General features: G+C 35.3%; 3 protein-coding genes and 1 long non-coding RNA gene across 4 annotated transcripts; all 4 read right to left on the reverse strand.

Moving 5' to 3' along the window:
- Window positions 1-16,455: 16,455 nt before the first annotated feature.
- LOC110804982 (uncharacterized) lies at window positions 16,456-21,064 on the reverse strand. Its single transcript, XR_008924194.1, has 4 exons — window positions 20,397-21,064; window positions 19,831-19,973; window positions 18,619-18,782; window positions 16,456-16,661 (listed from the first exon to the last, which is right to left on the reverse strand). It is a non-coding gene; the product is annotated as an uncharacterized lncRNA (long non-coding RNA).
- Window positions 21,065-33,037: 11,973 nt separating this feature from the next.
- Window positions 33,038-38,401, reverse strand: LOC110776485 (uncharacterized). Its single transcript, XM_056833843.1, has 4 exons — window positions 38,289-38,401; window positions 37,908-38,192; window positions 33,741-33,842; window positions 33,038-33,651 (listed from the first exon to the last, which is right to left on the reverse strand). Exons 3-4 carry the CDS (start codon window positions 33,828-33,830, stop codon window positions 33,235-33,237), a joined length of 507 nt encoding a protein of 168 aa, XP_056689821.1. The 5' UTR covers window positions 33,831-33,842; window positions 37,908-38,192; window positions 38,289-38,401; the 3' UTR covers window positions 33,038-33,234.
- A 458-nt stretch (window positions 38,402-38,859) lies between these two features.
- LOC130463188 (uncharacterized) lies at window positions 38,860-42,997 on the reverse strand. Its single transcript, XM_056832243.1, has 5 exons — window positions 40,791-42,997; window positions 40,344-40,664; window positions 40,166-40,172; window positions 39,447-40,046; window positions 38,860-38,868 (listed from the first exon to the last, which is right to left on the reverse strand). The coding sequence occupies exons 1-5, from the start codon at window positions 42,995-42,997 to the stop codon at window positions 38,860-38,862; spliced, it is 3,144 nt and encodes a 1,047-aa protein (XP_056688221.1).
- Window positions 42,998-43,149: 152 nt separating this feature from the next.
- Window positions 43,150-45,054, reverse strand: LOC110776483 (pentatricopeptide repeat-containing protein At1g18485-like). The gene is made up of 2 exons (XM_021981040.2): window positions 44,749-45,054; window positions 43,150-43,365 (listed from the first exon to the last, which is right to left on the reverse strand). Exons 1-2 carry the CDS (start codon window positions 45,052-45,054, stop codon window positions 43,150-43,152), a joined length of 522 nt encoding a protein of 173 aa, XP_021836732.1.
- Between the last annotated feature and the right edge of the window lie 27,035 nt (window positions 45,055-72,089).

Consider the following 72,089-nt stretch of genomic DNA (forward strand, 5'->3'; position numbering starts at 1 on the left):
TAATTAGGCTCTGTTCCATTGACCTTATTTTAACTTATTTTGAATGTACTAAGATAAGATAAAATAAGATAAAATAAGATAAAATAAGTCCAGAAAAGATAAGTTCAGGTAAGATAAAATACTCCCTCCGTTCCGGAATACTTGACCTGTTTTTCTTATCGGGCCGTCCCTTAATACTTGACCTGTTTCTAAAAATGGAAATATTCTAACAATATTATATTATTTCTCACTCCACCCCTATTAACCCACCTACCCCCTACTCCATACAAAAAATAATTAAAAATTCAACCCCTACTCTCCCCCAACCCCACCCCTTTACACATTTTCCACTAACTACAATAAAATAATACCCCACTATCAACTACTGCCTATTAAATTAAATAAGTCAATTCAAGTTCCTTAAACTCTGTGCCGGTCAAACCGGGTCGAGTATTCCGGGACGGAGGGAGTAATACGTAGTATAAGATAAGATAAGGGTCAATAAGTTTAAAGAACACCTTTTATAGCTTTCTATAAGAGCCAATAAGATAAGATAAGATAATAAGGTAATATAAGATAAGATAAGAGATACGGAGTAATAAAATAAGATGAGTTCAAGGCCAATAAGATAAAATAAGATAGTACAAGTGAAATTCAGGTGAAAAGAACGATGCCTATAACTCCTAAAAAGCACTCCCTCTGTTTCTTTTTATTTTTCCAGTGTGGAACTTTTTTGTTAGACAAAAAAGTCAATCCGGGAAGAATAATTCCAAACTGATTTAATTATAATCAATAATATATTGATATGAACCATCAAAAATCTATATTAGTTTAAATAATTTTTTAATCCCGTGCAATGCATGTAGTCCATCTTAACTAAAATAACTGAATATATTTGCCTGTGTAATAAAGTAGAGGAGGAAAGGAAAACGACAATGTTTAAACAAAAGTTAGGCTATGTTCTGTTCGACTTATATTGGCTTATTTCAGACGAAATAAGTGCAGATAATATAATTTCAGAATATATATATATATATATATATATATATATATATATATATATATATATATATATATATATATATATATATGATCTGGTGAGAACCACCCCTTAAGATGAGAACTGAGAACTAATCTCAGCCATCGATAACATCAATCCAACGGTCTATATCTTAACCGACCAAGTCAAAATATTAAGGTTAATATAGTAATTTCACGTCTTCGAATGACCTCCTCTCTCAACCTGATTTTCATATTTTCTTTCTCGCTCTTCCTTCCTTTTTCTCTCTCCTCATGCAAATCCTCTGTAATCCCCCGTAAATTTATAAATTTTATTAATATATTTTAACGTATATTATTTATATTTAAATAGAATTTATGAATTTTAAGTAATAAATATATAATTAACATATATTTATTTTATTTTAAGTACGTTCTAATATTTAACGATTTTTGAACTTTATTATATATTTAATGTATATTTAATTTTATGTAAATACATTTTAAATATTTTAACGATTTATGAAATTAAAAATAATTTCAGAATTTTATGTTGAAAAGAATTTGAGTTACGAAAACACATTGGAATTTGGAAAATAAGCCTAATCGATTTTGAATTCAAATACTAAGACTAAATCCTAACTCTAGCCCAATTGATAAAGCCCAAAGTAATAAAACCCAAACTACCCACTCCCTTCTCTTTCAATATTACGTAAAAAAAAAAGAAAAGAAAAGAAACAATCAGCTACCTCCTTCAAACTCACGTAAACCCAAACCCTCAAAACCTACTACTTTCTTTGCAGCCGTAGCCGCCAACCACCGCCGGACTTCCGTCGCTGCACCACCGTACACCCGCCGGTAACCTCCTTCTTCTTCGCCGTCCTTCTTCTTCGTTCTCTTCTCCTTCGCCCTTATTCTTCTCTGTTTGTTTATTTGCTCCTCCTCACTCGCTGCTCGTTCGCAGCCGACACCACCGTCAGCACTGCCGTGCGCCACCGCGCTGCACCGTCCGCCTGCACCGGCGCCGCTTCCCTACTCCTACTCTAATCGGTATTATCTCCCCCTTGTTTTCTTATTTCTCATTTATTTTCTCCTCCTAACTCCTTGCGTTTTGCCTACCCTCGAACCAGCCACCACCGTGTCGCACGCCCAGCCGCCGCGCCACCACTCTGCAACCTCCGTGCTCGCTGCCGCAAAGTCCACCGCCGGCCAGCCTCTCCTCTTTCTCTCCTTTTGGTTATTTCTTAAACCCTAAGTAATTTAAATGTTTTAATTACGTTTTAATAATTTAATTTATGTTTCTTGAATTAAATTATGATTTTTATGATTAAGTTATGAAATTTCAGATTATATGTTGTTGAAATTAAATTAATTATTTTCAGATTTATTAACTACGTTTAATTTAGGGTCTTAATGAAGTTTTATTAATTTAATTCATGCTCCTTGAATGTAAATTATAAGTTATCATGATTAAATTATATTTTCAGATTATATATTATGTTTAAATAATAAATTTAATTTTCAGATTATGTAATTGAATTGAAATAAGGAATTTAATTATTAAAGCATGGATTTTTAAGGTTTTAATATTCTAAAATCATAATAGAATGATTATATATTATTAAAGCTATTATTTTTATGATTTTAAGAACGTTGATTATGTTTTGTGGACGTTTGAAATTATTTTATATTGCTGGAAATTTTAAAAGGGATGTTTTATTGGAGTTTAGAACGTTTTGGGATCATTAGGTTAATAGTTATTATGCTTGGAGGTTATTTAGTTAAGTTTCGATATTGGGGATGGTTCAAAATGTGTTTAGGGTCTATTTAGAGTACTTTAGTATTGTTGGATATTGATTGGGAATTTTATTGGTTGTTTTTAGGCGGAGAATTCTTTGTAGGCGACTTTTGAATTCGTTAAAGTGGCCTATCAGTTTGTTTACACAAGGTACGTACATACCTGTGTGCTTGAAATGTGTGTGATTTGTTGAAACCATGTTGAAATTGTTGATGAACTTAGTTATGTTGAAAGTGCATGTTTAATATTGTTGGATGGACATGTTGATCATATATATTTCGTTATGAGAATTATAACATGTTAGTATGGATTATTGATGCAAGCATGTCAGTTGGGAACTTTATTTTATATACATTGATTCAGATCGATTGATCGTTGTTCCCTTTTAGTTTTTCACTACTTTATGAGGGCCGAGGACCTTGTTTAGTAAGTTGAAACCTTATGCCCATATAGAGGGTTGATCAGTATTAAAGGAAAGGTAGAATTAATTGGAATAAGTCTTGATTGACATCTCTGTGATCACTTACTTAATTCCAAGAGAAAAACAGTCGTGAATAAATGTTGTTTGTATGCCTTATGTGATTGTTGAGTCACAACATAGTTTAATTTATAAATCATGTAAAGTGAAACTGAGTAGCAATAGCTTTAGACTGTGCACGTCTAAAGTGACGGACAATCAGGAGTTGGGGTCATGGGTAGCCTATGGCTTTTTTCTGGGGCCGGATTGATCACCGGTTCTATTTTATTCAAAAGTCCCTCGATATCGCAGGTCATTGGGGTTTACGGAGTCGCGCCCGTACCTCGTCTTCCTTAGTGAAGAAGAAGAAGTTTCTAGTAGCAACTCGGTCCATTGACTATTTCAATTAAAATAATGTCATTGTTATAAAAGTCTAGTCCAGTCTAGCCTAGTCTAGTCAAGTGTGGTATTCAAATTAATATGTGTTGTTTTCCCTTACTTATCGTTTATTAGTATCATTTTAAGATTGTTTTTGTTTTAGTATGTAGTACTCAGCTTTGCTGATTACGTGCTTTTGCTTGTGCATGTTGATCATGGCTATGCCTTATTGATCTTGTGATGACCCAATCTTTGGTGAGCAGTCTCTAAGGATCAATAAGCACTGTCCATCTACAGGTTTGAAGATGATGCATCATGGGGATCGGGATTAGAGAGCTTGTATTTAGTTTTGTTTTGCTAAGTGACTTGGTTTGTTAATTTGGACTTTAAACTTGTCGTACTATTTATATTTCCTTATTTTCGTTGATTGGTTTTTGGGATTAAACCTGTAATCGATTATTTATAAACCTAAAGTTAGTTTTATGTTTTCCGCTGCAAAATTCTGAATAAGCCGTTACGTTTTCACACGGGCGATATGTTAGGTTATGATACATATGATATTACATAAATCATGCGGAAACAACCATTAACCCAGGAATACATATTATTTACACATAATCATATAGCATAATTTAGATGCATACTCTTTGTTGCGTGCCCTCCCTAGCTGCGCCCGAACCGAACAAGAACAAGTCTTTAGGACTCCAAGTGTCGTCCCTCCGTAGATAGTCCACAGCACGTCCGGATCCGCCTTAAGATTGACCAACTAGAATCGCCCTTAAGGTACTAGAATTTTCGGCACTTTTGAGCAAGATGTGTGACTGAATTTTTCTCTCAAAAACTCACTTTGAATACTTAAAAACTCGTTATAAATTGTGAACCCAGGCCACATATTTATAGGGGTATGGAAAGAGAATTGGAATCCTATTAGGATACGAATTAATTAAACTTAGAATCCTACAAGAACTCTATTTAATTAATTTATCAAATAGAATTAGGAATTTAATCATTAACCGAACTCTGCACGTTTTAGGAATCGTGCATGAACACAAACTCACACACACACACACGGCAGCCACGATGGGCCGCCCATGCGCGTGCATGCGAGCAGCAGCCCACGCAGCGAGGCCCACGCAGCCGCGGCCTTGGCGCGCGCTGGGCCTGCCTTGCGGTAGGCCTGGGCGCTGCCTTGGCTGGGCTTGTGGCGCGCGTTTGGCTTGCTGGGCGATGGCCTGGCTTCGAGCTGGGCCCTCTTCCGGCAGGCCTCGTCCGATGCTTATTCGTACGATACGCTTCCGATTAAATTTCCGATTCCGGAATTCATTTCCGATACGAACAATATTCAACATTTCCGATTCCGGAATTAATTTCCGTTTCGAACAAATATTTAATATTTCCGTTTCCGGAATTATTTTCCGATTCCGATAATATTTCCGATTCTGACAATATTTCCGTTTCCGGTAATATTTCCGATTCTGGCAATATTTCCATTTCCGATAATATTTTCCGATACGTACCATGTTTCCGTTTCCGGCAACATCTATGACTTGGATAATATTTATATTTCCGATACGATCCATATTTCCGTTTCCGGCAATATCATCGTTTCCGGAGTATTCATTTCTTGCCTGTGACGATCTCAGCTCCCACTGAAACCAAGATCCGTCGATTCCGAATATCCATAGATGGAGTATTTAATGCCATTAAATACTTGATCCGTTTACGTACTATTTGTGTGACCCTACGGGTTCAGTCAAGAGTAAGTTGTGGATTAATATCATTAATTCCACTTGAACTGAAGCGGCCTCTAGCTAGGCATTCAGCTCACTTGATCTCACTGAATTATTAACTTGTTAATTAATACTGAACCGCATTTATTAGACTTATCATAGAATGCATACTTGGACCAAGGGCATTATTTCCTTCAGTCTCCCACTTGTCCTTAGGGACAAGTGTGCATTTCCTAATTCCTTTGTCGCTCGATGCTTGCTCTTGAACATAAGGTAAGAGTTGTCATCCTTATTATGTCCAGTGGTGTTCCTCGGTTTCAGAGTTCAACTAATCAAATAAACAGATAATCATAGCCTATGATTCATCCGAGCACGGCCATGCATTTCACAGTTTCTAGCTCTCCGAGTGGCCTTGTACAACTTTTAAGCATCTCATCCCGATTTATGGGAGGACAATCCCTAATCTTGCGATCTTGAGATTAGACTTCGTTTGATAGGTGATTACCTGAGCGTTGCCTTTATAGCCTCCTTTTACGGTGCGACGGTTGGTCAACGTCAAAGCAACCAGTTCTCAAACAAGTAATCTCAAATCACTCAGGTATTGAGGATTTAGTGTCTAATAATTTAATGAAATTTACTTATGACAGATTTTCATCTCTTACAGTAAAGTTTCATAGGTCTTGTCCGATACTAGTCTTCCCAAAGTAAGTATCTATGCAAATGATTATGACATTGCCATGTCTACATAGTTCAAGAAACAGAACTACTAGTCATCTTGCATTCTAATCGTCTAACGTTTTCTATGCGTCCAATTTTATAGAAAACTCCGACTAGGGACCATTTTCAACTTTTGACATTCAAGTTCACTTGATAGACATTTCTTAGTCACAGGACTGGTCCTGACAGTCTATCTTGAATATATCGTCAAATTGAAGGGACTCATCATTTAATAAACCACAAATTAAATGGAAAAATGAATTCTTTTCATTTATTGTGAATGATTAACCAATAATGTTTTACAAAGATTTAAACTCTAAAACTTTAAAACATTAAATAGAGACATCAAAGCCATTCTCCAATATGCTTGATTCCCATAGCTGCAGTGTGCGAGTTGTGCTTCGCTTGCGGCAGAGGTTTAGTTAATGGATCTGATATGTTGTCATCAGTTCCAATCTTGCTTATCTCGACTTCTTTTCTTTCAACGAACTCTCGTAGAAGGTGAAATCTACGAAGTACATGCTTGACTCTCTGGTGGTGTTTAGGCTCTTTTGCCTGTGCAATAGCTCCGTTATTGTCACAATACAGGGCTATTGGTCCTTTAATGGAGGGGACTACACCAAGTTCACCTATGAACTTCCTTAGCCATATAGCTTCCTTTGCTGCTTCATGTGCAGCAATGTACTCCGCTTCAGTTGTAGAATCCGCAATGGTGCTTTGCTTAGCACTTTTCCAGCTTACTGCTCCTCCGTTGAGGCAGAAGACAAACCCAGACTGTGATCTGAAATCATCTTTGTCGGTTTGGAAACTTGCGTCCGTATAGCCTTTAACAATTAATTCATCATCTCCACCATAGACCAGGAAGTCATCTTTGTGCCTTTTCAGGTACTTCAGAATGTTCTTGGCAGCAGTCCAATGCGCCTCTCCTGGGTCTGACTGGTATCTGCTCGTAGCACTGAGTGCGTACGCAACATCCGGGCGTGTACATATCATAGCATACATTATTGAACCAATCAATGATGCATATGGAATCCCATTCATTCGTCTACGCTCATCAAGTGTTTTTGGGCACTGAGTCTTGCTTAGAGTCATTCCATGAGACATGGGTAGGTAGCCTCGCTTGGAGTCCGCCATCTTGAACCTATCAAGCACCTTATTGATATAAGTGCTTTGACTAAGTCCAATCATCCTTTTAGACCTATCTCTGTAAATCTTGATGCCCAATATGTACTGTGCTTCTCCTAGATCCTTCATCGAAAAACATTTCCCAAGCCAAATCTTGACAGAGTTCAACATAGGAATGTTATTTCCGATAAGTAATATGTCGTCGACATATAATACTAGGAAAGCAATTTTGCTCCCACTGACCTTCTTGTATACACAAGATTCGTCTGCGTTCTTGATGAAACCAAAGTCACTGATTGCTTCATCAAAACGTATATTCCAGCTCCTGGATGCCTGCTTCAATCCGTAGATTGACTTCTTTATCTTGCATACCTTTTTAGCATTCTTTGGATCCTCAAAACCTTCAGGCTGTGTCATAAACACAGTTTCTGTTAAAACGCCGTTTAAGAAAGCAGTTTTGACATCCATCTGCCATATTTCGTAATCGTAATATGCAGCGATTGCTAACATTATCCGAATAGACTTTAGCATTGCAACTGGTGAAAAAGTTTCATCGTAATCCACACCGTGGACTTGCCTGTAACCTTTTGCAACCAATCTAGCTTTGAAAACTTCAAGTTTCCCATCCTTGTCCTTTTTCAGTTTGAAAACCCATTTGCTTCCAATGGCTTGATAGCCATCTGGCAAATCGACCAAATCCCATACTTGGTTTTCAGACATGGAGTCCAATTCAGATTGCATGGCTTCTTGCCATTGCTTGGAGCTAGGGCTCGTCATAGCTTGTTTGTAAGTCGCAGGTTCATCACTTTCAAGTAATAGAACGTCATAGCTCTCGTTCGTCAAAATACCTAAGTACCTTTCCGGTTGAGATCTATATCTTTGCGATCTACGCGGGGTAACATTTCTAGATTGACCATGATTCTCACCAGATTCTTCTAAAGATCTTTGAGTTTCATCCTGAATGTCATCTTGAGCATTCTCTAGAGTTTGTTGTTCGACTCGAATTTCTTCGAGGTCTACTTTTCTCCCACTTGTCATTTTGGAAATGTGATCTTTCTCCAAAAAGACACCATCTCGAGCAACAAACACCTTGTTCTCAGATGTATTGTAGAAGTAATACCCCTTTGTTTCCTTTGGATAGCCCACAAGGATAGATTTGTCAGATTTTGGATGAAGTTTGTCTGAAATTAATCGTTTGACGTATACTTCACATCCCCAAATCTTAAGAAAAGACACATTTGGAGGCTTTCCAAACCATAATTCGTATGGAGTCTTTTCGACAGCTTTAGACGGAGCTCTATTTATAGTGAGTGCAGCTGTATTTAGTGCATGTCCCCAAAATTCTAATGGAAGTTCGGCCTGACCCATCATTGACCTGACCATGTCTAGCAAGGTTCTGTTCCTTCGTTCCGACACACCATTCCATTGTGGTGTTCCAGGAGGAGTCAATTCTGATAGAATTCCACATTCTTTCAGATGGTCATCAAATTCATAGCTCAGATATTCACCGCCTCTATCAGACCGCAGTGCCTTAATCTTCTTGCCTAATTGATTCTCTACTTCACTCTGAAATTCCTTGAATTTGTCAAAGGATTCAGACTTATGCTTCATTAGGTAGACATAACCATACCTACTGAAGTCATCAGTGAAAGTGATAAAGTAGCTGAAACCACCTCTAGCATTTGTACTCATTGGTCCACATACATCTGTATGGATTAAACCCAATAGTTCATTTGCTCTTTCTCCAACTTTAGAGAAAGGTTGCTTTGTCATTTTGCCAAGTAAACATGATTCGCATTTACCATAATCCTCTAAGTCAAATGGTTCTAGAATTCCTTCCTTTTGAAGTCTTTCTAAGCGTTTCAAGTTTATATGGCCTAATCGACAATGCCACAGATAGGTGAGATCTGAATCATCCTTTTTGGCCTTTTTGGTATTTATGTTATATACTTGTTTGTCGTGATCTAATAAATAAAGTCCATTGACTAATCTAGCAGATCCATAAAACATCTCTTTAAAATAAAACGAACAACTATTGTCTTTTATTAAAAAGGAAAATCCCTTAGCATCTAAGCAAGAAACTGAAATGATGTTTTTAGTAAGACTTGGAACATGGAAACAATCTTCCAGTTCCAAAACTAGCCCGGAGGGCAACGACAAATAGTAAGTTCCTACAGCTAATGCAGCAATCCGTGCTCCATTTCCCACTCGTAGGTCGACTTCACCCTTGCTTAACTTTCTACTTCTTCTTAGTCCCTGTGGATTGGAACATAAGTGTGAGCCACAACCTGTATCTAATACCCAAGAAGTTGAATTTGCAAGTATACAGTCTATAACGAAAATACCTGAAGATGGAACGACTGTTCCGTTCTTCTGATCTTCCTTTAGCTTCAAGCAATCTCTCTTCCAATGCCCCTTCTTCTTGCAGTAGAAGCATTCGGATTTAGAAGTGGGTTGACTGACCTTCCTCTTTACAGATTTGGCGCCAGTTTGCTTAGTTGGGCTGGCCTTGTTGCCACCTTTCTTAGCATTCCTCTTCTTTCCAGATTTCTTGAACTTGCCCCCACGCACCATAAGCACATCCTGCTTATCACTTTTGAGCGTCTTTTCAGCGGTCTTCAGCATACCGTGAAGCTCAGTGAGCGTTTTGTCCAGACTATTCATACTGTAGTTCAGTTTGAACTGATCATACCCATTATGAAGAGAATGGAGGATGGTGTCTATAGCCATTTCCTGAGAAAATTGCTGATCCAGCCGACTCATATTCTCAATGAGTCCAATCATTTTGAGAACATGTGGACTTACGGGCTCGCCTTTCTTAAGCTTGGTCTCAAGAATTTGCCTATGAGTCTCGAATCTTTCGACTCGAGCCAGATCTTGGAACATGTTCTTCAACTCACTGATGATTGTGAAAGCATCTGAGTTGATGAACGTTTTCTGCAGACCCGCACTCATGGTGGCGAGCATTAGACATTTCACATCCTTGTTGGCATCAATCCAACGATTGAGGGCTGCCTGAGTGACCCCGTCGCCTGCAGCTTCGGGCATCGCCTCATCTAGGACATACTCCTTTTCTTCCTGCATAAGAACTATTTGCAAGTTCCTTTGCCAGTCAAGGAAGTTTTTCCCGTTCAACTTCTCCTTTTCGAGAATTGATCGAATGTTGAATGAATTGTTGTTTTCCATATTAAAAACTACAATAGAAAAGAATAAACAAATAAATAACCATTCACAGTTTCTCTTAATAAACTTAAATTCTAGCATACATGCATAATTCAATGTTTATTAAGCATTTTATTCAAGTTATGTGTTCCGGCAGGTGTGAATAAAATGATTCCAAGATCCTAAAATCATTGAAGAACTAAGCACAGTTTGTCGACTTAATCCTAGAACATCTTAGGTAAGCAAAAGCCTTTTGCTAATAGTCTAGAAACTATTCTTGGTTGATAGGTACGTCTAAGAACTTATTAGGTAAACCTATCGATTTTGCCACGACATAAAAGGACTCCTTACTTATATCGTTGAGTTTCACCAAAACTAACATGTACTCACAATTGTTTGTGTACCTTGCCCCTTTAGGACCAATAAGTAACACCTCGCTGAGCGAAAACTATTACTAGATTGATGTAAAGGATATCCAAGCAAGTGTATATTTTGGCATGGCACCTTTTAACTCAATTTTTAAGTTTGGAACTTAAGGCTCTTACTATGTTGGTTAGATTTTAAGTGAACTAAAATCCTTAATCATGCAACATAATCAAGCTTTTGATCTCATGCATCTTAAGACATATTTAAAAGCAATAAATAACTTAAAACATGCATAAGATAAATGTGATCTAGTATGGCCCGACTTCATCTTGAAGCTTTGACTTCAAAGTCCGTCTTGAAAATCTCCGTGGGAGGCACCATTTTCTTCAAATAGGATAAGCTATAACTAATTACAACTATTTGATGGTTCGCAGACCATATTTGAATTGAAAAATAACTTTGGTACTTTAGACCAATTACATTCAAATTAATGGTACGCAGACCATATTTTCTATCCTATTTGGGCCATACTAGTCACTTCATAACCTGCAAAACAGTGCATATACAATATATATACCATTCACCCATTCATTATCATGAATGGCCCACATAGCTGGTTAGTAAAACACATTATGCATCACGTAAACATTTGCAGCAATTAATCAAGGGAACCAATAATCTACCAATTATTCAGTCCTTATTAATTCTAATCAAGTTGTTTTAACCTTAAGGATTTGTAGACCTAATCAAGAGTTTATCACTAAAAAGCGCTCCCACTTAAACCAATAAATTCATATGCTTTACTAATTTTAAACATAAAAATGTATTTCTAGTCTAACCGGAAACATACAAATTTAATTAAAATTTAAAGCTCATATAAATTTATAATTGAATCCAAAAAGTTTAATTTAATTTCAGTCGTTATTTAAATTAATTCATGATTTTAATTTTAGTAAAAAAATTAGAATAAATAAAATTTATTATAATTACAATATTCAAAATTAAAATCCAAGAAAATAATTTAAATTATTAATTTTAAAATTAATTAAAATTACGTGAACTGAAATTTTCAAATTAAACATTCAAAACGATCTAATCGTAACGCAAACACCCTACGCATTGCACGCCCATGGGCCGCACGCACACAGCCATTGCTGGCCATGTGCGCGCAGCCCATGCGCTCGTCGCATAGCTGCTGCATCTCCCATCGCAAGCCATCGCACGCTGTGGTGCTCGCTGCGCGCGCGCCAGCGCTCGTCGCACGCGAGCCATCGCTCGCAGTGCGCGCTCGCCAGCGCTCGCTGTGCGCGCTCCATAGCTCGCTGTGCGCGCGAGCCATTGCTCGCTGTGCGCGCGAGCCATCGCTCGCTGTGCGCGCGACATCGCTCGCTGTGCGCGCGACATCGCTCGCTGGGCGCGCGACATCGCTCGCTGTGCGCGCGAGCAACGCTGGGCGCAGCGCTCGTGGCACGCGAGCTTGCGCTCGCTGCGCGCTCTTGCGCGAGGCAGTGTGCGTTGTGGCGCAGCTCGCTTGCTGCCCACACGCGACTGCCTTGGCTTGCCTTTCGCCCATGCCCATTTGTTCATAGCTCATGGCCCACGACACAAGGCAGGGCTGCTGCCTTGTGCTCGTGCACCATGACCTTGCTCATTGCATTCGTGCCGCACTGGCGACGAGCTCCCTTGCTCGTCGTCGCATGCCCGCACTATACAACACCCCTTAAGGGTAACACAAAGCGTCCATTGTTTTGTGCGTGCAAGTTTTATGAACGAATCGCATAAAAATTTAAAATTTATATTTAAAATTAATGACAAATTAATAAATAATATTAATTTCATAATTTTAGGGCGAAAAATCGAAAATTTATTATTCAATTGATTTCCGATTGTTATGGATTCAAGTCTAGGTCATAAAAATTTAAAATTTATCATAAATTTACAATTTTTATGGTGGTTTTTAATCATAGGTTTCTAATTAAATTATAATTAATTATGAAAATCAAATTAATTCTAAATTATTCTAATTTTCAACAAATTAATCATAATTACAAATTAGATTGCATAATTAACAAGGCTAGGCATTCAAACTTGTTAAACATATACAGTAGGTCAATAAAAAATTCAAGATTTATCAACAAGAATCGCAAATATTTAATTTAACATCTTAAATTTACGAAATTTTGCATTCGAAAAACTAAAACCTTCGAAAAGTCATAGTTAGGCTTCGAATTTGAGAATTCTGGGTTCGGCCGAAAGATACTCTTTTTGTCAAAATTTTAGAATGCCTTTTACATGCGGAATTGACACAAAAATCACTCGATTTGTATGAGTAACGAAGAAACTGCCGAAAAACTGCGTACGTATAATTAAATAAACGCAATTTGCAATTAATTAACAATTACGAAAATTAATCACCCCTTTTAATTCTTGCAAATTTGTAATATTTAACCATGTTCATGCAAATTAGATTATGAAAATAATAAAGGGCTCGTGATACCACTGTTAGGTTATGATACATATGATATTACATAAATCATGCGGAAACAACCATTAACCCAGGAATACATATTATTTACACATAATCATATAGCATAATTTAGATGCATACTCTTTGTTGCGTGCCCTCCCTAGCTGCGCCCGAACCGAACAAGAACAAGTCTTTAGGACTCCAAGTGTCGTCCCTCCGTAGATAGTCCACAGCACGTCCGGATCCGCCTTAAGATTGACCAACTAGAATCGCCCTTAAGGTACTAGAATTTTCGGCACTTTTGAGCAAGATGTGTGACTGAATTTTTCTCTCAAAAACTCACTTTGAATACTTAAAAACTCGTTATAAATTGTGAACCCAGGCCACATATTTATAGGGGTATGGAAAGAGAATTGGAATCCTATTAGGATACGAATTAATTAAACTTAGAATCCTACAAGAACTCTATTTAATTAATTTATCAAATAGAATTAGGAATTTAATCATTAACCGAACTCTGCACGTTTTAGGAATCGTGCATGAACACAAACTCACACACACACACACGGCAGCCACGATGGGCCGCCCATACGCGTGCGTGCGAGCAGCAGCCCACGCAGCGAGGCCCACGCAGCCGCGGCCTTGGCGCGCGCTGGCACTACTACAAAAATGGGCAAAGAGACCCTTAAGAAAAGACCCTTTGATTGAGATAACGGGTCTCTTTAATATAAGAGATCCATTTTTAGAGATAACGGGTCTCTACTAAGTGAAATAAGACAGCAAAAAAAAGAATTAGAAAAGCAAGAGACCCGTTATTTTGTTTAACGGGTCTCTAATTTATCAAAGGGCCCACTTTTTATTTGGAGAAAATAAGGAAAGATAAAAAAGAGACCCGTTATTTATTTTAATGGGTCTCTAAATGCACTGGACCCACGTGACTACAGAGAAGTAGAAAAAGAGGAGACTTTTTTTGTTGATACCGGGTCTCTTGCTTTTTTCTTCTTCAAATCTCCCAAACTTTGTTTCATTGAAAAAAAAATCAAGCTTTTCTATCTCTCTTCCTATTAGGATACGAATTAATTAAACTTATAATCCTACAAGAACTCTATTTAATTAATTTATCAAATAGAATTAGGAATTTAATCATTAACCGAACTCTGCACGTTTTGGGAATCGTGCATGAACACAAACTCACACACACACACACGGCAGCCACGATGGGCCGCCCATACGCGTGCGTGCGAGCAGCAGCCCACGCAGCGAGGCCCACGCAGCCGCGGCCTTGGCGCGCGCTGGGCCTGCCTTGCGGTAGGCCTGGGCGCTGCCTTGGCTGGGCTTGTGGCGCGCGTTTGGCTTGCTGGACGATGGCCTGGCTTCGAGCTGGGCCCTCGTCCGGCAGGCCTCGTCCGATGCTTATTCGTACGATACGCTTCCGATTAAATTTCCGATTCCGGAATTCATTTCCGATACGAACAATATTCAACATTTCCGATTCCGGAATTAATTTCCGTTTCGAACAAATATTTAATATTTCCGTTTCCGGAATTATTTTCCGATTCCGATAATATTTCCGATTCTGACAATATTTCCGTTTCCGGTAATATTTCCGATTCTGGCAATATTTCCATTTCCGATAATATTTTCCGATACGTACCATGTTTCCGTTTCCGGCAACATCTACGACTTGGATAATATTTATATTTCCGATACGATTCATATTTCCGTTTCCGGCAATATCATCGTTTCCGTAGTATTCATTTCTTGCCTGTGACGATCTCAGCTCCCACTGAAACCAAGATCCGTCGATTCCGAATATCCATAGATGGAGTATTTAATGCCATTAAATACTTGATCCGTTTACGTACTATTTGTGTGACCCTACGGGTTCAGTCAAGAGTAAGCTGTGGATTAATATCATTAATTCCACTTGAACTGAAGCGGCCTCTAGCTAGGCATTCAGCTCACTTGATCTTACTGAATTATTAACTTGTTAATTAATACTGAACCGCATTTATTAGACTTATCATAGAATGCATACTTGGACCAAGGGCATTATTTCCTTCACGATAATGCCTTGATAATTCTCTACGTTTTATATTAAAAGATTATTTTAGAAAAGAGAGAATTGTCGGGGTGTTACAAAGTGGTATCTAGAAGCTAAGGTTTTACTTTAATATATTTTTAGGCGCCTAACTATCTAGTTATTTAAAATAAAATTCTTAAAATCGAGCTTATACGTATTATAGTGTTCAAAAATTGGTACTTTTTTTTGGGGGGCCGATTTCATTTTATCTTGTTTGAAAGTATATAAAATTTCTTATTTAAGTTCGAAATCGAAATATTTATTCAAGTTAAAGTGATACTTTCGACATTTTTTTTATTTTTCTTATTATTTATTATTCAAACAAAAATGAGTACATTCTATTTAAAGAAGTTCAAATTTTTTTTTTAGTTGTTTCAAGAGTTAGAATTCGTTATTTAGGAAATATAAATCTTTTTCGAATTAATAACTTTATTTTCGAATTTATTCGCTACGCATTTCCTTAATTTATTTTACTTTATTTATTTTATAATTTTATTTATGTTATTATTCTATGTTATAATTTTCTTATATTATCGTCCTTTTATTTTGTTATTTAAATTATTCCAATGCTTTAGTTTATGAGAGATGGGTAGTATAAGAAGGGCATATAAGATAGAATTATATGTGCATTGGTAGCTAGTCAATGCACTAGTAGAAAAAACCCTTATTGCAGCGGGCTTTTAGACCCCTGTTGCAGCGTACATCGTATGCTGCAACTGGGGGGCCTGCAACAAGTCTGAACTTGTTGCAGCGTACAATGTTCGCTACAAAAAGTGATTTGTTGCAGCGGGCTTTTAGATGTACGCTGCAACAAGTGCCAAAAAATTGGCAAAATTTTGGACTTGTTGCAGCGTACATATATATATGTACGCTGCAAAAGACTCAACTTTTTGCAGCGTACATTTATTTGTACGCTGCAACAAGTCTGAATTACTCAATTTTTTGCAGCGTACATTTATTTGTACGCTGCAACAAGTCTGAATTTTTGCGAAATTTTTTTCCCTTGTTGCAGCGTACAACATATATGTACGCTGCAAAAAAGCACTTTTGGCGGGAAAATTCTAATTTTGTTTAGGGATACCTAGAGTGCCTTGCACCAAATATAGAAACCTGTCAAAACAATAATAGAATAACGCAACCTGTATAACAAATATAAAAACAACAACTGGAGTTTTGTATACTATATATCCCAAAACCAAAGTGCACATATTACATTTAAATATATGTTCCAATTTCAACATAAACATACATTTTAATATAAAATTTATTCTATAACAACTAAACCAACTCGATCAAGCGCGCTAAAGCCAATAATAAATACTTGTTGGTAAAAAACTTAGCCCATTGCTCACGAACCACATCAAATTCCTCGCATAAGGCGCAATCCTCGGAGTGTAGACCTTTACAAAAACAGAAATTTAAATTAAACATTAGATTAAATACAAATTAAATATCACATTTTAACATTCAAGAAACTAATGACAATGTCCTAATAGTCTAAAATGAGTCCTTAGGTTCTTTAGTTCAAAGTTGGGAGCGAAAATGTCATTTTAGCCTAAATATGACCTATAACGACCCAATGAGCCTATAGGTGCATAAATAGATTGGAACGAGTCTTAGATCGTTAAAATTATGCATATTAAACATGTAATAAGTTTTAAATGAGTCCTTAGGTTCTTTATTTTAAAGTTGGGAGCGAAAATGCCTTATTTTAGCCTAGATATGACCTATAACGATCAAACAAGCATTAAATGGGTATAAGTAGATTAGAATAAGTCATAGAAACTCAAAACTAAGCTTATTAATCATATAATAATTTAAAAATGAGTCCTTAGGTTCTTAAGTTCAAAGTTGGGAGCGAAAATGTCATTTTAGCCTAAATATGACCTAAAACGACACAATGAGCCTTAAATATGCATAAATGGATTGGAACGAGTCTTATAAAGTTAAAATTATGCATATTAAACATGTATTAAGTTTAAAATGCGTGCTTAGGTTCTTTATTTTAAAGTTAGGAGCGAAAATGCCTCATTTTAGCCTAAATATGACCTATAACTATCAAACAAGCATTAAATGTGCATAAACAGATTAGAATAAGTCTTAGAAACTTAAACTAAGCATATTTATCATATAATAAGTTTAAAATGAGTCATTAGGTTCTTAAGTTCAAAGTTGGGAGCGAAAATGTCATTTTAGCCTAAATATGACCTATAACGACACAATGAGCCTTAAATGTGCATAAATGGATTGGAATAAGTCCTAGAAAGTTAAAACTAGAATATAAAACATTTAGTAGGTTTAAAATGAGTCCTTAGGTTCTTTAGTTCATAGTTGGGAGCGAAAATGTCATTTTAGCCTAAATATGACCTACAACGACCTAATGAGCCTTAAAGGTGCATAAATAGATTGGAACGAGTCTTATAAAGTTAAAATTATGCATATTAAACATGTATTAAGTTTAAAATGAGTGCTTAGGTTCTTTATTTTAAAGTTAGGAGCGAAAATGCCTCATTTTAGCCTAAATATGACCTATAACTATCAAACAAGCATTAAATGGGTATAAGTAGATTAGAATAAGTCTTAGAAACTTAAAACTAAGCATATTTATCATATAATAAGTTTAAAATGAGTCATTAGGTTCTTAAGTTCAAAGTTGGGAGCGAAAATGTCATTTTAGCCTAAATATGACCTATAACGACACAATGAGCCTTAAATGTGCATAAATGGATTGGAATGAGTCCTAGAAAGTTAAAAATAAGCATATAAAACATTTAGTAAGTTTAAAATGAGTCCTTAGGTTCTTTGGTTCATAGTTGGGAGCGAAAATGTCATTTTAGCCTAAATATGACCTATAACGGCCAAAGAAGTCATGAATGTGCATAAATAGATTGGATTAAGTCTTGTAAAGTTAAAAGTAATCATATAAAACATTTAATATGTTTAAAATGAGTCCTAAGGTTCTTTATTTCATATTTGGGAGCAAAAAAGCCTCATTTTAGCCTAATATGACCTATAACGACCAAACAAGCCTTAAATTTGCATAAGTAGATTGGAATGAGTGTTAGAAAGTTAAAACTATTCATATTAAACATGTAATAAGTGTAATACTCTGAGAAAATATGTAGCTTTTCCTATTTGGTTTATTGTTCACAAATCAGGATCTTTGGACAACAACAAATGCTTATTAATCCAAGAAGCTTTTCCTATGTGGTTAAAACCCACACATTATTCACAATCTTCAACTTTTGTGATAATCATAAATCATAATGGACAAGCACTGTAGAATAGAGGTAGTCTAGATGCCTGAAAAACCTATAGCCTGGATATCGAACCTCCTAGTTAGATGAAAGCTCATACCTGACCAGATGCGGCCAATCCATCAGTTAAAAGAGAGACAGCCAACCACACTTGCATACAGATTTGATTAGCAGCCATAGCTAGAGGACCTTGACGAGCAGCCATCGAGGTCCCAATCGTCATAGTTATCAAAACAGCCACAGTTCTTCCAATCAGAAATCCACCTGGAAAAAAGGTAAACATAAGGAAACAGACGGCAATCCAAACATGTACGAGTAACACTTTAAGTAGGTACAAACAATGGCCACTTAAGCAGACTAATTTAAGAAGTTTGTAATGGTGATTATTAAGTAGAAGGTTATTAAAATCAATGTGTTGGATAAAATTTCAGACTGTATTTTCTTTCTTATGCCAATCAAGAACATCAAAGATGAAAACTTTAAATGTGTGAAAATTATAAAGAAAGAACAGTTCAATAATCTAGAAGATGCAATCAAATAGCTTTCTTGCAAGTACTTAACTTTAACTGGGAGACAACTTGTTTGGAAATGATTGATCTAAAGTCCCTTTAACAATAAATGGTGGTAAAGGTGATGAGCTTATAAGAATTTTCGCAAGGAAATTCCATGTCAAAGTCCATAATAAGAATTTTGTATCTCAGGATGAGTTATTCATGGACAAGGAAGGTGGAGGGTATTTCAATACCCCAGGGGAAGACCCTTCTGTTCTTTTGCGTGTAAAAGAAGATCATGATGGTGCGGAGCCTTCTGGAAACTCAGTTGCAGCAATCAACCTTGTCAGGTTGGCCTCAATTTTTGAGAAGCAAAAAACCTAAGATGTATAGAAACGGGTGCACGTAGAGAATACATGCTTATAAAGGGAACCCGATATATAGAAAGGGTCATTCTCCTCTTTCTGGAGAATCAGATGACTTGAAAAATGAGAAAGCCAGAAAAGAAGACAAAGAAGGTGAAGAGATATACATGACTCCTATATAGAAAGGCTCATTGCTAGTGTGTTAAGTCAGTTGGGAGTGAGTTTGTTGGATACTGTTTGCAGTTGTTAGGTCAACATGGGCCATTGTTGACTTGAGCTGTGTATGGTCTGGTGTCAAAAAGTTAGCAACTTAATTAGTTCATATCTACTTAACAATCAGTATGTCATATAAGAATAACAAAAAACCTCAAACATCCACTAACCTCAATATAATACTAAAAACTATGTAAACCATGTCATAATACAAATCTTGAAGAAGAAAGAAGAGAAGCATACATTTAGCAGCACATTCAGAAACACATTCAGTACAGGAATGAGTTCCAACTCCAGCAGCATTTCCAACACCAGCTGTCTTATTTAATCATTAAAAACACCATCAATTTCTGAAACCTAATCTCGACGCCTCTCCATTTGCTTTGCTGGTGTTGAACAATGAAACCCAAATTATCACAAATCTATACTATTGTAGTGAAATTGCAAAGCTATATGCAATCCTGAGACATTAACATCTCAATGAAAGAAGAATTTTAGTAAAGATGGATTCAATTCTTCTAATAATATGAAGTGAACATCCTAATTCCCATCAAATGACAGTATTACTTGATAAACATGGTATTTCTCAGCTCTAATCGTTCCCTAACTAAAACTTTAAGTCTTATTTTATTTTAACTTCTTCAAAGAGATTAAAGGCAAAATGATGGTTAACAAAACTTAAATAGTTCATATCTGCCATAAATTACTATATCATACAAGATTACTAAAACCTCTAACAATCAGCAAATCCAACTTCAATCAACACTAAAAATTATGTAAATCTTAAAGAAGAAATAAGAGAAGCATACCGATGCCTATACTTAAAGAGCAGTAGCATAACCAAAAAGAATCAACCTCAACCCATATCCCAAAATCTAAGTGCAGAGTTTGCGGATGAAATCCTGATAATTAAGCGTCCTCAAATCCCTAATTCTGAACGAAAGAGGAAAAAAGGAAACCCTAGCTTAGTAGATCGTTCCCTCTTTCGATTAAAAAATAAAATGGAGCCAAAACCCTAAAATTTGGGGGAAAATAGTTAATTCAATTTTACAAAAATTGAATAAGCCGAATCTTAAATTGAATAGAGATATATACCTCCGTAGTGCATAAATTCACTTAAATTTGAAGAAAAACGGGCGGTGGTGGTGGTGGTGAGAAACGCGATTGGTGAGAAACGGTGGTAGTTGAACCCAATTGGATCTCCATCGGAAGGTGGTGAGACGGTGGTGAACGCGGCAGAATTTCGAGATTACAAATCCGTCTTACCCTTGGTGGCCGGCTTTCGTGAAAGAAAGGTACAGGTTCAGAGAATTGAAGATGGGAGGACTGAGAGGGTAGGCTGGTAGCTCACTAGCTGCTCGTGGTTTTTCTTGGAAGAGGAGAGGGTTTCGAATAAAGGTGGCGACTGGCGAGGAGGCCAGAACCACCGACGAGTAAGCTATGGCGACGCAGGAAGGGTTTTTTTTGGGGACTACGCAGGAAAAGGTAAGGGAAGAAGAGGGGAGTTAAGCGCGAGAAATGAAATTTTAATATTGCAGCGAATTTTTTTTTGACCCGGGCTATTGCAGGGGGCTTTTAAATGTACGCTGTGACAAAAATAGGTTATTGCAGGGGGCTTTTAAATTGTACGCTGCAACAAACTTTTTTGCAGGGAACAATTAAATTGTACGCTGCAACAACCCTTTAAAAGGTTTGACCCGCGTTGACCGACTGGTTATTGAAGCGTATTAATACATGTACGCTGCAACAAGGGGGCTGCAACAGGGGTTTTTTCTACTAGTGATGCTAGCATAAGAAATTGATTGTTATGTACGTGCGTGTGTTAATTGTTTAATGTTACATTTAAATGTGCATAAAGAATTGTTTGCTTCCACAAAACTTATTGCATTATTGAACTTTGTTTATGATTTGGTTGGAAAATCGTTAGTGAGATCTTGAATTGTTTATTTCAGGAATAAAATGTTTCTTTCCAAGTATACCAACATAGGATCCTTCGAGAAACTTGATATAGAAACCCCTGACATTTACGTAAAGAAAATTGTGTTTGGATGTGAATATCATGCTAAAGTTCAAGGGCAACCTATCTTAATGAGAAAGGATACCATAGCAGCCACTATTATTAATTGCTTACCTAACAAATTTCCATACCTAGAACTCAAGGAAAAGTTTAAAGACATGCATTCTGATAATGGAACTCCAAACTTGGCTAAGTATGGGACTTGGGATGGTAGATGGAAATATGACTCAGAAATTCTGACCACCATTATTGAGGCGGCAGAAAGTGGGTTTAGAGACGGTAAAATCGTAGGGAGTCATGTTGGAGATGCAGTTACAAAAGAACCTATGGGAGTAAGTGTAAATAATGACATAGAGGAAAATGATGTAGCTGTGGAGAATGCGAATGTAGGTGTTGAGGCAGAGAATCCTAACCCAGTGGCCCATGAGCCAACCATTGAGATTTCTAGTGATTCAGATGCAGAGCTCGAAAGTGAACAGGAGATAGCAAGTGAGCCTAATCAAGATGAAGACATGGAAGAAGATGAAGACCTTGAGGAAGAGTTCGATGATCTTGAGATCTAAAATTCACTCCGCAAGTTTTCAGGAGCAATGGATAGGCAAGAGGCCACAAATATTTTGAAATCATAATAGTTAATTAGCTCTTTTATGTTTTAAAGAATAAGTAGCAAAGCTACAACGGTTTAAGGTTAAAGTTTCTTGAAGTTTGAAATGTTCTTTATTATTTTCAAGGATGTAATAAACCTTTATGGAGTTAGCAATAACAGTTAAAGTTTTCAAGGAATTGTTCTTTATTCTATTTTGAGGATTCCATAATATCCAACCTTTAGGTAACACGTCATGGATTATTTTTTCTATTGGTTGCATACTCAGTGTGAATTGTGGATCAATTTAATTGCCATAAAAATATTCAATGATTTGAGTACATAAAGGAAGTGAGGGCCAATCTAGACCCTCATGACCAATATGATTCAAAATGTTATGCCTTATGTGCAGTGTGTGAATGTCTTTCGTGAATTATTGAGGATGATTACTTTTCAATGATTATTGCATCTTGTAGACGATCGTTGCACCTTCGTAAACGATTGTCGTCCTTCGTAATTGATGTTTATGAATGTGAACATTGTTGGTTGATGCGATCTTTATGGTCAATTCAAAAATTAAATTGTATGGGATAACTTAAAGGTGATGTTTCAAACCTAAAGTAGGGTATACTAATTGCAGGTCGCGTTCTAGAATGACCAACAACAATGATTTAGCTGCTGCGTTTCGCCTCTTGGCGGAAAAGCTAACCCAGGAGAGGACTGAGCGCCCTGATTCTGCAGGGGAAATGTTTGAAAGACTTTCTAAGGTTAAGCCACCGTATTTCAAGGGGCAAGCAGATCCAACCTTCCTTGAAAATTGGATTAGGGAATTTGAGAAACTATTTGAGGCTGTGAGTTGCCCTAGGAGTATGAGAGTAAGTCAAGCTATCCTTTACCTGAAAGATGAGGCCGACCGTTGGTGGAAGGAAAATGGAACTAGACTAAGTGCTGCTGAGGGATTCAATTGGGATTCATTGATTGTTGCATTGAGGGGGAAGTTTTATCCTCCTTTTATGAGAAAGCAGAAAGCGCAGGAGTTCATCAACCTTAGGATGGGGAATATGACTATTGCTGAATACTATAGCAAGTTTATAGCTTTATCGAGGTTTGCACCTGAGGTGGTAGCTACTGAGGAGCTAAAAGCTCAAAGGTTCGAGCAAGGGCTAACTGATGAAATTCAACTGGGATTAGGTGGAGAAACCTTTACATCCTTGGACATAGTGTATGGGAGAGCTGCTCATATTTATGGTCTGCAGTCTAGAAGGGACAAGAAAACTGTGGTAATTGGGGAAAAGAGAAAAGATTCTGATGCTGGGGGTAACCAAGAAAACTTTAAAAGGAATAGAAACGGAAATGGGAATGGAAATGGGAATTTCCAAGGAGGAAACAATCAGGGGCACCACAACAACTCGAACCAATCTAAGAGAGTGCATCATTGCAAAATGTGCAGTAACAATCACCCTGGTAAGAACTGCAAAGGAGAATTAGTGACCTGCAACTATTGTAAGAAAAGGGGACATAGGGAGTATGAGTGCTTCACTAAGCATAGAAAGGAACAAAATAGTAATGGAGGTGGAAACCAAGTGAGGTTTAACCAATCTGGAGGTCAAAATTCAAAGCCTGGAGGGGCACAAAACAATCAAGAGAACTATAATAAGCCTGCAAATGATAACAACAACCCGAATAAGGCTCCAGGAAAGTTGTACATGATGAATCAGAATGAAGATGAACGATCTTCCGATATAGATTCTGGTACTTTTCTATTAACTCCGCGCAAGTTAAGCATTATTTAATTCGTGGTGACTTGTTCTTTTGTTTCGTCATCTGTTGTGAAAAGTCTAAAGTGAGTAGTTTTAGTGAAATAGGAATTTTGAGGATAGAATTCGTCGAAAGAGAATTTTGGTTAGCTATTCCCTGAGGTGAGTTACGAGGGCGTAACTCGTTTTCTTTAAGGGAGGTAGAATGCGATAGAAATTCGCGCTTTTTACCTATTTTATGGCATTTTTATGCATTTTATTGCTTATTTTAGCAAATTTTACAAGTTGATGCAAAGTAAATAGATTCTCCGCATAAGAAAAGATGTTCATGAGTAACACAAACAACTTTGAGTTGGCAAAAGAATGCACATAGGTGGCACAAGTACTTCTCTAGTAAGAATAAGTTAAAAGCTTTTGGGGAAAATGTGGGAAATTTCGTGTCAAGTTTCGGGACGAAACTTCTTTTAAGAGGGGTAGATTGTAATACCCCGTAAATTTATAAATTTTATTAATATATTTTAACGTATATTATTTATATTTAAATAGAATTTATGAATTTTAAGTAATAAATATATAATTAACATATATTTATTTTATTTTAAGTACGTTCTAATATTTAACGATTTTTGAACTTTATTATATATTTAATGTATATTTAATTTTATGTAAATACATTTTAAATATTTTAACGATTTATGAAATTAAAAATAATTTCAGAATTTTATGTTGAAAAGAATTTGAGTTACGAAAACACATTAGAATTTGGAAAATAAGCCTAATCGATTTTGAATTCCAATACTAAGACTAAATCCTAACTCTAGCCTAATTGATAAAGCCCAAAGTAAAAAAACCCAAACTACCCACTCCCTTCTCTTTCAATATTACGTAAAAACAAAAGAAAAGAAACAATCAGCTACCTCCTTCAAACTCACGTAAACCCAAACCCTCAAAACCTGCTCCTTTCTTTGCAGCCGTAGCCGCCAACCACCGCCGGACTTCCGTCGCTGCACCACCGTACACCCGCCGGTAACCTCCTTCTTCTTGGCCGTCCTTCTTCTTCGTTCTCTTCTCCTTCGCCCTTATTCTTCTCTGTTTGTTTATTTGCTCCTCCTCACTCGCTGCTCGTTCGCAGCCGACACCACCGTCAGCACTGTCGTGCGCCACCGCGCTGCACCGTCCGCCTGCACCGGCGCCGCTTCCCTACTCCTACTCTAATCGGTATTATCTCCCCCTTGTTTTCTTATTTCTCATTTATTTTCTCCTCCTAACTCCTTGCGTTTTGCCTACCCTCGAACCAGCCACCACCGCGTCGCACGCCCAGCCGCCGCGCCACCACTCTGCAACCTCCGTGCTCGCTGCCGCAAAGTCCACCGCCGGCCAGCCTCTCCTCTTTCTCTCCTTTTGGTTATTTCTTAAACCCTAAGTTATTTAAATGTTTTAATTACGTTTTAATAATTTAATTTATGTTTCTTGAATTAAATTTATGATTTTTATGATTAAGTTATGAAATTTCAGATTATATGTTGTTGAAATTAATTTAATTATTTTCAGATTTATTAACTACGTTTAATTTAGGGTCTTAATGAAGTTTTATTAATTTAATTCATGCTCCTTGAATGTAAATTATAAGTTATCATGATTAAATTATATTTTCAGATTATATATTATGTTTAAATAATAAATTTAATTTTCAGATTATGTAATTGAATTGAAATAAGGAATTTAATTATTAAAGCATGGATTTTTAAGGTTTTAATATTCTAAAATCATAATAGAATGATTATATATTATTAAAGCTATTATTTTTATGATTTTAATAACGTTGATTATGTTTTGTGGACGTTTGAAATTATTTTATATTGCTGGAAATTTTAAAAGGGATGTTTTATTGGAGTTTAGAACGTTTTGGGATCATTAGGTTAATAGTTATTATGCTTGGAGGTTATTTAGTTAAGTTTCGATATTGGGGATGGTTCAAAATGTGTTTAGGGTCTATTTAGAGTACTTTAGTATTGCTGTAAATTGTTGGATATTGATTGGGAATTTTATTGGTTGTTTTTAGGCGGAGAATTCTTTGTAGGCGACTTTTGAATTCGTTAAAGTGGCCTATCAGTTTGTTTACACAAGGTACGTACATACCTGTGTGCTTGAAATGTGTGTGATTTGTTGAAACCATGTTGAAATTGTTGATGAACTTAGTTATGTTGAAAGTGCATGTTTAATATTGTTGGATGGACATGTTGATCATATATATTTCGTTATGAGAATTATAACATGTTAGTATGGATTATTGATGCAAGCATGTCAGTTGGGAACTTTATTTTATATACATTGATTCAGATCGATTGATCGTTGTTCCCTTTTAGTTTTTCACTACTTTATAAGGGCCGAGGACCTTGTTTAGTAAGTTGAAACCTTATGCCCATATAGAGGGTTGATCAGTATTAAAGGAAATGTTGAATTATTTGGAATAAGTCTTGATTGACATCTCTGTGATCACTTACTTAATTCCAAGAGAAAAACAGTCGTGAATAAATGTTGTTTGTATGCCTTATGTGATTGTTGAGTCACAACATAGTTTAATTTATAAATCATGTAAAGTGAAACTGAGTAGCAATAGCTTTAGACTGTGCACGTCTAAAGTGACGGACAATCAGGAGTTGGGGTCATGGGTAGCCTATGGCTTTTTCTGGGGCCGGATTGATCACCGGTTCTATTTTATTCAAAGGTCCCTCGATATCGCAGGTCATTGGGGTTTACGGAGTCGCGCCCGTACCTCGTCTTCCTTAGTGAAGAAGAAGAAGTTTCTTGTAGCAACTCGGTCCATTGACTATTTCAATTAAAATAATGTTATTGTTATAAAAGTCTAGTCCAGTCTAGCCTAGTCTAGTCAAGTGTGGTATTCAAATTAATATGTGTTGTTTGCCCTTACTTATCGTTTATTAGTATCATGTGAAGATTGTTTTTGTTTTAGTATGTAGTACTCAGCTTTGCTGATTACGTGCTTTTGCTTGTGCATGTTGATCATGACTATGCCTTATTGATCCTGTGATGACCCAATCTTTGGTGAGCAGTCTCTAAGGATCAATAAGCACTGTCCATCTACAGGTTTGAAGATGATGCATCATGGGGATCGGGATTAGAGAGCTTGTATTTAGTTTTGTTTTGCTAAGTGACTTGGTTTGTTAATTTGGACTTTAAACTTGTCGTACTATTTATATTTCCTTATTTTCGTTGATTGGTTTTTGGGATTAAACCTGTAATCGATTATTTATAAAACTAAAGTTAGTTTTATGTTTTCCGCTGCAAAATTCTGAATAAGCCGTTACGTTTTCACACGGGCGATAATGCCTTGATAATTCTCTACGTTTTATATTAAAAGATTATTTTAGAAAAGAGAGAATTGTCGGGGTGTTACATCCTCTCTCGCAAATTTTCTCTCCCATCAGTCCTCACGCATCTCTAATCAAGGTTTCAGCTTAAAATTCAATCCATCAATGGCGTTTGCAGATATTAGGTAATTTTCATCTCCCTCCTACATTTTCTCTTCAAAAATCTCAAATTAGGGTTTCGAAATTATCAATTTTTTTCCCCAAATCGTCGATGAGTTTTAGGTTGAATAACAAAACAACGATTTACGGTATAAATTTATTTGTATGCTTTCTTTTTCTTTTTTGACTTTTGAATTATTTAATTATATGTTCTCGTTTGTTGTTTTTGCGGTTATTTTGTGTATAAATCGAATTGTTATTTCCCCTTCTTTTCTAGATTTATGAACTAAGATTTTAGCTTTTTAACTACTGGAATATCTGATATACTTAATAAGTAATTTACGTTCTAATTGGTAGTTCTTTTATTTTAATTGCTCTGTTATGAATATTGTTCTTGCTGTTGTTTATGTGTTTTTCTATTTTGCAAGTGCTGATAATGCTTCTACCACTTGTGTAGTGTCCTTTGCCGTAGATGAATGAATACATGTAGTATAAGATAATGATGTTTCTCTCTGTTGTATTGGTTGGGACATCACTTAAGGTTTTCAGATATAACTCCTCAGACTGCCTGTTGCATCTCCTTGGGACTCTTAGAAGATTTTACCTAGAGTTCGGCATTATGACTGCGTATTTGTTGGAATACTCCCTCCGTCGCGGAATACTCAACCCGGTTTGACCGGCACAGAGTTTAAGGGACTTGAATTGACTTATTTAATTTAATAGGTAGTAGTTGATAGTGGGGTATTATTTTAATGTAGTTAGTGGGAGTTGGGTTAAGAGGTGGAGTTGGGGGAGAGTAGGAGTTGAATTTTTAATTATTTTTTGTATGGAGTAGGGGGTAGGTGGGTTAATAGGGGTGGAGTGAGAAATAATATAATATTGTTAGAATATTTCCATTTTTAGAAACAGGTCAAGTATTAAGGGACGGCCCGATAAGGAAAACAGGTCAAGTATTCCGGGACGGAGGGAGTACAACTTAAGGTTTTCAGATATTAGCTACCAAGAGTTCAGACTGCCTGTTGCATTGTTTGGACTCTTAGAAGATTTTTATCTAGTGTGACGTTTGATTGTGTTTTCGAGCGATATGCATTGGCCAGTTTGGTTGAAATATGACCTGAGGTTTTCAGTTATTTAGCACTTGAGATTACCTATTGCTTCTATTGGACTCTTAGAAGATTTACCTTGAGTGTGGTGTTCTGGTCGTGTTTTCGAGCGTTATCCACGGGTCAATTTGGTTGGGAAAAGCTGCTTCCATCTACTTAGGTGAATCTGTTTTTACAATAAATATTTTTTGTTGTTAGATGGCTATTAATTGTCACAACACAAAACATTTTGATTTACTTTTTAGTTATTTTGATTTAGTTTTTGGTTATTATGATTTAGTTTTGAGGTATTTTGATTTACTTTTTACTCCATGTTCCCTCGTTAGTGTTGTATATACAAATAAAAAATAGAATTGTAACATGGGAGCAATGACTTGTGTAATGAAAAAGAGTGTAAGAGTTTATAGATGATACGGTTTTGCGTATGTTGTGTTTCCAGTTTTTTGGAATGAGTTTTCCGTCTCTGTCTGCTATGCTTTTGTTGATATTGACAAGCTTCTTGATGTAATCCAAGCCGGCGTTGTCGTCATTGATAGTGTCGTCAATCATCATCGACAATGTCGTCGGACGTCATCGACAGTGTTGGCGGACATCATCAACATTATATCTGCAATCAAAGTCTTGTGTGCGATGTTATCACGAAAAATAAATTATATAATTGTATTGTTAGTTGTAGCATATAAATAAGATTATGATCAATATTTAAGATCATGAGTAAGAGTAAAGTATACTATCTCGTCCCTCTGTGGCAACTTCAAGAAAGTATTTGAGTTGGAGTTAGCCAAAAATAAGATGTCGTATGCCAATATCTGATGTCAAGTATTTGCAATGCTATGATGGATTGTCCCTGTGTCCTTGACATTCTGGTTGTGTTGTTCTCATGGTCGTCGACGTCTTCGTGTCGTTGTTAGTGAACCACGTTGTCATGATCGTCTTTTAAAACTTTCTTTTACAGAGAAGTCACTAGTTGATGTTGATCCAGCACTGCCTCGACATGGAGTTTGCATCAGGAGACGACTTATGGGTGTCGCAACATTAACCTTCTGACGACATCATTGGTTTGGGATCTGTGATGACAAACAACTACAACATGGTCTTTTGCATATCTCGTTTGCTTAGTCATTTGAAAAGGTGAACCCATTTTTTGTCTCGTCAAGGATTGATGTCTTCATGAAGATGATCTAGTCGGCCTGCATAGATATGACACCACTTCACGAACTCGTCATGTCTGGGTTGTTTGACGTCACTCCACACTCTGATGTCGAACCGTACTTTTGATGACGACACAATCTCGACACATCTCTATTGACGGCGCTCCGACATCGACTCGTACTTTGATGACGACATTGTCTCGTCACATCTACCTTCAACGTACACATGCTGCCACCGACTCGTACTTTGGTGACGACACGGTCTCGGCACATCTTTTGATGACAACACGATCTCGACACATCTTTTGATGACGACATGGTCTCGACACATCTTTTGCTGGCGGCACGGTCTCGGCACATCTTCTGATGACGACACGGTCTCGACACATCTGCTTGCCGGCGGCACGGTCTCGGCAAATCTTTTGATGACGAGGTGGGTTTGTACTCTTATTGGGGAGTGGTGGCGATGGAGGTTGCGGATCTGATATGCGATTGTAGAACTTCATTCTCCCTCGGAGAAGGATGATGTGCTTCTCCATGGTTTTCAGACGGCGAGTAACACCATTGGATAAGATTAGGAATGCGGACATGGTGGAGAAGTGGGTTATTTTTAGTGAATGGATGAGATTATCAAGCTCTTCTTGATTGTCAGGCCCACGGTGGACGCCAAATTGTTTTGGACAAATTCTATCCAGGGTCGGATTCGTCGGAGGGAGGGGGAGCTAACAATACGAATGAGCAAGATAATATAAATATGATGGGAGCAAAGATGAAAAACTCTTAAGGAAATGAGAGAGGGGTACGTACTATATTATCATGAAGTGTAGTAGTGTATGAATTCATGTCTACAATGAGCAATAATCTGCTATTTATACATGAGTAATTGAATTGCAATCATAAACACCATCATTAGACCAAGGAAATATTGCATGTAACCCCCCTAACCTTTAATGACTGTAACCTTCCCTTGATTTCAACCTTGCATTTAATAATTGTAACCGTCCCTTTACTTTAGCCATTTTCCTTGATCAATGTCCATAACCTTTATTATTGTCTTGATGGCTATCATATGACCATCTGAATGGGTCTGCCTTGCCACGTCATGGGGACGTTATTTTTCCTCCCCAACAATAACCACTCCAAAGTTCAAATCGATTGAGATTTTTTTTTTTTTTTTTGTAAATGTAAGACTAGAAGGATAAAAAAATATAAAAAAATGAAGATGACTATGGAAAAAAGAAGTTAAAGTATATTATTCCTTTTTTTTTGGTAAATGGGATTTTTATTAACCAAAAGATGATAATGTACACAGTGGCGGATCCAAGGGGAGGCCTACCCGGGCCTTGGCCCACCCCATGGATCTGCTTTGGGTTAAGTAATAAATGATCCAAGGTTAATGTTGAAGTTGTTATAGCCTAATGGTTTGTTTCTTAGCCATATAGTTTTACTACCCAATAGAAAACTAGGGATCGATTCCCCATCCCCCCAACCCTTATGCACATAAACATTTTATTTTATTTTGATTAGAATTTTATTTCAATTCCCTTGTACTTCCAAATATACATTGGTCTATCTTTATGTTTTAAAATTTTGCTATTTCAAACAATTAATAAATTTTCCTATTAAAATAAATTGCATTATTATTTTGATGAAACTTTAAAATTCAAAAACATAAATAACATAAACAATTTGGCCCACCCTAAAAAATTATCCTGGATCCCCCGCTGAATGTACAAAGACGACAAACTTCAAAGAATCTTAAACTTCAAAGTAAACGTTTTTAAAAAAAATTAGACGTAGTCCAATCCAGCAAAAAGAAAAGAACAAATTTGTTAGATTTGATAGCAAATATGCGATCTAACCAAAGTAGAACTTTACAAAACATACACGTACACTTAACCACTGCATCATCTTGTAGAATACGTCTTTTAATTGCAGATTTAATATGTCTTGTATTATTTAGACTGGATTTTGTACAGCACTACAGTTATTATTAAAAAAAATTAAGGATGTCACGTGCTCCTCTTTGCCCTTATCTGAGTCCATCAATGGCGCGCGGGAGGTACACATCCACTCAATGTTAACCACTAGGCCAAAATCATATTGGTTCCATTGTTTTAGGGATCCATTTTGAGTATGGTACTTTTAATTAATTAGGTAGCACTCCAGAGTTATCGAATATAGGAAGAGCGTATTAAAATATAATACTCTCCCCGTCCCGTAATAATATATACATATTAGTTTTTACATTTTTTTTTCATTTGTTTCAGATTAAGTTTTACACTTTTGATCACAAAGAGGAGATAGCTGAGTGTCAAAATAAAATAGAGGATGGAGTATCAAATCAATTCCTAACGAAAGAAGGAAACTTGGTGTACGTGATATATAAATATATTACTACGATAATATGGTCCTCTTATCGAGATCGATCGATGTTTAGTAACGTTACCACGTTCGATACTTCGATCGATTCTTCCATGTGATTAAATATTAAGATGGTGCATGTGATTAACGATTGATATACACTACAAAATAAAGTCATTTTAGCAACACTTCAAATTTGTTGCTATTTTGAAGAAATCCGTTTCTAAGTCTAGTTAGCAACGGATTGGAAACGAAAAATAATGGTTACTAAAACGCTGGTTGCCAAATGATATTAGCAACTAAATCCCAAAATATTTTGTTGCCATTTTGCATCAATGAAATATGGTTTCCATATTGGTTACCATGTGCAGGAGTGCGTTTACTTTGGTTGCTAGAAATAGCAACGAACTATTAAAAAACGGTTGCCACAACTAGCAACAACTTATTAACATTGGTTGCTAAAAATAACAACAAATTAATAACATTGGTTTCTAAAAACAGGGCAACGAATATTTAATTTAGTTTCTAGTAGGACAAACAAAATTATTTATTTGGTTGCTAATAGTAGCAACAGATAATTTATTTTTGGTTGCCAACAATGGCAACAAATTATTTATTTGGTTGCTAACATTAGCTACAAATTATTTATTTATGTTGCAAATAATGGAAACAAATTATTTATTTGGTTGCTAATATTAGCTACAGATTTTTGGAATTTATGTGGTAAATAATGGCAACGCATCATTTCATTAAGTTGCTAATAATTGTTATTAAACTAGCAACAAAATTTGCACCGGATATTTTTTTGGTTGCCAAACCTAGCAACAAAATATTTTTTCCATTGCTTTATTTACTGTTCTATTTTCAAATTCTGAAATAAATTTAAATCAAATTTATTGATGCAATATTTACAACAACGAATAAATAATAAAAACTTTCATTAAAAAATCAATTCAAAGCCTACAAAAGAAGTTTCATCCCAACAAAATTGCATATATATGCAATATATAACCTGTAATCCCCTAAATGACATAATTGCATAATTTGCAATATATATTTGTTTACCTGCTTTCACTAGAAAAGAAAAAAAAAACTCTACGCTAAACTAATCGTCCAAATGTGTTCCAATCAATAAGCCAAAAATAACACAAAGCCATGCAATTTCTTCTGATAATCAGCATTCAAGGTTGGCGTAAAATGACATTTTCAGTTAGGAAAAGAATCTGAGCTTGCATAGCCTTCATAGCATCTGTTGTTTCTTTAAGTTGTCTTGTTGTTTCATCAAACTTTTTTTCTGTTTCATTGAGCTTTGTTGTTGTTTCATCTAGGACCACCTTTGTTTCTTCAATCTCCTTCGCTTGTTCCAAATTTTTCGAAGAGAGTAGTTCAACATTACTTGTCAAATTAGTCACTAGCTCATTCCGCACTTTCTTGAAACTTGGGTCGTTGTTTGGTTTCACATAAAAGTTGTCAATAGCATTTCCAAGACCATACACTCTCCCATTCTTCCATCCACCTAAGGCTTCCAAAAATAACTCGTTCTCTGTTTTAGGATTCTCATCCTCCAAGTTGTTAGATTTTTTGCTTTGAAAATCAGCCTGACAAAAAGGTGAAAATATGCGATTAAGACTAATGATTTTCTGTTACAAGGGCATATGTATAATAAATTATATAAGTAGGAACTCACCCAAACTTTTCGTGACGTCTCGTCCACGAATTCACCATTCTCTTTAGCATGGCCTTTGTAATACACCTCGGATGGAGTAGGCGGACGCATCAACTTTTTCTCCTAGTCATTTCAAGAAAATCATATAAATATACAAGTTTTGGCACTGATAGAATACAACTGTGAATTTGATAATTCATCTCAAAATGTAGCCATATATCATATATGCAGTACAGATCAGAAAGACAACAGTACATAAAGACAGATTAGAAAGACAGATTAGAAAGACAGATCAAAAAGACAACAGTATAGATCAGAGGGACAGATCAGAAAGACAACAATACAGATCAAAAAGACAATAGCACAGATCACAGAGCTGATCAACAGACTTGGTACAAACCTGATCAACAATACAGAGGCAAACAACTTAGAAAAATAACAGATCAGAAAGCAGCAGCACATCCAGCATGGTCAACTTTGGAACATAACACACAAGTCAACATTTCAGGTTATAAACAGTAGAACATTACTGAACATGTGGGTACGTTTGTGTCTGCTTGCTCTCTCAACTTAAGCCACTGTATTGCCTTCAAATGAGGTCTTAGCTCTGACTGGGGGACTAGAAATGGCTAAGAACCTAGGAATCAAAAAGCTGGAAGTTCAGATTGACTAGAGTTTTTGTTAGAATTAAGTTCTGAATTTGATAGTTCTGAATTTGAAAGCTCTAAGTTCTGAATTAAGTTCTAACACTGCAGTAGCTGTCAAGTATATCTTCTACCTAAGTCAGACCTTAATTCCATAAACATGATTCAAGTGCTATCAAATGTAATTCTAAGAGTTGTTAAATCCTAAAAATTGTATAACTAGATATATTGTATGTTACCGACGACAACCATTCATACCGCCAATAATCAAATGCAATTACATAACAAGTGCTTCAATATTCTACTCATAGGCTATTACGTCCACAGCTGCTGCAAATGGATGAATGAAGTTCCAAAAACGTCCTACAATCCTAATACTTCTAGGCTGGAAGGACTGTGTAATGAACCAAACTGACTTGGCTCGTTTCCAGTGGCTGTAACTAACAAGTAAGGTGAATTACATAGGGCCAGGGTGCCATTGTGTCCCTTGGTTCATTGGCGATCAGATAGCAGGCAAGCTCAGTCTTCGTGTACAACAGTTAGATGTACGCTGTGAGACCAAGACCAAGGTCGGTCTCCCTATGTCTTACTAAATTAATGCTAACAATTTTCTTACTTTTTCTGAAGCTCGATATTTACGTAGTAATGTAGTTATATTGTTATACTTTAGTTTTTTTGGACAATGAGTGTAGAATGATATGTGCAGGAGAATGTGTTTGTCAATGTTATTGCTTCTATTCAATATCGTGTCCTGGCAGGAGTGGCAGAGAAAGCAAGTGATGCATTTTACAAGCTCAACGACACTCAATCTCAAATTCTACAGCAGAAGAAGTTATTAACAACCTAACCAAAATCACCATATTATTGCTAATCAACCTAACCAAAATCAGCAGAAGAAGTGATGCAGACTGCTAAGACACCCTTTCTTTTTAACAACCTAACCAAAATCACCAGATTATTGCTAATCAACGCAAAATAATCTAATTAACAAGAACACTTAAAACAGGTTCTTTGAAGGCTTATGCAGGAACAGAGTTCATAAATTTCGTCATATTAAGAAAATTGAAGTTCATAAAAAATCATTACCAGCCAACCACCAGAAGACATCAACTGACAAAGTGCATATATTTCGTCATATTAAGAAAATTGAAGGTTAAAAAGTCAAATTGATCAGGACTTCCGTAAATCATTGCAAGTAACAGACTGGAAAGTGGAAACTGGTTCAATGAAGCTCAAAAGTACATATGCTAAAAATAGTGGATGTCAAATGTCTACACAGGCATATAGCTACACTGAGCAGTGTCCGTGTTCTGCCAGCAATGCTTTATGAAATGCAGTAATCTACACCAAAAATTAAACCAAAAGAAGCAAAATCAGAAAGATATTACTAGTGCTGAAGTCCCGCTTCAAACGCTTCACAACAACAACAACCCAATTTCAGGGAATTGAAAGGAATTTACAGACGGACTGTCTGTTTGATAAGTGGTAATGAATATCAGAAAATAAAGTTTTATGAAATTTTGTGGCGGAAACCATGGATCAATTCCCATGGTAATGCCAATTACCCCAATGTATCTCATTATAAAAAAGTTAGTTAAGGAAGATTTTAAGTTTTGCATTAAACTCATCAATGAAACTGTTGTAACTGATTATGAATCAAGATATTTTCAGTTTTGCATTCAACTGATCAATGGAACTGATGAACTTATCAAGTTTTGCATTCGAAAATTATGATAAACGAGCACTGTAATACTGCACGTTGACGTTGGGTTTGTTGAGTTCTACCCTATCCAATCAGACTAGTGGCCTTCCTACTTTAAGAAGAAAAGAATCACAGCTAACAAGTAGAACCAGCAAACAACAGATGAACCTATACAATATATATGGGAATTACTCAAGACTGGAAGCCATGCATGTGAAATCTGTTGGATCAACCAATGCAAATGAATTCAGTAGTCGTTCCTATTGCTAATTTTCTCTGATACAGTTGAATCTTATCCTTTTACTATAATGTTCTATATCTCTGTTGTTGCTGTGAACGTCATATTTAGACTCCTCACGCCTACAAGTTATAACTGCAATAAATAATCCAAACAAATATAATGATGGATGAGAATTTTTGAGTCTTTCACGCGGGATTGATAAATTTTTTGCTGTGCTTGTAGCTTGCTGCGGGTGACTGAAAGGGGAAAATTTAGTAAATGGGAAAAGGACAAAGAGCAACCAAACCCTTTGGTTGGTAGATTGGCTGGAAGTGAGTGGGTTGGGAGAATTGAAGTTGAAAGACTCAAGGACATTTCTGCAAGTGTTAACCTATATTCAGACCGGTATTCCACAAGCAAGATCCTTTTTGCTGGGTCTAAGGACATTTCTAAAATTGCCTGCAATTGCACATACACTATGACTTAGCACATGATAAAGCCAGCCCAAGCTAAAGCAAGCAGAAGTTATATGAGGCTAATCTCAGCTAGGCTCACAACAGCAAGTCAGCAAGCTAGCTGCCAGTTTGACAAACCTCTCACACAGACAAACTGCAGTGTCATATCCGTACTTATATATATATCCTTCATTTCATTTGTCAATTTCATCGCCTATGGAATTATCCACCACTCCTAAATATTCATCACCGTTCACCAGTACTCTCTAAATAGACAGCAGATCATAGTTATTCAAGAAGAAATACTTACTCTTAAATCCTACTTCCTCAACATTTAACCTAAAAAGACACAGATTCAAAACGCCCAAAAGATTTGATTGTGAACGCCTGAACGGTGACAGAAGGGAAACTGTATTATAAACTCGTGGGCTAAAGAATTAGGTGCGACTGTCAAAATTCAGAAATACATAAGCTAAAACTTTGAACCAATCAATTCACTAAAATGGAAATACAATACATCAGCAAATCAGGTAGACCCAACCAATCAAGTTACTAAAATGGAAATACAGTTCATCAGCAAATCTTCGCAGAACTGATTGTACTGAACCCATAGACTACGCTTAGGGAATGTTTTCAAATTAAAAAGCCACCAACTATGATTTCAGATTTCAGATTTCAGATTTCAACCAACCCATAGGCTAGCCAATCAGATTTCAGCTAGCGGCCCTTGTCACGTGGACGTTGCGTTTGTTAAGTTCTACCCTATCCAATCAGCTCATTTAGTGACTTTCCTACTTTCAGAAGAAAAGAATCACAGCTAATAAGTACAACCAGCAAATAACAGATGAACCTATGCAACATGACATCACAGACAGCCTGCCTAGGACAAACATCACAGAAATTAACAAGTATTCAAAGTATTGCAGGTGAATGCTAATTAACAAATTCGAAACAGCAACAAACAGAAGTAGATAAGCAAACTGAAGTTCAGAATTAGCAGACCAAGAATATCAGAACAACAGCTAAAAGATCAACTAATTGTGCCACAAGGCCGGACATTCGGAACAGTAGCAACAGGTATAAACTTAGAATCACAGGCACGAAGCAGATACATCAGGCAGATCAGTAGATTATGAATTCAAGTTGAATATGTGGTAGAAGACATACCAGTTCAATCCTAACTTGCTCAGATGATTTAGATCCTTAGCAATGGATAAGAGTTGCTTTTCCGGGCTTCTTTCTGTTAATAGAACATTGATCAGATTTCTTTTTGAAGGCTTCAGTTGCTCTCAACGCTGCAAGTCGTTTCCTAATTCTTGGGTGACACCATTTAGCACGGTAGCCTTTTGTTCTAAACATCTTACACACTACACCCGAAAGCCGCCTAGAACACTTTTGTCGCCATCCTTTCTTTACCAGTATAGCCATCGAAGGATCCCAAGAGAACTTAGTCTTTTATTAAGCATGAAAGCACCAATTGTTAATGAATGATTGATTTATGAGAAGAAAATAAAGACTCAGAAGGTGTATAAAAAAGAAATCTTTCACCTTAAAGGCCTTCCACCATATTCCTTGTGCTTCTATGGGAACTTTTTTCCAATTGCTCCATGGTCCCTTAAAATAAGTCTTATATGAAGTTTCAAGGACTTCATTAACAACTTCACGAGAATAGAACCTGTTTCAAAAAAACTTAGAAACCACCCACATATAAAATATATACAATGAAAATTAAATTCAGTTAGAGGTACTCACCATAGCCCATCAGTTTTGTGCAAAATTTGAGTAGCACCAGGATTACCCGTTTCATCAGGAAATTCAGCTCCATTTCCATTAGGATCATCATCATCATCATCATCATCATCATCATCATCATCATCATCGGTTTCCATCTCACGCCGATGAGTAGGTTGTTCTTCCATGGCAAAATCATGTACTTCATCTCGCACTGGGGGAGAAGCATGGCGATTTCGGGGCACTGGGGGAGAAGCATGGCGATTCCGAGGCACAAGGGGAGAAGCATGGAGATTCCCGGGCACTGGGGGAGAAGCATGGCGATTCTGGGGCACAGTTCGAGGCCTAGTGATAGCACCCCTCAAGCCACGTCTAGTATTAACCATTATCAATCAACCTGCACGCCATAAAATGAGAAGAGAAAAGGTAACAAAGGCACTATAACAATATAAATATTTTGAATTAAAGAGGCAGAAAGCTATATTTATACGTTTACAGGAAAAATAAAACTTAATTAGTCAAACTTGTAAAACAAGAAGCTACAAACACACAACATTTATTTAAATAATTTAAAAATTGTGAAATATTAATCTAGAAAAATCTTGAAATATGTGATTGTAAATTATAATCTAGAATAATCTTAGGAAATATCTAGAGCTAACCTAGAAAAATCTAGTAACTAAAATGTCTAGAATTGTCCAAAGAAAAATCTAGATAGATGAGGGGAATAAAAAATCTAGATACCAGAACACAACAACTATAAATATGTTGTATATGCATAAGTTTAATTTAAAGGGGAGTCAATCAAGAGAGCTCCTCAAATTTCTATAAAAAATAAAGTCAAAATAAAATTAGGTAACATGTCCTAATCTAAAATAAACTATCTTCCTCTTCCTCCTCTTACTCTTCCTCTTCCTCTTCCGCCGCCTCCTCCTCCTCCTCCGCCTCCTCCTCCTCCTCCTCCTCCTCCTCCACCTCCTCATATTCATGAGAGGAAAGCACTTGAGTTTCTTCATCGCTTTCTACAAATTCTTCGGCCTGAAACTCGGATAGCAATGAAGGGTTTTCATTGGCTAGTAATTGGAAAGCCATAGGATCAATTGGGGCATCAATAATTCCCCTTGCCTTTACATCAAAAACAAACCACCATTGATTTCTTCCAATGTTGTTAGTTGGAGAAGGAGCATAATAGACTTGCTCAACTTGGTAGGCCAGTACAAACGGGTCATACTTTGGATATCTCTTTGAATGATTCACCTCAACAAGATTGTACTTTTCATGTATCCTAGTACCACGTCCAACATCAAACCAATCACACTTAAACAACATTGTTGTGTGACGCTTTCTTGCTCCGACATAAGTCAATTCCACCACTTCTTGAAGAATGCCATAAAAATCATCTCCCTGGACACTTTTTACACAAACACCATAGTTCATAGTTGACTTATTCTTTCCATAAGCAAACGTATGAAAATGATATCCATTAATGTGATATCGATTGAATTTTCGAACTCTTGTCAGTGGTCCTGATGCCAATGAGCGAATAATGTCAGTATTAATGCCCTTTTTCAATACCTATAATAATAGATGGAGCAATATGTCACTATGGTTATTGACTTGAATGATCAAAATACAAGTTAATATAAATATAAATATAATATATATTTGTGTACTTATCACAAAGATTAACTTACATAGTCCCTGAACCAATCAGGATATTTGTCTTCGCATTTAATCCAAACTTCATCTGAATTTTGACACCTTCGCTCGCTTATCATTTGTTCTTCAAATAAACTGTTAATTATTTTAGTATTTACACATATTAAGGACTTGTAGGTAATATATATATAATTTAAAATCAAATAATATTACCTTTGATATTGTTGTAATATTTCACAATTACTTAGAACATATCGATGAGCGACTTTGTAATCCTTTTCATCAAGGTAACAAAATTGGCCTTCCGAAGAACTATGCCCAATAATTGAAGAAAACATCTCAGGTAGATCGGGATCAATGTTTGATTCATTATCAACACATGTACCCAATCCTAAATCTTTCACCTTACAGTTAACATCTTCTTCAAAGTAAAGAGAGCAAAAATTTGTTATCTCCTCTAGTAGGTAAGCATTGCAAATTGAGCCTTCCACTCGAGCTTTATTACCCACCTTCTTTTTTAAATGGTATACAAACCTAGAGGGTAAAATTATTTGTTATAAATCTTATAACTATATTATTAAAATAATTAAAGTTCTACAAGAATTTAGAATGTTACCTCTCAAAAGGGTACATCCACCTATACTGAACCGGGCCACCAACTTTTGCCTCATAAGGCAAATGAATAGGAAGATGTTCCATTGAATTGAAAAATCAGGTGGAAATATTCTCTCTAACTTGCAAAGAATTTCAGGAATATTATCCTCTAAGCGCTCCATGTGATCAACTTTCAAGGTGGTTGAGAAAAGATCTCTAAAAAATTGGCTCAATTCAGTGATTACATTCCACTCATTTAGGGGCAACAAATCTTTAAAAACGACAGGAAGCAACCGTTGCATAAAAACATGGGAATCATGACTTTTCATACCGAATAGCTTACATTCCTTTAAATCGACGCAATAGCCTAAATTTGAAGCATAACCATCAGGAAACTTTAGTTTCTTCACCCATTCACAAACAAGTTTCCTTTTATCTTTGGGCAACACAAAAGGAGCATTCAGCATTATGGTTACTTCCTTCCCTTTACTGTTAACAACATCTCGAGCCTCCAACTTCCGTCGTTTACAATACACTTTCAAGTCTCTTCTTGCCTTCACATTGTCTTTAGTTTTCCCCTTGACATCCATTACAGTGTGAAACACATTATCAAACACATTTTTTTCGATGTGCATGAAATCAAGATTATGACGTATCAAGAGTTTGCTCCAATATGGAAGCTCCCAAAAGACACTCTGCTTTGTAAAATGGTGCAAAACACCAAACCCTTCTGGACGGTCAACTTCATCCCTTATACACTCAAGGGTTGTTGGAATCAAAGATACACGATTCCAAACTTCTTCTCCACTCAATCGTGGCGGGGGAGAAGAGTTTTCAACTGTGTCTTTGCGAAAAGCACTCTTATTTTTTCGAAAAGCGTGATCACGGGGTAAAAACGGTCGATGACAATCAAACCAACTTTGTTTTCCACCATTGGTAAGAGTGAATGCCTTAGTCTTTTCCATACAATAAGGACAAGATAATCTACCTGCCGTGCTCCATCCCGAAAGCATGCCATATGCCGGAAAATCACTGATTGTCCAAAGCAATGCAACCTTCATTTGGAAATTTTGTTTCTTAGGGATGTCATAAGTCGGCAATCCTACCTCCCATAGTTGTTTTAATTCTTCAATAAGAGGTTGCAAGAACACATCCAGATTCCCTTTTGGGCTTTTTGGACCTGGAATTATCAAACTTAGAAACATAAAAGGTTTCTTCATGCACAACGAGGGTGGAAGATTATAAGGAGTCAAGATGACGGGCCAACAAGAATATTGCCTCCCGGTCTTCCCGAACGGTGAAAATCCGTCGGCACAAAGACCAAGTCGAACATTTCGAGGCTCGGCGGCAAACGATTCATACTCCTTATCTAGGTGCTTCCATGCCTCTCCATCACTTGGATGAGACATTAGGCCATGAGCTCGAGGATTATCATTGTGCCACCTCATTTTCTCAGCAGTAGATTTTGTTGCATATAGTCTCTGCAATCTCGGGCCGATAGGGAAATAAATCAGAACGCTATGAGGAGAATTGTTGCTATTTTCCCTTATTGTCTTATAACGACTTTCCTTACAATAAAGACATTCTTTGAGATCTTTGTGTTCCTTCCAAAATAACATGCAACCATTTGGACATACATGTATCCTTTGGTGAGGAAGCTCTAGCCCTGCAAGTAGCTTCTTTGTCTTGGAAAAACTATCAGACATCTTACTTTCATCCGGGCACATGTCTCTCATCAAGGAAGCAACGTCGTCTACGCCTTTTATAGGAATATTATACTCACACTTGATGTTAGCCAGCCTTGCAGCAGCCGCTAACAAAGACAACTTAGAACCATCATGTAATGGATCCTGAGCTGCCTTCAACATGTCAAAGAACTTCTTGAAACTAGGATGCGGTTCCTCTTCAATATCTTCTAAATGACCTTCTTGTGCAAAAGCATCTTGCACCATGCTTATATAAGGGTTAGAGGCATCCTCAGTGGATGTGGAGCAAGAACTTTGAGAATTTTTCTGGGAGTGTAATTCCCCGTGATAAACCCACTGGAAATAGTTAGGCTTAAAACCAAACTTATAGAGATGCTCCTTTACAGTGTCTATATCTTGATATGGAATATTTCGACACTTTGCACATGGACATTTCATCATACCATCTAACACAACATTATCTTTGGTGGTAGCAAACGCAATAAATTCACCGACCTTGTTAGCAAAGGTTGGGCTAAGAAAATTTCCCTCTAACCTATTATACATCCATTCTCGATTATCCCTCATAATAGAAACTGCATAACATTTAAACATGAATGCGGAGTAATTGTTTAGATAATAATTATGATGATGATGAACACTAACAACAATAACAGTAGTAGTCGTCTTGTGAGGCAGGTACGAAAGTACAGAGGCAAACAACTTAGAAAAATAACATATCAAAAAGCAGCAGCACATCCAGCATGGTCAACTTTGGCCTTAACACACAAGTCAACATTTCTGGTTATAAACAGTAGAACATTACTGAGCACAACAACAAACAGAACTAGATCAACAAACTGAGGTTCAGAACTTAGCAAACCAGGAATATTAGAACTTAGCATACCAGAAATATGCGAACTCAGCAGACCGGGAATATCAGAACTTAGCAGACCCTGTTTCAAGCAGCTTGACAGAATTGGTAGTCCATCATTAACCTAAATTGCGATTAAACCACCTCTAATTAACTATACTGCTACTTAGTTTACTTTTTATTCTTTCTTGACTAAGGATCAAATAAGTCTAATCCATATTCTCTGTTGAGATTGTTTTCAAGCATTTTCACTCTAATGTCAGCTAGTGGTATCCTACTTATTTTCTGTTATCAATCCCCCATCTTGCTGGAAAAAGTTCCAATTATCATGCATTTTGTGATCTAAGTCAAGCTCAACAGCTGTGGATATTTATGATGCCGTTGCTGCATCGCTTGCTGAAAGAAAAAAGGGGAACCTGTTAACTGAATTCTTAAGGAACATCAAGGGGAACATTTATGACGACGCATGGGATGAGGTATTTTCTTTGACTAACAATGACTTTGGGGTCAACTACGTGAGCAAGTGAAAGTTCGATGTGTTCATCAGATTATTGTGCTTGTGGTTTTGTTATAACATGGAACATGGTTTTCTTCTAAAAGTTGTATAGATTAGTCACAGATTTAGTCATTTAAAAATCGTTGTCAGAATATGAGTTTTTGCAGAATGTGAATTTGAACACCAAACAGTAAATCTAAACACACAAATAGATTTGTTGCCTCTCCACCTCCACATCATAAACTTAAGAAGATAGACTGATTCAGATTCCAGCACTCCCAAGAACATGCTCGAAAAAAGGTAACAACTAACCAACCAGCAATCCTAGCTCCAATGAACTTGTTACTTGCCACTCTATGGACTGTCTAATGCAAGTCGAACACACTAAACTTACAAATCCAGCAAGAATCTAAGCTCCAACATATTGGCAAGGAAAATTCGAATCTACATCAAAATATTATTAAATTCATCAATTTGAAAACCCCACCAAGAATTCAAGACTTAAACAGAATCCAAGTGGCAGCCAAAATTCCACAACTCAATTCAGAATCTTTACTAAAAACACACTAAATTCTAAGCACCAAAATGAAAGAACATAGCCTTTCAAAGATTCTCACACTTAGAACAGAAAAATAAGGCGAAATTCAACCAAATAAGAAAATCAAATTCAGAATTAAATCCAAAATTGAAATCAATTAAAATTGAAAGAGTTTACTAACTGGGCAACAACAAGAAAGGAGAAAAGAAAAAAATGGTTGGGTGGGAACTTTGAAGCATGATGTTTTTCACAACTATCTCCCTGTTCACAACCTTGGATACCAATTTAATGGCGTTATGGCAGTAACTACATATACTTAGATACTTGCACACTCTCACTGTCATACCTTCTACAGCTTTTAACAAGCCAAAGGATACTGCGAGCTTCTCACTATGTCCCCTCAATATTTGTAATTTCTCTTATTGTCCTACATCATGAAGCACTGAGCTAGTATCAGGAACATAACCATATTTACTGATCTTCTCCTCTAATACACTCCACATTTCTCGAATCTCTTCTGATTTAGAAAGCATGTGATCACCAACCACAAAATTATAAATCTTCCCTCCAACTTCAATCCAACTACAGCCAGCATCTTTCTGAAGACCTTTCTCCCTCATCTTTTCCCTCACACTTCTAACATCGCCCCACTTACCTGATTGTGCTAGTATATTTGATACTAAAACATAGTTCTCTACCCTATTTGGATCTAGTTGTAGCAGTTTCTCAGCTGCCATTCTTCCTAAATACTTATTGCCATGAGTCCTACAAGAGCTAACCAAATGTCTTTCACAAACTCCATTGCTTCATACAGGTATGTCATTGATTTTTCTGGAAATCTGGAGAAAGTTGTCTCTCTATTCTCTCCTCTTCTAGCCCCCTTAACTAGCAACCTTTTAGTTGACCAGAAATACTGTCATGTGCAGGATGTTGTCACACCCCAGCCTCCTACCAAACCCCAGCCTCCTACCAAACCCCAGCCAGTAAAAAAGCTGCCCCCACAGACCTCTTCAGACAGGCTAAAACTTGGAACTTACTCAGATTAAGGGTAGTGATATCATCAGGTTTCCATTTGGCAGTGTATCAACCCACTCATTAACACTAATTCAATCACACAATTCAGAAAATCAATTGGAAAAAAAACCCAGAGGAACACTCTAACTGAAGTTAAATAAATAAATAAAGATAAATGACTCAATTTTAATAATTAAGGATAAGAATAAATACCTGGAAACCCACAATTAGCAAAGCAAGACTGGCCGGAATCCCGTATCGATGCCACCCGACGATGACAAGGAAAAACAGGAAAATTAGTTGTTTAGAATTGAGATAAATTAAACTCGTTTACAGGTTTCTATCCAAAATCATTTGAGTTTAATTAATTCAGAAAGAATATCCTTTTTCTAATTAAATTCAATCAAGAATCAATTCGTTCATCAATTGAAACCAACCATTTAAAATTTAAAAACATATTAAACAGAGTAGATGAGGAAGAAGGAGAAGAGTTACATACCTGAGCGGCGGTTTCGGAAGTGTCCACGGCGTGACAGAACGGAATGATGAAGGAGAAGGCGGGGAGGAGCGGGGAGGAGCAGACGGTGAGTTTGTTTTTTTTGGGTGTATTGCGAATTGCAGAACGGTGGTGGGAAAGGGATTCCTAGGGCTTTGTGCTAGTTAGTTATTTCATCCCTTTTTTTTGGAGTTTATTTTTTTAATAACTTAATGTTTTAGGCGGCAAAGTTTTGGAAATTCCGCCAAAATGAAAACTAGCTAAAAAGTTATGTTTTTAAAATTTGTTTATAAATAGATGGTAAAATAATTTATTTTCAATTACAATAATAAAAGGATTGTAATAATTATAAGTTATACAAGTAAATTAGTTTTCAACCACTAAAAATCTGTTTTAATAATAAAAAAGAATCTAGTCAAAATCAATAATTTCAAATAAATGCAAGTGAGTAATCGTTTGAAAAGATATGTAAGACTAAGTTCTACTAATAATATTTGAATTTCCATGTTTGAGATATTTGAATTTCGTTTGTAAATATTGGTCACTATGAAAAACTAAGGACCCTAGCTAGATCAATCAAATGAATCATAATATTTTACATATAATTACTACGGTTTTATAACGATATAGTATTTTGTTCATCTTACTAGGTAAGTCATATGGAATAATTGCACATCATATATAATTTTATTTGTTTATTGCTAAAATTATAGTTTAATTCGGTTAACGTACACGTGTATAAATTTGATGTAAGGATGGTTTGTTTTAGTTATAGTTATAGATGTTTACTTATTTCATGAAAAGTAAGTTGAGATCGATAAGTTATAATAATTTCAGATAAGTCTGATTAAGATAATTAATAAGGTGTGTTATATTCAACTTTTAACGTATCTGATTTTAAATGGACCTAATTAACATGCATGCATACCTATTAATCATAACTTATTAAGTTGTGATTTAAATTTGTACTTGGTCGAATATTAATCAAGCACGAGAAGAATTTACAATTTAACTACTCGATCAAAGTAGAAACCGGTACTATCGCACAGTAATTACAATAAGTAATTATATGTACTCCTTACACTCATAGGTTCAATTCTCTACCGTTGAAAAAATTAATACATTAAATCCAGATTTTCTACTTTGTTATCGTTTTCCCCCTACAACTATATATGTTCCCTATCCGTATATTTTTCTGTAATGCTGCATAGTATGGAATATAAATTATGGAATATAAAATATGTATAATTTATGTTTCCACATGACTATAGACTTTATTTAACCTTTATTCATACAATAAGAATTATTTAACTTTTATGATCACAAAAGAATATTACAATCACCAAGATCATTTACACACGTTGACCTTTGAATTCTTGCAGATAAGGGTAGTCAAACTTAATGAAATGAACACCTCCTACTTTTAGGTAATTATCATAAAAATATATATAATTACCAATTTTCAATAGTAAAAAAACAAGTTTGATGTCATTCTAACAAAATTGTAAGACCACTTGTTTCCCGTGATAATAAATCATATCTATATATGTACGTTATTTTTTCATGTTGCTAAAACTGTTCGAATAACTTTTTAATTTTATCAACGAATTGACAACCAATATATAAAGTTAAATAAGATTTAAGGTCATTAATTAGAGAAGCAAACAATAAAGCATAAACTTGTTTCTAATGACAACAAAACAAAAATTACTTGCCATGTTTTTGAAAACGGATTCAACGAACTTTTTGACCATAACGAAATCTCCATATAATTTAGCAAAGAATTTTAATATAAATTGTTTCTAATGGAAACAAATTAAAAATCTTATGTCATGTTAGCACCGGATAATAATACAGCTTATTTTCAATGGCAATAAATCAAATCAAACATTTGTTTTCACATTGTATTGCTAAAACTATTTATTTTTTTGCTCTCAAAAAAAAACTATTTATTTTTTTATCTTTTTTAAAAAATAAATCTGATTCCATGTTTTAGCAACAATAGTTAAGTGGTTGGTTTCTAATGACAACAAATCAAGTACCCGTTGCCATGTTTTGTTACTAAATGGAAACAAATAAAAATTATGATGCCATCGCGCAACACATAATAAAAATATTGTGTTTCCATTTGCAACAAAACAAATACATGTTTCCATAGTTGGTTGCTAAAATTGATTAAACGACGTCCCACGTTTATCGAAATATATACACATAACGTAGCAACAAATTTTAACATAACTTGTTTCTAATGGAAACAAAATAAAAATTTGATGTCATGTTAGCAACAGATAGTAAAACAACTTATTTTCAATGGCAACAAATCAAACATTTGTTTCCACATTGTGTTGCTAAAACTATTTTTTTTTTAATCTATTTTTTTAAAAATATAATTCCATATTTTAGCAACAAATAGCAATATGACTTGTTTCTAATGGCAACAAATCCAGTACTCGTTGCCACGTTTTGTTACTAAATGGAAACAAATCAAAACTATGATGCTATCTAGCAACAAATGTTAAAAATAATTTGTTTCCATTCGCAACAAATCAAATATATGATGCCATCTAACAATAAATAGCAAGAAAATTGGTTTCCAATGGCAACAAGTAAAAACACGGTTGCTAACATTTGAACTTGGCAACCAAAAAAACAAAATGGGTTTCTATTTAGCAACAGTACAAAACTTAGTTGCCAAACTTTGTTTCTAAAAGGCTCTCATTTTTGTAGTGATATTTATTCACAATTAGGTGATGGTTAAAGAAAAAGGAAATTACACTAAATGGAAAATTAGTTGTTACATGCATGTAAAGGATAGATGGTTGAAATGTTCCTCTTCCATCAAAAATATAATCTCTCCGTTCTTAAATATTAGTGTTGTTTTGACTTTTCAACTCGTTTCAACTTAATATTTAAACGTAAATATCTCCTAATATATATGTTAAAAAAATATAAAATTTGATATTGTTAAACTACACATTAAGACGAACAAAATAAGATCTCACATGAATATGTTTTGAAATACGTATTGGAAAGAAATTAGAAGATTTTCTTCAATTGTGAATAGTGTCAAGATTCCAAATGAGACTAATATTCGAGAACAGAGGGAAAGTATGAATTATTTTGCAGGTGTTGTATATGATTAAATTTAAATGTGAACATTGCCTGATGTATGTATGTTTTATAACGAATTGATTCGTTTGATAGCGAGATAAGAGCATGTTCAACCCTGTCTTATCTTAAGACTTACTTCAGATGCCACATCAGCTTTCTACTAACTTTTAATATTTTTTTATGTGTTAAGACTTGCTAAAATTCAACTAAATTTTTCTCTTCACCCCTAAGACTCAATTAAGATTTCTCAATACATGTACATGACATCACCCACTTTTAGGATGACATCAACCATGTGAGTGTCCAAGTCTTAAATTGAGTCTTGAAAAATCAAGACTCCACTTAAAACTTTGTTAAGACAAAAGGAGATAAATGGGTGAAATTATAGAAGTCTTGTCTTAAAATAATTTTGATGATATCATTCCAAGTCTTAAGACTTAGGGCTGATCTTGCTCTAAGACGTATGACGATGTGCCGCATATTGAGGATAAATTTAACCAATAAATTAATTAACTCACTCGTGTGAGAGGCCGATAAGGGCAGAAAGTTAAGAAATGGGTAGAAAAATATGCCTAAAATAGAAAAATTTCAGAACACCCAGAGTAGTTACCCGAATCCGACCCGAAAATACTGGGTCTTGAATAAGATTTTTTGACCCGTAATCCGATTTTGTCCGAATCCGAACAATCCGAAAAGTTATGTGTCAAAACCCGACCAAACCCGTTTTTGACCCGACCGATTGAAAATCATCGTATTTATAGTAATAAATGAGATTATGAGAAAATTTAAGCATAATAAACGCATTATTTTTACCATTGTTGTGTGTAATATGATTTTAATTTGAATTATACGCCATATAAGGTTGAATTTGACTAAATATAAACTTGTGTAGAAAAATTTGTTAATTTGTGCCCATATTTTGTATATTTATCACCTAAATTAATGAAAATATAATGCGCGTTTTAAAATCTCTCAACCCGTTGGGTCGACCCGAACCCAAAAGTTATGGGTCTTGAACAAGCATTTGTAAACCCGAACCCGAAAGTGACTGACCCGAACCCGAAAATAATTTTTCACATCCCGACCGGACCGACCCGTTTGACAGGTCTAAATGCAAGTATAGTACGTTGATAAAAACAAATGGATGTGGAAGATGGTGGAGATCGATGTTAAGTAAAAACACAAGGACCTTTATTTAGATGCATAAAATGTAAAAGAAAGATACATGAAGGAAATAGAAAAGCAAGCGAGAACTAGAAAATGATATTTTCAGTCGAAAAGTAGATTTTGGCACTCTAATCACAAAGAGGAGCAGAGTGCCAAAATAAAACTGAGGGCAGAGTGTCAAAATGAATACCTGAAGAACAACATATAGGGAGCTTGATTAATTAATCGGAAATTTCATGAAATGCCCTCGAGTTTTGCCATAATTCACCAAACGCCCATCAAGTTTCAATAATTCATAAAATACCCCTCACAATTCGTACAAATACCCAACATACCCTTACTAATAACGGGCCGTTAGTCCGCCGTTAGCCAAGTTTCCAATTCACCCAAATGCCCCTATTCTGAAACTTATTTCACCAAATGCCCCTAGTAGGAAACTTATTTTACCAAATGCCCCAAATTTAAATATAGCTATTCTGATGTTCCGACAACTAGTTTTTGTGTTTGAAAAGTGGTTCTTGGTCATGGTTGGCTATAAAAACCCCTTTGCTGAATGGTTCTTGTATTTTAGATGTTATTTTACTTTACTTTGCTAATTTCATAAGATTTGTGTCATGAGTTTTCTTTCAAAATCATCTTCCACACCCAATGAGTCCACATATATTAGGGTACCTAACAAATTTTGTTATTGTGGTAGGAATGGAGGTTGAAGTGGTGTTCCACAAGCTCTTCTGGATAGCTGTTAATGCTTTTTGGGGTAGTTTTTTGCACATCTGTTTTGATCTTGCACATATTCATTGAGTAGAAAATAACATTAAATGTAGTTGGTGCAAAGATGTTTTGTAAGTGAAGCTAAAAACAGAAATGCTTCCCAGTTTGGTATTTTGTGCAGATTATGCAACATCAATTATTTATGAAATGTGAATTTGTTTCTCATTACTTGTGTTTACTTCATGATTACAAACAGTAAAATTACAAACATCAATATCCCCATTTGTATTACAACTTTGCCTACTTTTTGTTGTTGTTTTAGCTTCTTCTTCATTTGCTTCAATTCTTCTTGCATCTTACTGTTTCGCCTGTTTTCAATACTTTCTCCTTCGCCTAAGCTTCCCCCGCATTGTCCTTCGTGTTGTTGCCCCTTGTTTTTTTGCTCAACTACTCCCTTTCACCATCTTAGATTGTTTCAAGGATCACACTTGTAGTACAACCTTTGTGGATTGAGTGTTGTATCAAAACTTCGAATGACAAATTTCCTACCACAATGACAAAAATTGGTAGGTACTCTAGTATATGTGGACTCATTGGGTTTGGATGATGATTTTGAAAGAAAACTCATGACAAAAATCTTATGAAATTAGCAAAGCAAAGCAAAATAACATCTAACTTACAAGAACCATTCAGCAAAGGGGCTTTTATAGTCAACCGTGACCAATAGCTACCTTTCAAACACAAAAACTAGTCGCTGAAACATCAAAATAGCTATACTTAAGTTTGGGGCATTTGGTGAAATAAGTTTCACAATAGGGGCATTTGGTGAAATAAGTTTCAGAATAGGGGCATTTGGGTGAATAGAAAACTTGGCTAACGGCAGACTAACGTTCCGTTATTAGTAAGGGTATGTTGGGTATTTGTACGAATTGTGAGGGTATTTTATGAATTATTGAAACTTGATGGGCGTTTGGTGAATTATGGAAAAACTCGAGGGCATTTCATGAAATATCCGTTAATTAATTGAAGTACAACTAATGAATACATTACTAATTAGGTCCTTTTCTCGAGATGGATCGATGTTTAGTAACGGTACCACTTTGATGAATTAATGGCAAAGTGAAGGTTCGTTAAAGAAGAGTTCACAATACCAATTACAACATTGGAGGTTCATGAAACACTGGCCTCTAGTACCTGGAGCCATACATTGAACTGTCCCCATCTGTCTCGCGATAGTGTAAGCAACCATGGCTTCTTTCAACCCATCAACGCTTCTGCTCGAAACGAGTTGGTTGTGATAAGCATTTGCATTATTATTTTTGTTATTATCAATATTACTATTAGGTAGTATTTCTTGTTTAAGAGGACCACGTAGTAGCTCTATGTTACTTCCCTCTTCAATTTCTCGTACCATCATAACCTCGTCACTCACTCTGCCTTCTGCTTGGATTCTTCCCATTACTGTGGTCTGTGGGACCTATTTTGTACATCAAATTCTCATCATTAGCTACCATAATGTATGAAATCGACGTTAAAAACTTAATTAAACAGTACAGTACTACGTAAATAGTAAATAGTAAATAGTAAAAAGTAAATAATAATTATTTATATACCTGCTATAGCCAACATCAAAACTGCAAAGAGTGCCATGGATGAAATTGACTGCTTCGCCATTCTCTAACTTTTTTTTTCCTTTCTTTTTTGCACTTTATTATATATTTTGATTGATGAGGATGAAGAATTGCAACTCTAAGTGTCATCTATTTATACTACTCATATACGGAGTATTCTACAATATCCACATTAACCAAATTAATTAATTAGGCTACTCTCTTCAGTTTTTAACAAAATATCTATAGTATAGACTCAAATTAGTATCGTTATTTTCTGATTCACGTTGTTGCTTTAAAGTAATGAAATTTTTTGTAAAATGTTTCTTGGAAACTCCTAAGAGCCACCCGCCTAATACTTGTTTAATTATATCTCGATCTCTTTACTGATTCACGTTATTTCTTTAATCAAATATATTTCCTTAATGCATGGAGTAGCTTTGACTTCCAAGTTCCAATAATGATACGGTTTATACCAGTATTGCCGACTTAATCACTGACATTTCATAGTCTAGATCGATAAGTATGCACTCTTTCCGGTTTTTTTATTTGCAAAATCATACTCTACTGCTCCCTCCGTTCCTAAATAACTGTCACATTTGGGATTCGGCGCGGTAATTAATAAAATTGTAAAGTGTGTAAGAGTTAATGATTGGGAATGTTTTTTTTGGGAAAGGATAAAGTAGATAATTGTTTAATTCAATATCTCTTTTTTTTAGAAATATTTAACATAAATTATACGGAAAAGCCAGGAATACAAAATGGTGTATAAGTGCATCTTGTATACCACCATTTATATTTTGACACCTCGTTATTCTACTAAGAAAAGAGGAGGAAATTAAAAATAACATACTCCATTTTGGAATCTTGACACTATTCACAATTGAAAAGAATCTTCTAATTTATTTTCAATACGTATTTCAAAACATATATGCAGATAAGTAGTACTCCCTCCGTCTCTTTTTGTTCTTTACGTTTTTACTTTTTTAGTGTCTCAAAATGTCCTTACATTTCCTTTTATATTATCACATAAATTCTTTAATATTCTATCAAAATTTGTGTCAAATGATTATTTTAACCAATTAAATTAATTGGGTCATTTAATTTCTTACATTATTCCATTGGGACATTAATTTTTTGTCATTTCTCAATATCAGACTTTTGATAAAAAGTGAATAAATGTTATTTTTCTTGTTTAAATAAAGTAATAGAGGAATCACAATACACATTAATCTATACTATTATTAAAACTCAACGGCATTTCATGCCATTCCGCCACATGTCACCATCATTAGATGGCAAGTGAAATGGCACCAAGTCATAGTCATATTGACATATAGTATTTTCTTACAAAAACATGAAGAAATGCAAATGTCAATGCTTGAACCCATGACCTCGTGTTCATGAGCTAGAACTTTAACCACTAATCCCATTACACAACTTATGACACTTAAGCAATTCAAAACATATAAGTTATGTTTATTAATAACTTGTATTAAAAATTTATTTACTACCATAATTATACATTTTAATTTTTTTTTTATGAAACTAAACTATACTTACATTTTTTTCATTTATATTTTCATTTAGGTTCATTTACCATTATGTTTTGTTAGAATGCAAATTCATTTACATTTACTTAGACCTATAAAAAAGAGTAATTGCAATTTACACGTAGAAAAAGATTACTCTATGTTTAATTTAAATTTAGTTTACTAAGATATTTAAACAAATTCTATATTGAATCACCCTTACATAAATAAAATATAAAGATAAATTATGCACAAATACTTAACTCATAATATATGTAAGTATTTAAATATCAAACTATTGTAATTATTTTTATTTAACTCAAATTTTATCAAGATCAATTCTCAAATTACGTACAATCACCGGGGTATCGCCGGATGGCAATAACTAGTTAGTCGTTAAAACGCGTGCAAAATAACAAACGTAAAGAAAAAAAATAAAGACGAGAGAGTTAAAAATACTGACATTAATCAATGAGATCGGTAGTCTACATAGGATATGGCTAGGAGTACACAAGGTGTGTAAGAGCATCTTACACACCACCACTTATATTTTGACACCTCATAAATCCCACTAAAAAAAGAGAGGGAAACCAAAAATAAAATGCAGATTTTGGGCGGTTCTTTTTTTCACCAAAATGCGCCATAACCATCTTCAGAGCGGGATAATTTTGATTGAGCGCCAAAATTATCGCCTCTTTCAAGCTTTCATCTTTTTCTCCTTCTTTCAGTTTCATCATGGATTTTGGTTGAGCGCCAAAATTATCCACAAGTAAATGTAAATGGCATCTCACCTCTTTCAAGCTTTCATCTTTTTCTCCTTCTTTCAGTTTCTACCATTACAGGTTATTTTTTAAAAAATTATATTTCATCCTCATTTACATACATAAATCGTGGAATAAATTTCGAATGGTATTGAGTTTGTGTGTTTAATCGACGTTTGTAACATATAAATTGGATATTAAATGGCGAGCCCAGCCATAGAAATTCTCCTCCATTTTTACTGAGATTTTAGTGTTGTTATATTTGTTAAAAACCAGATTTGACAACTACAACGGCGAACACTATTTCCGGCACTCCACATTGCCATTGATGGGTGAGTTTGTATATTTTATTATCTCTTATTTCTTGTTTACACTGAAATTGTTGAGTTGATCGATTATATCTGTGATGTTGTGTTAAAAGAAAGCTGAAAATTGTTGTTGCATTGAAGGTGTTCGACAAAATGCTTAAATGAAAATGTCTTGAATTTTCTTTCAACTATTTATGTATTACTACTGTTTTTGTTTTTGTATCCGATTTGGGTTGTCAAATTTTCATTGAGATTGAAATTTCAAGTACTAGTCTTATAGCTAAATTCACCAATGGTGACATTTTTCTTCGTATATCTAAGAAGAATGTCAATAGCTGATTTTTGTTGTTGATGGAAACGGAATTTTTAACATTGTCATTGAAAATTTGATTGTTACTTAAGCGAATTTGTGAATGAAATTTTGATGCCTTCCATTTCTGAATCTGAGAACCGAGGAGTGTAAAGTCAAAGCCAAGGAAACTACGTTATCAACCATAATTTCCTATATAATGCTTGTGAAAACCTCCTACATGTTTGAGGGAAGGAAATTGGTCATTTTGCCAGCTTGCTAATGAAGTATTGGAGTTATAGTTAAGGGATATACAGGGTGCATTAGGTCCCGAGTCTCGATTCTTTGTAGTGTTCATCGTTTTCACTTTATTTAGCATGTCTCAATGATAATGATATCATTTCCTGCCTAGATCATGGGTGAAGTTCGAGATTGCTTCATCTTTGTTCTTATTCCCCTTGGGAGATGAGAGGCAAGAGTGGAGTAATATTTTTTTTGTGCACTAGTAGAGTGGCCAACTCTAACCGTGTTGGTGGGTATCATAGTGTCTAGCCTCTTGACGGATTTGGTGTCTCCGTCATAGATTCAGATGATCCAAATTTCCAGCCAGAAGATATTGTTTCAGGATTTACAGGGTGGGAGGAATTAAATGGGTTTATAAAAGGTTTTTGTCTACACACTTTTTATATATTCTATGCTTATGCAAATCTTTACAACCACCACTCCACCAGTAAGTACTCCATATACCTATGGGAATGATGGACATAAGTACTTACTTGCAGGGGTTGGAAATTAAAACTTCAAAACAAAGTTTTTAACTTGTTGCTTTTGTGTTTCTACAGGTTGTGTTGTGGGCGTTTCTGATGTGTTGCCAGCAGTTAGATTAGGTGTAGATGGTGTTGGTTAGGTTGTTGGTTCTGGAGCTTGTGATGCGTTAATAAATTTGATATATATACACCGGAGGTTCAATCACTAGAGCTTGAGCAACGGCATTTCTGCTCATATTGTCTTTTGTTGAGATGATGCATGTAAATGTCTATTGCGCTGTTTGTTGTTTTAATCGGTTTTGGGCTTTACTTTTGGTTCATGGTTGAGAAATGAAACGTTTATCTATGTGTAATTGTCTATGAGAAAGGTTTACAAAAATGCAATTAATAGAAGATTAGAAGTGTAATTTTTTTTTTTTTTTTGGCCTCAAGTTCTTGTGTTTTAACTATAAGTCTATAACTATAGTTATATGGGATTATTTTAATTTTAAAGAAATCAAAAATTGTGTCACATAAGTTATATTTTGATTACGTTTGTTGAGGACACCATATATATTTTGATTCACCTAAATTTATAACGACTTCCAAAAATATAAGAAAGAGCATGAAAAATCTAAAATTAAAATAGATGTGTAACTCTTAACATTTGTTGATTTGTATAATAACCTAAATTGTTCACACCATTTATAATACAAAACAACTTTTCCACCACCAACACTGGAAAAGTTAGTTGCAACAATTGTATTAACTTTGACTACGATTATACAAGATCATTTCACCTTTAAAGAAATCATAACATAAAAATCTCAAACTCAACTAAATTAGATTAAAACAATTTCTTTTCCAAAAATTGATGTGCTAATACCCCTTGTCACAATGGTCACTGCTACGATTCTTTAACATCTACTATAGGTGTGCACTTTGTGTACGATTCCTAAAAAGAGCCCACAAAATATTCTTTTTAAAGTGTAAACAACCATTTTTTGGGATCATTTTAATCATAAAAAAAAAATCAAAATATTGGATGTACAATTTTTTTCAACCTCAACATGGATTTTTTGGCAACTCGTTGCTCTTATGGGAACGATCGGATAATTTATTGTCCTTAATATTATATCAAAAGGGGGTTATTGGAGATATAAGATTGATTTTTTCTTATAATATATATTACATATTTTTATGGTTACACAAGCTCTTATAATAAAACATTATGATACCAAAAAGTAGCTAAAGATCTCCAAAGAAGATTTTTTCTTACCGTATGTTTGTACCTGTATAATAGTCATGAAAATATCAAATATTGGATGTTTTTTTTCACTTTAATCTATGATTTTTGGCTACTCGTTTCTTTTATGGGAACTATCAGATAATTAATTGTCGTTATTATCAACAAGGAGTTGGTTGTGTTGGAAATATAAATTTGGTTTGGTTTTATGTTTTAATTATGATTAAACAAGGGCTTACAATTAAAATTAACGATACCAGAAAATATTTATTTATCTCCAATTTTTTTTTTATTACCATATGTCTAAACATGCTCAATAGTAACGATATCCAAAATCAATAACTCTATACGTTGTAAATAAATTATTTAGATCACAACATCGAAAAGATAGATTCAATTACTAATTAAGCTTGGCTGCGTTTACACGAAATCATTTAACTTTTGTACGAATTCAGTTATATTTGTTTTCTGAAAAGTTAATCCTCTTCTTTGCGGCTAAGAGTTGAGGATATTCACTCTGAGGAGTAAAATAGAGTAAGTTGCTTGATCCCAAAAGAAAGGGCAATGGCGGTTTTATAGGGCCTTAGCGATGTTGCTTTTAAGATGGACAAAGGGCATAATGAGATTTCACTACAATTATAGAGGATGATTTCACTTTTGAAGAAATCATAACATAAAAATCTCAAACTGAACTGAAGTAGATTAAAACAAATTTATTTCCAAGGAGTAATGTGTTGATACCCAGTTGTCACAATAATCACTGCTACACTGCTTTAACGTCTACTCTAACTACGTTCACCCGTGTTCGATTCCTAAAAAGAGGCTGAAAATAAAAAAATTAAAGTGTAAAAAACAATTTTATGGGATCATATTTTAGTCATAAAAATATCAAAATATTGGATGTACATTTTTTCAACATTAACATGTATTTTTTTGGCAACTCTTTGCTCTTATGGAGTTATGGGGACTATCGGAATTTTTTTCCCTCAATATAAAAAGAGGTTTATTGGTGATATAAGTTTGGTTTTTTCTTATAATAAATATTACATATTTTTATGGTTACACAAGCTCTAATAATCAAACATAACGATACCAGAAAACAACTAACGATCTCCAAATAAGTTTTTTTTCTTACCGTATGTTTGGACCTGTATAATATTTACGATCTCCGAAAATAATGACCCTGTATGTTGTAGATAAATTGTTTAGGTTGTAACTTTGAAAATTTAGGTTACATGTTGATTTTTTTTTTTTGTTAACCTTGATTAGGATTATCTAGGATCATTTTACATTTAAAGAAATAAAATTTAAATAAAACCAAACTCAACTAAAATAGATGTGTAACTCCTAACATTTTTAAAATAACATAAATTGTTCATATCCTTTATAATACAAAATAGTTTTGCTACCACCAAGATTGAAAAAGTTAGTTGCAACACATTGTGTTAACTTTGACTACCATTATATGAGATTATTTTACCTTTAAAGGAATCATAATTAGAAAATATCTCAAACTCAACAAAATTAGATTAAAACAATTTCATTTCCAGAGATTGACGTACTTATACCCCTTATCACAATGATCATTGTTACGCTGTTTTAACTTCTACTTTAATTGTGCACCTGTGTTCGATTCCTAACAAGAGCCCAAATTTTATTTTATTTAAGTATTAACACCGTTTTATGGGATCATTTTAATCATGAAAATATCAAATTTGGATGTTTTTTCACCTTTAACTAGGAATTTTTGGCTACTCGTTGCATTTATGGGGACTATCAGATAATTATTTGTCCTCATTATCAAAAAAATGTTGGTTGTTGGAAATATGAAACTGGATTTTATCGTTTAATTATGTGTTACATATTTTTATGATTAAACAAGGGGTTACAATAAGTTTAATGATACCAGAAAATGTTTACCGATCTCCAAATTAATTTTTTTTTATTACTGTATGTCTAAACCTGTACAATAGTAACTGTATCCAAAAAAATCAACTCCGTACATTGTAAATAAATTCTTTTGATCATAACTTTGAAGAGTTAGCTTTTAATTATTAAGTTTAGCTTTTTTTTTTTTTTTGATAAAAATTACCAAGTTTAGCTACGATTACACATGATCATTTAGCTTTTGAAGAAATTAAATTAAAATAAAACTAAATTTAAGTAAAATAGATGCGTAATTTCTAACATTTACATAAACATCTCAGTTGTTTGCTTCTTGTTATGATACAAAATTATGACCCATCACCAAGATTGGAAAAAGTAGATAAAAGGAACACAAAGTGTTATAACTTTATCTATGATTAAACGGATCATTTCACCTTTAAAGAAATCATAATCAGAATTTTCAACCTAGGTAAAATTAGACAAAATTATTTTGTTTGCAATGACTTACGTGCTGATACCCCTTGCTACATTGGTCACTACTATGCTGCTATAACGTACACTCTAACTGCGTGTACCCGTGTTCGATTTTTGTCAAGAGCAAAAAAAACCAAAATTTTAATTGTGACAAACCATTTTATGAGATCATTTTAGTCATGAAAATATCAAATTGTTGATGCTTTCCTTCACCTTTAACTATGATTTTTGTAAGGCTTAAGATATACGAAGTATTACATGGGATCATTAGCCATAGACGAATCATATGAGTAAATGCATTTTTTTTCAAGACATAATATAAACTTTTTTTTGATGAAGCTACACATGATAATTAAACTCAAAGCCTAAACTTCATTGTTTACAACAAAATATATTGTTTGAAACAACATTATACTATTCATAATATCTGAAGATGAAACTACATCTAAGAGTTTCAGATATGCAAAAGATTTTTTGTTGCACGCATCTGCCATTACAGTCCACATCATATGTTTTTGAAATAGCAAATCATTATTACCATATAACTGGATGAAAAGTTAAAAAAATTTGGATAAAATTTATGAATAAACTCACAAATGATCCAATAAAAAGATTTAATACACAAAGAAAGGAAGTATGATTCTGCATTTCTATTGCTAGTGTTGATGTGTTGATACCCCTTGCCATTTCGGGCTCCACTACAACACTGTTAGAGATTCTAAATGTATGTGCAAAATAATTTTATTTTTAAATTTGAATATGATTTTAAAAGATCATTTAAGTTTTAAGGAAATCGAAAGTTAAATAAAATCATACTCATTCTAAATAGATTAAAGGAATTTCGGTTGCAAAAGATGATGTGAAGATAACCCTTGCTATAACGGTCATTGCAAAAATTCTTGAAATTCTTATCCAGTAAAAAGATCCATTACAATTAAATGGTCACAAAATGGTCCGGTAAAATAATAGATGACCTCATAAATTCATTAATGATCCCATGAAATAGTGGGCTTTATGATCCCCTAAAATGGCCAGTCACACCCTTTCAAGGCGCTATATTTTAGCGCTGGTATAACAACGAAAGAGCTCCGCTAATTTTCCTCCTATTCAAATTGACTATGACGAATATTTTCCATTGAACTGTAACAATCGCGTATGAATACTCTAAAATAAAAATCACAGAAAAGGAAAGTACACATAAACAGTAACATAACTCCAAAATAAAAAATAATGGTCATTAATATTTTAGAAAATTACATTATAAACCATTATACAATATACAAGTGTTAAACCACCAAAATATGTAGTACACTTACATTAGCTCAGGTGGTGAATACTAAATATTGTAGACAAACAAAATCATACAGAGTATCAAAATACAAGTTCCATCTCTAAAGACTTTGAAAATTCCACGCCTTAGCTACCAGAGTCTGTGATCATCATCCTATATCATATTGAAAAGTGATGGAACAAACACATCCTTCCCAAATGTGCAATTAGAATGAGTGCCTTTATCATATGTCCCTGCACCTGTATAATTTGAAATATAGTCAGCAGACTCAACAACATTATAACATTTACAGCTAAATTTAAACCACGGATAAAGTTCTCTAGTCGATAAAGAGTTGTTGTGATCTATAGATAACAAGTGTTGTGGAATGGAAACTCTATTGAGATTATATTTTCATATTGAGATTCCATAAACTCAATATACTAGTGCACCCAATACGAATATGTAACTAAGGTGATAAACCAATGAATTGAGAATTTTACATTTATGCCATAAACCAATTGAACGAAGTACGAAGTATGCACGAGGGTATAATTCAGAATAGTCACTTTTCATCAATATATGTAGAATCAACCATTAGTCTTCAAAATTCTTAACCAATCAACTTTACTGAGACAATAACCAGGAAGAGATCTGTCATCTAAAACAAAAAGAAAACTATCTAGTTCCAGCAACGGTGGTGTAAGGGAAGTCAAAATGTATGTAGATCTTTAGTCCAACTGAAGAAGAAATATTTAACAAATGCACGGGTTATGTATGACTTCAGTCAGTGACGGATCTAGGGGGGATACACGGGGTACAGATGTACCCCATTCCCTAGAATCTACAACAGAAAATAGAAGGAAAAGAAGAAAAATCTGACAATAAGAAAAATAAGAAATATATATTTATAGTTTCAAAATAGAACCATGTACTGATCCTTGACTCAGTGGTAGCAGAAGATAAGAACCAGGCTTCTTTGTTGGGGGTAAGGTGGTTCAAGGTTCGATTCTCATTGTAGGTATTATTTTTTATATTCGCGTTTTCTCTATTCCTTCTCCAAGGGCTCGCGTTCCCTGTGTATATATATAATATTTTTTATTTTGAGACAAGTTTCACTTTTATGAAAAAAAATTCCTACTCATGTGTATGGAATATAATTTTCTAGTACGTCGTATATGTTTATTCATAACATATATAGAAAATGTATAATAACTAAATGAAAAAAGTTGTTTATAAAAGGTATAATTTTTAATTCAAAAAACCTTTAACCTAACCATTTGGGAAAATTATCCAAAAAATTGATCAATAACACAATAAGCGGTTGTAAATTAACAATTCCTTTTTACAACTCTAAACATCTAGTCATAATATCAATGTTGAAAAGTAAGTACATCAATGACTAAAAAAATGTTGGACAGAATTACGATTCGTATATTATTTACCCGAAAAATTTCTTAGGTTTTTTCTTGTTCGGAAAAAATTTATCATTATGTACCCCATTACTAAATTTATGGATCCGCCACTGACTTCAGTAAAATACTCTAAAAACCATCAACTGCCTGAAAGAGGATTCTTGCCTCAGATCCAACAAACCACAATCCCTAATATGTAACTAAGTAAAAGGAGAGTTTCAGTAGGGAAAAGGCCCAGTTAGTTGAATTCAGATACTGAAATCCTCGGCCGCTAATATTGACACCATCAAGAGCATTTTGTGCAAACTTAATTAATGCAAAGTATCTTCACACAGTAAAATTTGAGCATGAAATATCGGAATTCTTTGCCAAAAGTTTATAACCATCAAGGTAATGAGGTATTGAGGTTCCATTTTAATTTTAAAGAAATCAACAAAACTGTTGCATAACTCTCTTTTGTGGGATATGTAGGCAAGGAGAAGGGACTGGGCTTGGTTTATGTTCTATAATAGATTTCAAATTCTAATGCCTTTGTGGCTCAATGCAAATGATGGATAATAATAATATGATGTAGCTTTATTTTGTGTGCTGAGTGCTCTATTTGAATCATAATAATTCAGGGAAGAAACATTAGAGCTTTTCTCTTCTCCCATGCCATTAGAGATTATAAGGACTTACTGATTTTAATTGTGGTTCACTGTGCAATTTATGTGTGTATTGCTTTTGCTACTAACTATCAGCTTGATTGTGATGTCTGCTAGGACTGGTTATTGTAATTTCCTGATTGAATACTTCAATTTTGGTTGTTTACATAGTCGTGTGGCAAACTGATTTTGACCAAGATGACCAGGCATCTAGTAAGGGTCCTTCCTGGTTCAGGAAGCCTCATAATGGATCAGGAAGGTATTCATCTTATACTCAGGGACGTCAAAAGGAAGGAAAAGTAAGGATAGATTGGATTTTTAGCTTGCAAATATTAGTTGTCTATGTTTAGATGTGCTTTTTCCCAGCAAAAATTTCTGCAGTCATCATCCTTTTTGGTTGTCCCGTTTCTCTATCATCTTAGTCAAGCATTTAGGCACTTATTCTCTAATTTGCTGCCAAAAAATTGTTTTATTTGCCTAGCTGTCCAGTGTCCTATTTGCAACTGATTATATTGGGAGAAGAGGTTTCACAAGCTTCAAAGTTAAGACCCAAACCAATGAATTTAGATAAAGCAATTGAACTAAGTATGAAGTATGTACGGAGTATAGGTCAGAACACTCACTTTTCATCAAACATATGTAGAATCCACCATTAATCAGAAAAAATCACTCTAACTCAGATTAAAATTAAGCCAAAATTGACCGGTGAGAAGTTCAGCTAAGCCGTAGCAAGCACACCGTATATAAGTTTACAGATGATACTCTTATTAAGAGATAAATAAAAGCAAAACAAAATGGCAAAACACATTTACCAGTCATAGCTGCCGCTCACCACCGCCACAAGCCCCGTTCATCCGTCGAATCAGCCGCCCATCCCTTGCGCTCTCAAAGCCCTCCACCGTTTTCCGATGGTATGAGGAACTGAAATCTATCATTTTACATGGAAAACCCTAAAGCCTAAATTAATTTATTTCAAGGAAGAAAATATGAAAAATCGGAAGAACCCTAAAGCCCCAAAATTATTTTATTTCAACGAAGATAGAACAAACGAATAAACCAATCTTACAGCTCCTAATTAATTTATCTCAATGAAAGAACAAATGAAAAACTACCGTAAAATCCCAATTTTTTTTGAAAAAACCTAAATTCCCTTGAAAAAAAAATTGAAGAACAAGAACAAGAACAAGGAGGAAGAAGAAGAGAAACCAGAAACGTGAAAGGGTTGATTGAAAAAAAAATGTTTTCTCTCTCCTCTTGTTTTTTTTTTGAATTAATTATTATTTTGTTGGAAAGGTAAAAGAAATTTGAAATTCAAAATTAGAATTTCAAAACAGATTTTAAATTTCAAATTAAAAATTTCATTAGAGGAGAATCTTTGAAGAATGAATTGGTATTATTTAATTGGTGGTGTGCAAGATGCCCTTGCACACCATGTGTACCTCTATCACTATCCGTCTACATAAGCAGATTTCGATATAATGACTAAATTCGAGATAATTGGTGAATCAAATTGGATATTTTCATATAGGATCACTCAAATTTCCTTAATTAAATGTTTTACACTAAAAATAAATGGTTCTTGGAACTCTAAGGGTCACCTAATATTTTTAGATGGTTGGTATTCTTGGAAACAGTGATAAACAATATTTCACCACTTTTTCAGTCTAACCATTTTAATTTAGATCAAGATCTCCATCAAAATGATAATAATAATAATAATGTTTAAGGCTCTATTCTATTCACCTTATTTTCACTTATTTCAGGTTTGATAAGATAAACACTACAAGAAATTGTACTATTAACGCCGGGAAATCCCGTCGCTTAAGGCCAATAATTGTTGATTAACGAAAGGATTTTCCGTCGCAAACCCGTTATAAAAGGGGGCTGTCGTTAATGGAAAATCCCGTCATTAACCCGTCGTAAAAGACATTTGCGACGGTTGTTCCCGTCTTTGTTGGGTTGTTATCCCCGTCACAAAAGCCCTTTTGTGACGAGATTTTTCTCCATCGTTATTAGGTTGTCATAAAAGATACAAATTTTTGTAGTGAAAATAAGATAAAATAAGGGCGAATAAGATAAGATAAAATAAGATAAGTTCAGAGTCAATAAGATAAGATAAGTTCACAATCAATAAGATAAGATAAGTTCAGGGCCAATAAAATAGGATAAGATAAGATAAGATAAGATAAGATAAGGTGAGGTAAGTATTACATAAGGTAATACTATAAGTTTCAATAAGATAAGATAAGATAAGATAAGGGTCAATAAGATAAGATAAGATAAGATAAGATAAGATAAGATAAGATAAGATAATGATCAATAAGATAAGGAGAAGATGTGAGAAGATGCACCGTGCACCGTACATATGGGTGCATGTAATTTGTTCTAAGTGATTACGGAACATGCTCTAGTGCATGCAACTTAAAAGCCCTATCAACCGTCCAAAATGGTACTTACCCTTACTATCCCCTTCTCACTTGCCCAAATTCATTGTTAAAATTGTTCCAAACTCCCAATTTTCCTTTTAAATACCTGAAACTGTCTGCATTCATATTCCTCACCAAACCTCGAACATCCTCTTTAAGGAAAGTTAATTGCAGAAAACAGTTAATTCCAAAATAGCCCTTTATCCTTTCCCACCCCTAATCCTAACACATCTAAATGCTTGAACTTATGTTACTATTCCTGGAACAGTGAGTTCCCTTTATTGCCCTTTGCTTTCCTTCCATTTTACGGAATCTGCCCTCCCTCCAGATGCTGCCACGTCTTTCAACTTGATCTCACCCCTTGTTGCCACGCTCTTCTTTTCTCTTTCATCGGATTCCTTCACCCTTCTTCCTCATTCAAGCTTCTCTGGTTTTTTCGCCCTCTTTTCTCAACTCTCTTCCATGGTTGTGCTTGTGTTTCTATGGATCCTTAACCCTTGCCCCTCTCCTCTTATCTCCCATGTGTTTTTGTCAACTTCCGTTGATCTTTGTGTGTTTGCAAGGTTTTCAATATATCTTTGATGCTTGTAAAGCAAGACCCAATTTCTGGGGGCATTCATTTGCTTATAAACATCAAAGATATTATAGGGAACCTGATTGAAATATGGGGTCCTTTTCTTTGGATTCGCCTGCTTGCAATAAGGGGTCATGTTCTCCGATTGCTTGGTGAGTTTCATGTTTTCCCGTTAATTTGATATCAGCCCTTATTTTCCTGTTTTGATTTATTATTGCTTGTTTAAATGTTGCCAAAAAACTTTGCCTTGATTCCTGATATCAGTCCTTATCTCCCGAATTATTCGATTAATTTTCTTGATTGTATTTGTTATTGTGCTCTTCAAATTGACCAATGCTCTTTTGGTGTTTTTTTATTGTGTTTGTATTTTGCAAATTGGGCAATCCTCTTTATTTTTAATGTTTTCCCAGTTAGTGTTCTTGACTGTGTTCTTCAGCTTGACAATAGTTATGTTATTTGATTAAATTAATTGTGCTTAGGCCTAATAAGGTTTTAATGAGATTATGTTTTCTTCCCGTTTTAATATTAATTTTAAGTTTTGCTTTTTTATTTCCTATTCTTTCAGTGTTATTATTACAGGATTTGTGTGTTTGTGTGGTTAAAAAAAAATGCTCATGTTTTGTTGAGCAGTACAACTCTCTCATCACTGCTCACCACTGCTAAGTGTAGGACCTGTCCTTTTCCTTGCTGTTTTCCTCGTTCCTGTAGCCAATACAAGATGCCTCTTTATTTTTTTTTATTTTTTTCCCACCATCTATGTTATGAACCTTCTGTTTTAAAGGCCCAGGCCCAAATTTGGTTTGCTTCTTTTGCCTTTTTTGTGCCCTAACCTCTGGTGTATATATAGGTAGGTTAGTCACTCTTGTTTCCTTAGGTTTTCAGTTGTTTCACTTTTCTCTCTGTTCATTATAGAGAGGAAGAAAGAAAGGTAGTTCTTTATTACTTAGGGTTTTTCCTCACTCACTTACTATTAATCTGGTTATAACATACCTACTAATCTGAATTCCATGGACATGATTTCCCTTAATGACTGGACAGAACTCCCATACTTTAATTCCCTAACAATACTCGCTTACCGATTTTGACATTAACTGGTTCATGTTTCATTTGCTTCGTTTATACGCCTTTTATCTGCTGCTGCTTTACTTAATTTACCCTTACCGGTGCTTGTTTCGATTTGTTCGTTTTCTTAGTTTACCCTCACTCCCTGAGCAGGGCCTGTTTTTTTATAACATGGATTCTTTTTTTTTTTTGGGGTGGGTGTTTTAAGGGATCTTGAATGTGGGTGTTAAATGATTACATGGGTATTTTTTGTTCCTTTTTTAAATTTTTTGGTGGGTGTGTTAAGGGACCCTAATTACAATTCTTATGTTAAATAATTACATGGGCATTTTTTGTTTTTTTTATATGTTTTTCCTGTTATTATATTTGGTGATTGTTTGTGTGTAGCCAACTTTACAGGAGTTGTGAACACTAATTGCATTGCATCTTATTTTTTGTTGATCAAGTAGAATGGCAAGTTGTTTCCGTATTTTGTGGAGAATCTGTTCAATATTGTTGCCGTTTTCCGGTCAAGAACATTTTGTTTTCCCTTCCCTGTGATTTCAAGGTTGCTGCCTTGTTTGGTTTAGCCTTGTCTCTAATCACGTCTTTTCTTTTGAATTTGCAATTGACTCGTGGAGCACATAACTTGTCTGGTGTTTACTCCATGATTCCACGAAACCTGTTTTGACATGAAGCATGGTTTTTGGTCTAATGAGAGTCGTGCCATATTTCTATGTAATTTACAGTTGAACGTTGAGGTTTAAAGTTTTAACATATATCTTTTTATTTTACAAGTGGCTTATATTGTTCGTTTCCATAATTAACTGTTGACTCACTGTGGTTTTAAGTTTTAACATGTTTCTTTTTATTATACTCTTGGCTCATAGGGTTCTTTTCCATGATGGATTGATAACACGGGCCTGATTTATTTCCGTGCCTTTGTTTCTCTTGCTTGGATGAATTCTACGCAAACTGTTTTGACTTGCAGATCGGTTGTTGGTCTAATGGTAGTCTATGTGGATTTTCAATTTCGCAATTTTGTTTTTCATATTTATGTTATTATTTGTTGATTTTCGACCTAATTTTACATATGATTCCATGATTTTTCTTTTTGTTTTCAAAATTATTGAATTGTTGATTATCTAATTGCTTATTACGTGATTATTTAGTTGCCTTTTTAAATTTTGATGATTATGTGATTATTGAATTGTCGATTTGCGTTTTTAAATTTTGTTGATTACGTGATTATTGAGCTGTGTTTTTAAATTTGTTTTTGATTAGCGAATTTTGATTTCGTTATTGATCTGTTTTGCTTTTGGTTTTTTGATTTGTTTTTTATTTAGTTTTTTTTTATTTCCTGATTTGTTTTTGATTTAGTTTTTTTTTTATTTTCTATCCTTTCCTCTCCTCTTGGCCTCCGTTATGTGGCCTTTGCCTGTTTCCGTAGCCTCATAATTGTTGGTTGCCTTTTACACATTGTCTGATTATTTTTGTTTCTTACTTTGGCAGTGCCCTCTTACATTGAAAGTTCCCTCGCTTCGTGGCCGTTTGCAGTGGTCTGTTTGATATTCGCCCGTTCTTTTGAGGTAATCTCCATTACTATGTTTAGTAGTTTTTGTTGACTCCTGTTTCTTATCGAGTCTGCATGTATGGACGTGCCTTTTTTAATAACGCATATTGCTTTGTTAGCTAAACAGTGAAGTAGCTTTATGGGGGGAGGGGAAAGTTGAGAGAACCTATAATAAGGCTGATATGTTGCTTTCATAACCACTGTTGTGTTAGTTTCTGCTTGACTACATCGTATTCATGTTCTGTTAGGTGTCCAAATTAGGCCTCCGATGTTTGCGTGTTCATTGTCATGGGATACTCTTGGTTCCTTACTATTGCTGGTGAAGTTTCACATGCTTTTTGGCAGAGTAGTTTACAGGTCCTCCACATGCCGGTTAGGTTTGACTATCTTTTGTTTTGCACCCTTGGCCCTATGAGGCACTCACCAGTCTTCCTAAGGATACTGTGTTTAGTGTACCTGTGATTCCAACGTGCATTCAGTGTTTTAGTTGTAGTAGCCACGTTTGCCACTATGGGAAAACCAAATCTTTGAGGGTTCCAAGTAAGCCAATGCTACGCAGAATAGTGTACATGTTCTTTTTCTTGAGCCTTGGTTAGGGATCTGACAGCGTCTTTCTGATATTATCACTTTCGTAGGCACTACGTATATCTGCCTGTCTTCTCTTCGAACTTATAAGGTTAACCTTGTGTTATTTTCTTCACCCGTACAGGTCATGTCTGCAGCACCTACGCAAATTGTGATTTGCTTCTACTCTTTGTTGAGGAAGATTACTGACTGCCTCAACTTGCATGAACCGGTCTTCCAGTTTCTAGATATTGATAAGAATAATGCATGTGTGGTTGTCAAGACGGGGTGTGGGCCCATTAGTTATGTGTATGTTGGCGGGGAAGCTGGGAAACTAGAGGATTCATGTGAGAGGGCGGCACAGAAAGCTGTCCGTGATCTTATCAAGAAGTACAAGGTGCGTGTTACAGATGTAACATCTGAGAGGAGGAAGCTGTATGAGAGATGTGCTGAGTTATATTTCCTTAAAAAGGCGGCCTTGGAACGTGTGGAGAAGGGGAACAAGAAGGGTGTTCTGCCTGAGGATAATGACAGTGAGGGTGATTGTGGGTATGTTAAGCATGTGACTGTGGATTTTGTGTCGATTCTCCGCCTTATTGTCAGGCATACTGGAGTTCTTAGCTCAACTGTTGAGACTGTCGAGCATTCCCCTGACCAGTTCACTTCATGGTTTACAGTATCACTTTCAGGCCGCACTGGTGTTGGTTTTTAATGCATTTTCAGTGACCGTTGTCCCACCCTTGCTGCTGCTAAGCAATCTCTTGCAAAAAAGGCAGTGTCCTACTTGGTCGGTGTGTGGAACTTAAAGATTGTTGATGCAAACTATGACCCTTCCACTCTGAAATTTGATGCTCTGTTATGTGATCTTCAAAAGGAAAGCTATTTAACTGTCAAGGAACGTATGCTTGGGGATCAAGGAAGAACTTCGCCTCTCGCCGCTTCTTGTAGAAGAGGACTGCTTAACTCCTCGGGGATCGATGTTCCAAATCCCTTCCCTTGATTCACCTCCGTTGCCCTTGAAAAAGCATAAAATGAACCTTCCTCCTGGAGAGGCATCTGTTGTTGTGGCATCTAAATCTGATGTCCCGGTATTTTTCTCGGTTCCATCCGAACTTGAGCTTGTGTTCAAGCGCCAGAAGTCTGCTTTATCTCTAGAATGATCTGTGGTTATAGTATAGGGCTTTACGTGTTGTGACCAGCATACCCTCCTATAGACACCTACTTTTGTCCCCATTCCCGAAAGGGAAGGTTCGATGATGAGAACATAAATCTCCACTTGACAACGCATCTCCTATAAAATAACGAATCTCAATTCCCCTTTTCATTTCACCCGAAACCTGCTATTTATAGAAACCTGCTGTTTATGGAAACCTGCTAAAAAATAGTAACTGCCGTAATGGGTAGTTGTTAAAAGTGGCAAGTCATAAAAGATAGAAACCTGTTAGAATTAGGTGTTGCACTCCAACATAAATCCTAAATGAGATAGAAATTGCGAGAGAATCCTGTTCCTAATACGATTCGAAAATAAGAGTTACGTATTAATTAAAATTCTAACGAGCCTAGAGTTCGTAACGGGCCCAGATGCATTCCATCATAAAATTAATACGCACTAAAAGACTCGATTAAAATCTCATACACTCCGGATTCTAAGAATCCTAATCTGACAAAGAAACGGCCCAGATCCTATTTTCAACGCCTGGCTCTGGGCGCCGAAGTCTTCGGCGCCCAGCCCAGGGCGCTGAAATTACCTGGGACGTGTTCTTTCCTAATTCCTCGTGGATTAGAGTTCTACAATTCTATCTTTCCACGAACTCTTTTCTATAAATAGGGCCCTAAGTTCGACGTGAAAAGGACACAACACACAACTATTATTCTGAGTATTGACTCTTAACCCCTAAGCCTAAGCCTCACGCTGCAAAACTGATCACGCGTTCTGTCGCAATCGATCCAAAAATCGAACAGAACGTATCCCGTCCTATAATTTGAGATTCGTTAAATAAAAGGAGAAATAGCAAAGTCAAAGTGGTTAGTTTTCTGAGAACCGTGACGCACCTCTCAAGGGTGCGTCGTAATGTGTCCCTTTTCCATGGTTTAATTGCTTTCCTCGCCCTTTTATGAACTGTTAAACTAATTAAATCTGATTGTTCTATCACGCCTAATAAAGATAATATGTTGGGAAATTGGATTATCATGCTAGGTCCCTTAAAACAATCTAAATCAGATAATCGCGTTCGATCTAGTACTATATGTTGCATATTGTTAAAATCAACTCAGATTAGTTTAATAGTTAACGCATGTCCCTTCAATTATTTATGCTGAGCTAGTAAGGATATCCTGCCTCTGGAGTTATCGAAGAGCGAGTACTCCTCTCGGTAATTACAGTCCCCCGAACCCTCAATCTCTACCTTGCGGGTGTATGTTGAGAGATCCCCACACCAGGGATCACAAGGGAACCTACGGCCGTCGTGGTCAAACATAATTGCACTCCCTTTATGTCACGATAACCGGGTTTTGTCAGTTTTTCTCATTGTCGTTAAAAACTGAATGGCGACTCCTATATTACTAGTCAATTGGGTGTAAACTCACAGGAAATCCAATTACACTTGAATTGACAAAAAAGAAACGTCACACCCACGAGGGACAAGGTCACGCATTAGCCTCGCGCTTTTTCGACCGCCTCACACCTCCCTTTTGTAATAGGTTCTTTAAGTTGGTAATTTGCCGCCGTTGTTTAGGCGTTTGAGGGTCTGTTTCCTATTAGAGGGCTCACCAAATCTGTTATGGTGTGTCCCAGTTTGTAGTCATCAAGCCATTAGGGTAGGTGTGGTTCATCTTGTGCTCTCCAATGTATCATTGTCTTTTAAATTAGTAATGAAAGTAAAGCCCTTTTGAATTACTTCTATGTTGTTAACT

The sequence above is a fragment of the Spinacia oleracea genome, chromosome 6, assembly GCF_020520425.1.
Source record: "Spinacia oleracea cultivar Varoflay chromosome 6, BTI_SOV_V1, whole genome shotgun sequence".
In the NCBI taxonomy this organism is placed as follows: domain Eukaryota; kingdom Viridiplantae; phylum Streptophyta; class Magnoliopsida; order Caryophyllales; family Amaranthaceae; genus Spinacia; species Spinacia oleracea.

Excerpts from the sequence above, each read along its gene's own strand:
- LOC110776485 (XM_056833843.1), bottom strand. The coding sequence starts at position 33,830 with ATGCGTCCGCCTACTCCATCCGAGGTGTATTACAAAGGCCATGCTAAA. Across the intron at positions 33,652-33,740 it reads AGACGTCACGAAAAGTTTGG|GCTGATTTTCAAAGCAAAAA; the intron begins GTGAGTTCCTAC and ends CCTTTTTGTCAG.
- LOC130463188 (XM_056832243.1), bottom strand. The coding sequence starts at position 42,997 with ATGAGGGATAATCGAGAATGGATGTATAATAGGTTAGAGGGAAATTTT. Across the intron at positions 40,665-40,790 it reads ATTTGCCTTATGAGGCAAAA|GTTTGTATACCATTTAAAAA; the intron begins GTTGGTGGCCCG and ends TTTACCCTCTAG.
- LOC110776483 (XM_021981040.2), bottom strand. The coding sequence starts at position 45,054 with ATGGCAGCTGAGAAACTGCTACAACTAGATCCAAATAGGGTAGAGAAC. Across the intron at positions 43,366-44,748 it reads CTAGCTCAGTGCTTCATGAT|GGTCTGCTAAGTTCTGATAT; the intron begins GTAGGACAATAA and ends TGCTTGAAACAG.